Source organism: Cervus elaphus, chromosome 14, assembly GCF_910594005.1.
Source record: "Cervus elaphus chromosome 14, mCerEla1.1, whole genome shotgun sequence".
NCBI lineage: Eukaryota > Metazoa > Chordata > Mammalia > Artiodactyla > Cervidae > Cervus > Cervus elaphus.
This window is the reverse complement of record NC_057828.1, coordinates 55,801,367-55,873,455: the sequence shown is the minus strand read 5'-3', so window position 1 is coordinate 55,873,455 and position 72,089 is coordinate 55,801,367. Positions and strand designations below refer to the sequence as shown.

General features: G+C 43.0%; 1 protein-coding gene across 1 annotated transcript; it reads left to right on the top strand.

Annotated features, from left to right (window-relative positions):
* The first annotated feature begins 23,895 nt into the window (after positions 1-23,895).
* Positions 23,896-59,665, top strand: PDPN (podoplanin). Its single transcript, XM_043923898.1, has 6 exons — positions 23,896-24,246; positions 48,269-48,387; positions 50,011-50,158; positions 56,382-56,420; positions 56,972-57,083; positions 57,841-59,665. Exons 1-6 carry the CDS (start codon positions 24,180-24,182, stop codon positions 57,845-57,847), a joined length of 492 nt encoding a protein of 163 aa, XP_043779833.1. The 5' UTR covers positions 23,896-24,179; the 3' UTR covers positions 57,848-59,665.
* Positions 59,666-72,089: the final 12,424 nt, after the last annotated feature.

The following is a 72,089-nucleotide window of genomic DNA, read 5'->3' as shown; positions in this document are numbered from 1 at the left end:
CACCACATGAATTTTGCAGAGACCCAAACATTTAGTCCATGGCAGTTAAACATACATATTCCGTGACTTCCTTGCTGGTCCAGTTGTTAAGGATCCACACTCCCAATGCAGGGGACCTGGGTTCAATCCCTGGTCAGGGAACTAGATCCCACATGCTATAAATAAGAGTTCATCTTAAAAAAAAAAAAAGAGTTCATCTAACATGCCACACCAAAGATTCCACATGCAACAACTAAAATACCCAGGGTAGCCAAATAAATAAATAAATAAACATATGTTTTATAAAACCCTGCACATGAAAATGCACATTCCCTGTAATCTAGTAATTCCATTCTTAATTTACACCAGTGTTTTTCAGACTTCAGTGAGTATCAGATCTCCCTGGAGGACTTGTTAAATCCCAGTTTATCAGGTCCGCCTCTCAGAGTTTTCAATTCAACAGGTCTGGTTGGGGGCCCCAGAATTTGCATTTCTAGCAAGTTCCCAGGTGATGGTGCTGATGGTCCAGGGACCATACTCTGAGATGAATCAGTTTAGGGAAATTCTCAGTTGTGGGCACCAAAAGACATGTACACTAATGTTCATAGCAGCACTGTTCATAACTGCAAAAAACTAAAGATCCAACCCAAATGTCCATTAATAGGAGCTAAAAAATAAATTGACAGGTCCACAGAATGGAATATTACATAGCAGTGAAAATGTGTGAACAATGTTACATGCAACCACAGGGATGAATATGAATACTGTAATTTTGAATGAAAAAAAAAAAAAAAGAAGCAAGTTAAGCAAAAGGAGAAGAGGGCAGCAGAGGATGAGATGGTTAGAGAGCATCACTGACTCAATGGACATGAATTTGAGCAAACTCCAGGAGATGGTGAAGGACAGAGGAGACTGGTGGGCTAGATAGAGTCCATGGGGTCAGAAGAGTTGGACATGACTTAATGACAGAACCACAGAAGCCTCACTTTTATCTAGATTTTGGGATTGTGCTCGGTCACTAAGCTGTGTCCAACTCTGCAACCCGATGGACTATAACTCACCACACTCGTTCATCCATGGAATTATCCAGGTAAGAATACTGAAGTGGGTTACCTTTTCCTTCTCAAGATTTTCCCAACACAAGGATCAAACCCAATAGCAGGCAGGTTCTTTACTACAGAGTCACCAGGGAAGCACCAAATATTGGGATCAGAGGGACTGAAACACTCTAGTTATCACTAACTCAATCTCTTCTTGTTTGGAACAGGTTGCTAACATCTATCCATGCTCTTTTGGGGAAATGCTCTATTTCTCAAGATTTCTGTTGCTGAATGATATCCGGGTGCAGGGAAAGTTTTCACATCTCATGAGGACAATGTCTGTGGCTATGAAATACGATGTGAATGCTCTGGCTTTGTCCTTTGGGGCATCCTCCTTGCCTCTGGGCAGTAGCCTCAATCCTTGTTGCATAGACTGGTGATGTCATTGGTCCTTCTGCTGTTAAGCCACAAGCTGGCATCTGCTATTGCTTCTGATTCTCAGCTCTGCCATTTGCTCTGGTCAAAGGGTCACTGCTGTCTGAAGTCTTCAGAGCCTGACTCAGGCTTCCATCAAGACCACTGGTCCTCTCAGCATCTCTTTCCTTGGAGGGGACATGAGGGTCTTCCCTCTGTGAGGAGCCAGCTGTGCCATATCAGTACCACTTACCTAGAACTTCTCCAGACAGCTCCCTCCACCGTATTTCTTCTCGCCATGTTGGATGTTTCCGGTCAGCCCATGTATTCTCAGGATGTACCCTCAAACTGTCCGGAGTTTCTGTTTTCTTCCCATCACCCCCGACCTTGGGCAGAGCCACGAGGGACCCAGGTAGCATCAGCTCTCTCTCTCTCTCCTCCCTTTAGGGTGTAATCTTTACTCTTTTTCTCACTTCAGAAACGTTCATCACTTTCTAGTTGAGAGCAGTCCAACAGCAGCTGGGCACACGAGCCTGGAGCTCTAGTAAAGATCTGGCAGGAAACATGCATTTGAGAATGATCAGCACTGAAAAATCATAATAATTTTGATAAGAAGAGTTTGCAAAAATATATACCACTGGATCATTTGAGACATCTTTTAGTTTCTGGAAAGTACATCAAAAACATATTACCAGTGTTTATTGATGTTGTAGTTCAGTTGACAAGTTATGTCTGATTCTTTGCAATCCCATGGATGGACAGTAGTATGGCAGGCTCCTCTGTCCTCCACTGTCTCCCGGAGTTTGCTTAAATTCATGTCCATTGAGTAGGTGATGCTATCTAACCATCTCATCCTCTGTTGTCCCCTTCTCCTGCCTTCAATCTTTCCAAAGTATCAGGGTCTTTTCCAATGAGTCAGCTCTTCTCATCAGGTGGCCAAAGTATTGGAGTTTCAGCTTCAACATCAGTCCTTCCAATGAACACCCAGGACTGATCTCCATTAGGAGGGACTGGTTGGATCTTCTTGCAGTCCAAGGGACTCTCAAGAGTCTTCTCCAATATCACAGTTCAAAAGCATCAATTTTTCAGTGCTCAGCTTTCTTTATAGTCCAACTCTCACATCCATACATGACTACTGGAAAAACCATAGCCTTGACAAGACAGACCTTTGTTGGCAAAGTTATGTCTCTACTTTTTAATATGCTGTCTAGGTTGGTCATAACTTTCCTGCCAAGGAGTAAGCATCTTTTGATTTCATGGCTGTCCATCTGCAGTGATTTTGGAGCCCCCCAAAATAAAGTCTGACACTGTTTCCACTGTTTCCCCATCTATTTCTCATGAAGTGATGGGACCGGATGCCATGATCTTAGTTTTCTGAATGTTGAGCTTTAAGCCAACTTTTTCACTCTCCTCTTTCACTTTCATCAAGAGGCTCTTTAGTTCCTCTTCACTTTCTGCCATAAGGGTGGTGTCATCTGCATATCTGAGGTTATTGATATTTCTCCCGGCAATCTTGATTCCAGCTTGTGCTTCTTCCAGCCCAGCGTTTCTCATGATGTACTCTGCATATAAGTTAAATAAACAGGGTGACCATATACAGCCTTGACGTACTCCTTTTCCTATTTGGAACCAGTCTGTTGTTCCATGTCCAGTTCTAACTGTTGCTTCCTGACCTGCATACTGATTTCTCAAGAGGCAGGTCAGGTAGCCTAGTATTCCCATCTCTCAGAATTTTCCACAGTTTGTGGTGATCCACACAGTCAAAGGCTTTGGCATAGTCAATAAAGCAGAAGTAGATGTTTTTCTGGAACTCTCTTGCTTTTTCTATGATCCAGCAGATGTTGGCAATTTGATCTCTGGTTCCTCTGCCTTTTCTAAAACCAGCTTGAACATCTGGAAGTTCATGGTTCACGTATTGTTAAAGCCTGGATTGGAGAATTTTGAGCATTACTTTACTCACGTATGAGGTGAGTGCAATTGTGCGGTAGTTTGAGCATTCTTTCAGATTGCCTTTCTTTGGGATTGGAACGAGGTAGATGGCAAATGCCTTTGTTGTTCAGTCATTGGCAATGCTCTTGGTAGGTGCCAATTTGTAGTTGACATGGCCCCCTTGTGGTCATCAATCTGACCAACTTTAGGGCCATCTCATGACCATTTTGTCCCGTGTTGCTGAGAAGGCACGTTCCCAGTTCTGAAAAAGGTTTTTGTTGATAAGACACTCCATGTACTATTACTGGACTAGGTCTTAATAATCGAAGATCTCTGAACACCTGTCTTCTAGTTATGGTCCAGGAAAGTGTTTCCTCTCATTGCATCTTTTCATACCTAGTGTTACACTGTTACAATCATTGATCATATATAGAGCTATACCTTTGATCAACTGCTTCAAGTCTAGTCATCATTTCCATTGGAGGCTCAGTCATATACTTGTTAATACAAGAAATAATAATCTTATGAAACAAGCAAAATACAAATGGAATCATTAATAACATTAGTGGAATTAAAAGTAAATATTTTACCAGTGAGCCTCCCACACCAGTTTTTTGTGTTTTTTTTTTAAAGATCGTCAAGACTAGGAAATGGGTCACTTAAAGCAGAAATCTGATTTTTCATACGGTTCAAATGTATTACATTAAAGGATTTATCAGGTATGAAAACATAGCATTCAGTTTGAATTATAGCACAGATATCTCCCTGAGATGCTGTAAGGTGTCAAGGGCCTTGCAGTTGTATAGCACTGTCTTTCTCATCATAGAGATCTCGGAATTCAATAAGCTAACAACCCGGTTACTATCATTTAAAGTTTATGAAAGTTGTTAAGGCTTAGATATGGTCAGTTGCATCCTCCAACCCCATTGAGGCACACACACATACACACACACAAAAGCTGTTAAACGGTCATACCAGTAGAATATAGATCTTTGACCCACTAGGATCATACTAATGGTAGATTGGTTGGGGTTACCTCTAATTTGTTAACATGTATGACCTTAAATTCATGGGAATTCCAGGCTACACCTTCATATTCATCCCTGTAGATGTTAAGACCATAAATTAGTGTCACAAATCCACTGAGTTCCATACCAATCACTCTCTCTAAGGGTAATAATAGGCATAGTTCATAAAGCACCCAGTCTTGTCTCATAATTACCAGGTTGATCATTTTTAGTATGATTTAACTGTTCCCAACATAGAGGAGCCTTTAAACCTAAATGACCACAGCCTGCTGTTAACTATGTAGATCCTCCCCATAATTGTGGGAGTTTTCCTTTTAATAGATGAGAAGTTAATTTTTTAGAGACTTAGCTCATCACTCTGATTGAGTTTAAATGACTCTAAGAGAAAACTTAAATCTATGGCCAGCATCAGAGCAGGTATTATTAATTTGCCTGGTGCAAGGATCCCATTTAGTAATATCATGAATAGCTAGAACAGGACTGAACACTCATCTAAAATAAATTTCCTAGGGTGTATCCAATCAGAGCTCTAAAGAACAGAAATCCACCCAGAGAACAGGTAACTCAGAAGTACTAGGCACAGGTAATTGACCACAACCCAACAACTGGACTGAGTTTTAAACTAGCATAGAATCATGTCCATGATAGAAAACATGTGATTGATAGGCATAGGTCCAAGGAATATAGAAAACATTATAAATGATCATAAAAGTCAGATCGGCATCTTGGGCAAGCTGTCCTCTTCTGATGTCATCTTCTTCTCATCCTAGTGTAGTGTAGTTTCCTCTGTTTGAGCATTGTTTTAAGGTGAGTTTCAGGTCAGCAGGCCTCTCTATGGACCAGTCCAGCTTAGGGGCCTTTGGAAGTGGGAGTTAACCCAACAGTCAATTTCCCTTCAATTTAACTGGCTAGTTAAGAGTACCTGATAGAAAGGTCCTTCCATCCAGGTTGGAAACAGTTCCTTAACTGTCTTAAAGAAGACAGGTCATCTTTCAGTCTTGACTGAAGGTCATGTGTGAGGCATCTGATCTTCATCCAAGACATATTACTGAGATAAGCTTCAGAAACAACCCTAGAGTGTCCTTTAATAATCCAATTAAATTTTATATTAATATACCCTAACAGCAAAGAACTATCCAGGAAATGAGTCTTCATAGATATAAGAAACTGGAATTTAACATTCATTGAAACATCTCTTTCTCCCTAAAATCACCATCATTTTTACCAAATACAACCTAATTAAGACCTGTTCGTAATATAGGTCTGGTCTCAATAAACTTGGCCTGATGCTTTATATAACCATAATTGATCATAGACATTTTTGCTTTGCTGAGAATTTATAGTCTCAGACTGAACTTTTAAAATAAAACCTTTCAGGGCTAGGAAAGTCATGGCAAAGGCTTAGCACAGATTTTGCCTAACAGATGAAAGTAAATGCCTCCCTTCTCAAGGTGTCCAAAATTCCTTGAGACTTCTATACCTGTTATTGAGATAACCTTCCTAACTTATAAAGTTACTGGAAACTTCCAGTCTCTGGAGGGTTCAGAGAGAGAGAAAAGATAAAAGTTTCAATTTGTTTATAAAATACAATTTTACCAAATTACTGTCATAATTAGTTTGAGGGGAAGGTTTTTTTTTTTCCTTACATCTGGAAAACACAGATTCAAATCAGTAATTTTTCAGATAGAAACCATAAAAGTTAAGCATATTCACCAATTCATTCAGTCCTTTTGTTAACCTTTGTGAAGTCATCAGCTTTTCTATTAGAATCCTTACCCAGTTCAGAAACTGGTATCTATCCAAAAGTCCTTTCTATAAATCTTCTTGAAGAGATGAAACATGGTTAGTGCTATGACAATATTTTGAGACAGTAACTAGAATTATGCCTGACAACATTTTACCCAAATATATCAGAATTTTAGGAACTTCATACAGTTTCTAGGATATCTATTTTAGTAACATTTACCATACAATATAACCTGAGATTTATTACGCATTTGACAATATTTCCCATGTAATTCTTTATACAAAACGAACCTAATTAGTGTAATATCTCTCTTTAGGATGTTTCAGGGGCCCTCTGAAGCATCCCAAAGTTAGCTAGAAATCTTCATTAGAGTGATTTTGGAAGCTTTGTCAACAAATGTCAAAAAGGTTTAGAACACTCAGTCAGATAGGATTATAGGCCATTGTGAAACAATACTATTCACTTAGCCAAAGTAACAATAGGGATTTCAGAATAGATCATTTAAGAGATAAAGAAACTTAAATCTATCATCAAAGGCAGTTCAATATCTGAAGAAAAGGTGTCCTCTTAACAGAGAGAAAAGCTAAATTCAAGTTTTTGCACCAGCTTACTTTACTTAAAAGTTAAACTTAATTAGCTTTATTTTAAACTTAGTCCTAACCATATATAAAACTCTTTCCTCATGGTTCATCTTTCACAAACCTTATCACTTTCTGTACCCATTACTGTGTTCTTCCATTCTAAAAAGCCACCTGTAAGTCAGGCTTACTTTCTTTTCCCTTCACAAACTGCAATTCCATTCCTCATATACCTTCTTTACCAAAAACACACTTCCTACTTCCCTTAAGCAACAAAGAACTGACTTTTATATTAGCATTTTATAGATTGGTGAGCTTAAATACCAGTGATAATTTCTAAAACCTTTGTTTTCTTAGAAAGAACATTTTAGGATGGCACCAAACATCATTTATTTTTAATCCCGAATCTCTTTAGTTCTCTGTAAGAGGTAATTAGTGTTTACTAGTAAATGTTTCAAAATCTTATTTTATTTGGAAATGACTGAGCTATTCAATAGACTTCCAACACTTAGTTTAGCACAACCCTTAGAAGTTCAATTTACCCCAATCTGGAAAGACTATTTTAGAAAGACATTCCTAAAGCATAGTTATTCTTAATAGAGTTTATCTAAAGGCTCATATCTCATTTACATTTTTTCAGAAGTTTCTTCACTCGAGGTAATTTCCTTGCTGACAAACTTGTAACAGATATAATAATATTTAACTTATATTAAACCTAGATACAATGAAAATATTCTGCTTAATGTTAATTACTCTTAGACATGTCTACATTATTTAAATCAACAAATAAACATTAATATCAGGTATTTAACACTGAATATTTCCCAGTTCACATGAACCTGAAATTCATTTAGGTTAATTTCTCTTGTATTTATAATTATTTGATTTGTAAGTGCTTACTATTTTTTTAGATTAGATTAGATTAGGCCAATTAGATTAGAGCTCATTTACAAGCTGATCTCAGCAATCAGCAATATTATAAAGAAAAAAAAAAAAGGACACACACTGAGACATACATACATACAAATAGGCAGAAGAAACCCTATAGCTTCATTTTCCAAACTTAGTTATGAATAAAAATGGTCAGAATAAGATTTTAAAAGGCTTTGTCCGCACCCCCCCCCTTTTTTTTTTCCCGCTTTTGGTTTCAAGAATTAGATATGGTCTAGATAAGTGATCAAGAGAGCTCTGGGCTAAAGGTATCAGTTCAGTTCAGTCGCTCAGTCGTGTTCAACTATTTGTGACCCCACAGACGGCAGCACACCAGGCCTCCCTGTCCATCACCTATAGGAAGAGTTATTGCCTCAGGGCAAGAATTCTTAAAGAGATAACTTTTTCTTCAAGCTTCCTCTGGAGTCTAAAGAATATTGTGACCACATTGTCAAAAATTGTATTGTATTTTTTTTTTTTTTTTTGGTGACCACAGTTTTATAGCCAAAATTTAGACTAGATAGTGCTCCACTTGGCCCTGATAACAAGGGCAGATTGGTCCCAGCAGGGACTGTCCCTCTGGGGAAGTAGGGGTCTTAGTTTGATCAGCCCCAGGCTGTTGATTACAGGAGGAAGTCCTGGACATGAGGGAACGTCAGTTCATTTTCCTATCCTATGTCAATAAAGATCTAATATTTTTAGGCCATTTTTCTTGTCACTGGATCATAGCTATAGATTGACCAATCAGAAGAAAAAAAAAAAATTCCCAAGGGGTTCCCAGTGGAGTGTGGAACCTTACAGTGAGTAATTTCCACATTAGCTTGAACAGTTTGTACCAGATGTCTGTGCACTCAAACCAAACCAACAAACCAAACCGAACCAGAACTTCACCAGCCAGAAGTCACACTCCAAATGAAACAAAAGGCAAAGAGATGACCAGAAATCAAAAAACAGGTGGCAAGAGTGCCCCCAAAAATGGGAAAGTGATGCCTAGAAATCAAAAACCAAATGGCATAAAAGTCAAACGTGATTTCCCAGTTCAACTAGACCTGTGACCTGGCAAAATCAGTGCTAGCAGCCTTTTTAAAATTTTGATACAGTTTCAAGCAATTTCTTGTTGATTTTTTGTGAAGAAGTTACTTTATCATTTCCTGTTTTAGAAGCTTCTAGATACCAGTCAAAGTAAACATGGCCAGCCTTTTCTAATTGTGCGCACAAAAAAAATATCAAGTTTGGAATATCAAAAGAACCCCAATTTGGCCATTTTAGGTTGAGATCTCTTTTAGTATAATGCAAGTATGAGCTCCATGCGTATTGTATATGAATCTGGCTAGTGTTGGTCAGAGGCTGGCTTTCTGACACCCCTTTGTCTCTGTTTTTGAGATTCTGCTTCCCATTTTCAGCTGAATTTGTCAGGGATAAAAGTCACTAGTGAACTTGTGTAGTGGGCCCATGTGCTGCTTGTGAGCTTAACTCCTCCAGGAGTCACCCCAGAATCATTTCAGCTCGTCTTACGTGTCTCAGATTCTGCCTCTGGCAATGTAAGACTACCATGGCTGCTCAGGTCGCTAAATGGCCAGTTCTTATGTGCAACCCCCAGACGAGCAAGTATTTTAATTAATGAGTGGGTTTTCCTAAGAGACCACTGCATGGTATGAGGACTAGGCCTCCAACACTCCCGTAAATTTCTCAGTCACCTGAGAAAACCGAAACCGGCCGGGAGGAGTCTTGTCCCTTTTCTTCAGAGCAAAGCTCTCATTTATTTTCCTCACTTTTATCCTGACAAATTCTATAATGGCAGTCGAATTGAGCAAAAGTGTCAGATCAGCCTTTTACTTAACCACTCAGCCAAGACCATTCAGTCCCCCACAATGGAGCAACCTTTCAGCTGAGCCCTGGGTATTCCTTGATTTTTTTCCAATCAAGCCCCCCCCATCCAGTAACTTTCCACTGGGTGGGCAATTCTCCTGGCATCTTTCAGCCAGCTCCCCACCCAGTACCTTTTGACCAGGTGGGAATTTCTCAGTATCTGTCAACCAAGCCCCACTCAGTGTCTAGACCATAAGTGGGTATGCCCCAGATGTTTCACCTGCTCACCCCTCACCCCTACCCACCCCCGCCAGTATCTTTCCTACTAGGAGGAGGCACGTAACCTGCTCCACCACCAAATAAAACTCAGAATCTCAACCAATACAGGAGATTCAAGAACCAGGAGAGACTTACCCAAATTCGTCTGCACTCCCCGAGGAGGCTGATGGGTGCATGGGGCTGCTTCTGGTACCAAAGCTCCGGTTCCTCCTGGAGTCCAGTCGAAGGAAGGAAGTCCACTCTGGGTCACTTTGTCAGTTGATAGTTGTGAGTTAAGTTGTTTTGTTTTTTTTTTTTTTCTTTATTAGTTGGAGGCTAATTATTTCACAACATTTCAGTGGGTTTTGTCATACATTGATATGAATCAGCCATAGATTTACACGTATTCCCCATTCCGATCCCCCCTCCCACCTCCCTCTCCACCCGATTCTAAGTTTTATTTGGGGCAAAATTTTAACTTAACTCACAACTCTCAAGTTGTACATCTTTTTTTTTTAGTCAACACAGGTTTCTCAGGAGACAAGTAAGATGGTCTACTAGTCCCGTCTCTGAGAATTTTCCACAGTTTGTTGTGACCCACATAGTCAAAGTCTTTTGTGTAGTCAATGAAGCAGAAGTAGATGTTTTCTGGAATTCCCTGGCTTTCTCCATGATCCAACAAATGTTGGCAATTTGATCTCTGATTCCTCTGCCTCTTCAAAACCCAGCTTGTACATCTGAGAGCTCTCAGCTCACACACTGCTGAAGCCTAGCTTGAAGGATTTTGAGCCTAACCTTACTAGCATGTGAAATGAATGCAATTGTACTGTAGTTTGAACATTCTTATTAAAAAACATGTATTAAACAACTACTAATTTGCCCATTATTCTTTTACTTTGTTTAGTTGCAAATGAAAGTGTTAGTTGCTCAGTCATGTCCAACTCTTTGTGACCCATGGACTGTAACATGCCAGGCTCCTCTGTCCATGGAATTTTCATGGAACATACAAGAATACTGGAGTGGGTTGCCATTCTCTTCTCCAGGGGAATCTTCCCAACCTTGGGATCAGACCCAGGTCTCCTGCATTGCAGGCAGATTCTTTACCATCTGAGCCACCAGGTTGGATGTACTCAAAAAATAATTTGGAAAATAAAAATATTTCTTATTTCAAGACACCTTTGCCAATGTAGTTAAATAAATTGATTTTATCTGATCACACACTTTTCATATATTTTCACAAAAACCCCCAGTGCTGTGAATTATGTTCATTGAATTAATGGGAAATCTCTGCCAGGGAACTTAATTGTTAACACCAGCTCTTTACCAAACCAGACTTTCCTTCTCTCAGGAGTCTAACTCTATTTCAGTTCAAAATGATGAATTATTACACGTCTTCTTGAGAATTCTGATTCTTCTGAACTCTAATTCTGACATGGATTTATGGATCTGGCGGGAGTCTTGTCCATGAGTTTGGCTCCTGTTTGAAACAAGGAGTCCTTGTTTCTCTTCATCCTCCCTTCGTTTTTGTCTCTCAGGGCTCTCCTTCAGAGCCATGAATCTGGGTCAAGAGCTAGAGCATGGAAGAGGCCAGGTCATAAAATTGAATCAGTCATCACTCTGGCCAGGAGACCTGGGTTCAGTCCCTGGGCCGGGAAGATTCCCTGGAAAAGTATATGGCAACCCACTCTAGTATTTTTGCCTGGAGAATTCCATGGACAGAGGAGCTGGCAGGCTACAGTTCATGGGGTTGCAAAGAACCAGCTGTTGACTGAGTGACTAACACTAATGGTCCAGTTCAGTTCAGCTGAACAGTTGTGTCCAACTCTTTGCTTTCCCATGGACTGCAGCACGCCAGGCTTCCCTGTCCATCACCAATTCCCAGAGCTTGCTCAAACTCATGTCCATCAAGTTGGTGATGCCATCCAGCCATCCAACACTAACACTTAACATTGCTCAATACGAATTCAGAATAACCTATCTGGGGCCAAAATACCCCAATTCTAAAGCTGGATTTCACCCTTCATAGAAATATCTCTACAACAAGAAAAAACATAAACTCTTCAGTGGGTTTATTGTGTTTTAGTGTATGTGCTGCCAAAGCGAGCACTTGGGTTTATGGTGTTTTGCTCATAGGAGGTTATACAGACACCATCTCAGACTGTCTCTCACTTGTCCTTGTTTGTTGTTGTTTAGTCGCTCAGTCTGTTCGTGACCCCATGGACTGTAGTACCCCCACCCCCATCCCCGGTCTCCTCTGTCTGTGAAATTTCCCAGCATGAATACTGGAGTGGGTTGCCATTTCCTTCTCCAGGGGATCTTCCCAACTCAGGGATCTAATCCATGTCTCCTGTATTGGCAGGTGAATTCTTTACAGCTGAGCCACCTGGGAAGCCCTTAAGGGGTTTTATATCCTTTAGGCAATGCATCATTGAAGGATGAAGGAGGATTAAGAGGCTTGTCTTCCCACAGCAAAAGAGAAGAAAAACAGTTGTGGAAGAGGAGTATATACATGTTAGCAAAGAGAACACATGTTAACTGGGAAGCTGAAAACTGATACCCTTTAAACTTTCTTATCTGCCTGTGTCCCCTTGGTCACTGCTGCCCCCAGTGTTGTGCTTCCCCACTTGGAAGGCTGCTACTCTGCTCCATGGACTTTTTTTTTCTTTCATAACCCTCAGCACAACCTTTGCATAGCTTATTTATTTCCTTGTCTATTATCTGTTTCTCCTCAGAGTCTCCGGTGGCTCAGACCTTAAAGAATCCATCTACAGTATAGGAGACCCAGGTTCAGTCCCTGAATTGGGAAGATCCCCTGGAGAGGGGAATGGCAACTCACTGCAGAATTCTTGCCTGGGAAATTCCATGAAGAGAGGAGCCTGGTGGGCTACAGTCCATGGGGTGGCAAAGAGTCAGACATGAATGAGCGAATAACACTACCCCAATGGAAGAGGTTCAGAAATATCCATCTGGATGCCTTGCTCCCTGCCATGTCCCTGGAGCCTGGAACACTGCCTGGTAAACACTTGGATGTTCAACAGATCTTACTGAATGAAAGAATAAATCATGTGTCTTGTAGCTCCCTGCTGTCAGCACTAGTAATAAAAAGGTGACCAGACTCCCTAGCTCTTCCAAGAAAAACAGTTAAATCCCTCCATCTCCTAGAAACTTCCCTGTGCCACTTACCCGACTCCCAAACCCTGTGAACATGCTGCTCCAATGTAAGGATAGTCCTTTCCCTGTCTGAAGGCAGCTGGGTACACGATTAGGGGCTCAGAGGCTCTGACTATTGCACTGCTAACATAAAAGCTGTTTGCTTCCAGCTTTATTAACTTCTAAGCCTTTTCCTGTTTTCCCATTATGGCCAAACCCAACTCTTGGCAGATACTAAAATCCAAATTTTTGAATTAGATTCCCGAAGGTGATTAAAACAGATTTGGGACCTCAACAAAAGAGATTTCAAACTACCAACAGTATCTAGACGATTCCAAAGAAACTATGCCCCATGGAGGAGGTGGGCTGGGGTCTTGTCCTGTGCATCTCTTGGCCTCATCTCTGGCAACCGCACCGTCTCGCCTGGGCGGGGGATTCCAGGCTGGCATAACACGAGGTCTGCGGTGGGGCTGCTGTCATTGCCAGGCATATGTGCAGGAGCTGGCAGAAAAATGGGTGAAGTTGCTGGTTTTTTTCACTGACTCACAGCAGCCTTGCCCACCAGCATTTTCACATGTCCACTTTCCATTCAGGGAAACTGAGAGAGAGAAAGACCAGGATTGATGTCTTCAAGGCCACCACCCTTCAAGAGAGCAGTAAGATAAACACCAGCCTCCAGCCCTGCCCCAATTTGACTTCCCAGCCTCCCACACTGAGATGCATTCATTCAGACTGTTTGCCAAGCAGTGCTGAGTCTCCATAATGAAGAGCCCTCTGAACACACCAATGAAAGGAGCTTTCTGTGTATATCGGTCTGAATTGTAAAAACATCCTTCTGCCCCAATGCTTGTCTGTCCGTTAAAAACTCAGCATTGATCAGGAAAAAAAAAAAAAGAACAAGCCAACAAAACAAAACAAAAAACAAAACGAGCAAAAAAACGGACTCTCTGCTCTCAACACATTAAAGGAATCAGCAACCCTTGTCTCCCAACCATCCAACACACCTGAATTCAAACCCATTGGTGGAGTCAGTCAGCTTTTTCTTTTGGGTGGGGGACAGAGGAAGGGTTGTACATAAAAAATCAATTTGTTGTTGTGAAAAGAAAAAGTTTCCAGGGGCCTGTGTAAGTTGTTTTTGCATTTCTTTGGTGCGGTGTGGAGCCAATATCAGATTCTAAGTATGTCAAATGGGGCGTTTCATCTCCCGGGGGAAGAGGATGTTCACACCCAGGCCAAGCCAGTCCAGTTCAGAGCTCTCTGTTCTCCTGGAGTGTGTGGATCCCTCTCTGTGTCTAGCAGAGAGGCCCAAGGCTGCTCCCACACCACCTCCCCCATAGGATAACAAAATTCACAGGAGCCTGTTGATCCACAGAGCTGAATGTTTTCTTTATTGCTTCAAGCAAAAGCACCATGCTTTTAATTAACTAGGGGAAAACTGTAAAGTGAAGGAAAGTGAAGTCAAAGTTACTTAGTTGTGTCCAACTCATTGTGACCCCAGGACCTGTAGCTGTCTAGGCTCCTCTGTCCATGGGATTTTCCAGACAAGAAAAATGGAGTGGTTTTTTTCCCCATTTCCTCCTCCAGGAGATCTTCCCAACCCAAGGATCAAAGCCTGGTCTCCTACATTGCAGGCAGATTCTTTACCATCTGAGCCACTAAGGAAGCCTCAGATTAGGGAAAAACTGAACATCGTTCCTCAGCCCAAGACAGAGGCAGGGCCCTACATGAATGACAAAGACTCAACTTTTCTCTACCAAGATGAGGGATAAAAGTGGAGAGGCTGATGGTATGTGAGGTGAGATTGATGGTAAGGTCAGCTAGGGGACAGCCAGGTCCAGGCAAACCTCACATCTTTGCTGTTGGGCAAGCAGTATGTCCTCAATGAGCCAGTTAATGAGTTACAACAGTGAATGAATGACAGCATAAATCCTGAGCCACTGCGAGAACAAATGAAATTATGAAATGGCTATAACGTGTCTTTGGCATCCCAGAGCTTTTTATTTTTGTGCACCTTCTTCTTCTTGGCAATATCCAAGAAACTAGTCTTACTGTTAGTCGCTCAGTTGTATCTGACTCTTTTGCAACCCCATGGACTGTAGCCCACCAGGCTCCTCTGTCCATGGGATTTCCCAGGCAAGCATACTGGAGTGGATTGCCATTTCCTCCTTCAGGGGATCTTCCCAACCCAGGAATCGAACCTGTGTCTCCTGCACGGTCATGCAGGTTATTTACCACTGAGCCAACGCAAGAAGCCCTCTAGTCTCCTTGACATCTTATCAAAACCTGCTCTTGGGAAAAGAAGAGAAAGTCATTCACAGCTAACTCTGCCAAACTGATAGTGCTACATGCCATCTTCATATGTATACTTGCAGTCTCAAAGGAATCAGGTTTCTAAACGGAATGTAAGCTAAGAAGTTAATACTGTTTATGGAACTTTCAGCTCTTAGGCAGTTTGTAAGGAGACAGAGGTATGCACTGAGATTTGGAGAGGTACCCCCAGGGCTTTTCCAGCATCCCATCCCAGAAACCTTACAAATCACCTGATCATTTTGTCTTTGCATCATCAGGCTGACTGGAGGTTTATCACATGCTATTGACTCACCCTCCTGGCTGCGTTGGGCTGGGATTCCTCAGTGGTGAGGATCTTCTAGTAGGCCCAACAAAATCACAAGTCTCCTTTCACAAATACTGATGGAGAACATGCCAGAGGAAGATGAATGTATCAGCAAGCTCCTGACTGCAGGGAGCTCAGGATATCCCCCTGCTGCTGTTTAGTCATTAAGACATGCCCAACTCTTTGCAGTGACCCAATGGACCGTAGCCCGCCAGATTCCTCTGTCCATGGGATGTCCTAGGCAAGCATACTGGAGTGCATTGCCATTTCCTTCCCCAGGGTATCTTTCCAAGCCAGGGATGGAACCCACGTCTCCTGAATTGGCAGGTAGATTCTTTACTGCTGAGCCACAAGGGAAGCCCTGAGTGGGATGAGGTGTTGCTAACACTGGGAGGAGATCCAGCCAGGCAAGGGGACAGGGTAGGGTCTTCAAATTGTGGATGCACACAGCTTTCCTCAGGGGCATGCCATCAAGGGATGGAGTCCTCAAATTCTCAAGGTTCGTAAGTTTTCCTCTAAAACTCCTGGGGAAAGGGGATGCCATTGTGATAACCCTTTCGCCACTTGCAAAAGAAAGGCAGCTCCCTATCCATCCTGAATTTTATTTATGGAGCATTTTTCTGGGAGGAAAAAAATCTCTTTAGCCTCAGGGTACCAATGTGATAAACTGTCTTTTCTTGTTTTTGTACTTTCTCACTTAGAAGTGAATTCAACTGGTTCTACACTTAGTGAATCCTTGCCGGGCATTTTTCTTTCACTCTTCTATAATTTTAACTATAAACTATGAAGAAGATCAATTTTTATCGTGACCTGTTTTCTTTCTTTTAACTTACACCACAATGTTAATCACTAGTTTCTAGTCTGATAGATGCTATTTATAAAGGAATAAACCTAAATAATTCTTAAATAAAACATTAAAATTTAGCACATGTTTGAACATATTCTGACCCTATGCTTAGCAAAAGGAGGTTTTTGGTCATCATTATAATGCCCTTTGGGTGGGGTATTAATTGACTTTTAAAATTACAATGAAACTTAACTAGGCAGCTATTACTCTTACATTAGGGGCTTCCCAGGTGGTTCAGTGGTAAAGAATTCTGCCTACCATTGTAGGAGACACAGGAGACATGGGTTTGATATTTGGATCAGGAGGATCCCCTGGAGTAGGAAATGGCAACCCACTCCAGTCTTCTTGCCTGGAAAATTCCATGGACAGAGGACCCTGGTGGGCTACAGTCCATAGAATTGCAAAGAGTCAGACACAAATGAGCACACATGCACTCTTGCATTAATATTCTTTCTGCTCTGAATCCTTAGTGAAAACGTATGCTCTATTAAATATTCAAAAACTGTGTACTGGTTTTATTGTCAAAAATCTGTGGAGTATTTTAATGGCCAATAAACTTTCATGTTAAAGAAACATCTTTTATGAGGAATTTTTGAAAAGAAATTTGGACAAAGTAATGTAATAGTACTAATAATTGAGTGAACTGGACTTTCCAGGTGGCTCAGTGGTAAGGAATCTGCCTGCCAATGCAAGAGATGCAGGTTGGATCCCTGGGTCAGGAAGATCCCCTGGAGGAGGACATGGGAAATCCAGAGTCTCACCTTGCTTGTGCACCTGCTGGTGAGAGTGCGTTTGGCTCGGGTCGGGGTGTTCTGAATTTAGGATCGGGGTCCTCAACAAGGGAGGAGTTAACACTCACGTGTTGACATTGTGAGATGACATCAGGGGCTGTGTGAAAATGTAATGGTCTGTGTTCATCCAGCCAAAAATGCACACCTAAAGCTAAACATGAGGACGGATCAGACAAACCCAAACTGAAGGACCGTCTACAAGGCAAGTAGCCTGTCGTCTTCAAGAAGCATCAGGAAAGATAAAAAGAGGCTGAATCAGAGTTCTGAGACCTGAAGACGAGTGCAATATGAGGTCCTGTATCAGATCCTGAAAAAAAAAAAAAATCCATAAAGGACATTATTGGTACAATTGTCAGCATTTGAATATGGACTGTGGATTAGACCTTAGTGCTGTTTCAGTGTTAAATTTTATGATTTTGCTAACCCTGTGTTTACAAAAGAGAATGTCTTTGTCCTTAGGAAATTCACTTCCAAACATTTAGGGCTAGAGCACTTGATAATGAAGCCAATATGCAAGTATTTGTAAATACAGAGATAACTGATAGCGCAAATGGAGTAAAAGACAAATTCATGTATCTAGGTCAAGGGTATATGGGAGTTCCTGAACTGTTCCAGCTCTATTGTAAATTTGAAATTATGTCAAAAGAAAAAGTTGCAAACAAACATACAATGAAATCTTAGCATATGATAATTTTTCTATATTCCTGTTTTCCATATTTCTTTTATGAGTGTATATTTTCATAATAAAAATTAATACATGTACACCATTTAAAAAATTTGTGAGTGATGCTGACACTTTGAAGTGTAACTGGACAATTTTCCAGGTCTTGTATCAAAAAACATCAAGATGTATGGTTAAAAATTCATAGGTAAATTTTTTCATGATCAGTGCGCTTATTCATTATGTCATCAAATCGCAACATGATTTTTTTTCCAATTACAGTCAGACTTCATCTTATTTCTCTTTATGATGTGTTTGATATATTCTTCTGAAATAGCTTGGGTGTCATTAGGGGGGCTCCAAGGAGTTCTGATAAATAGTCCTTCATGGCTCAGTACAGAGCAGAACTCAGCGAGAGACAAAAGTGATAGATAAGAAGTGATTTGTTAGAATAGGACACGTGTTAGGTTTGCCTTTGGGTGGGTGAGGGGTTGCCACACCCCAAGAACTTATTGAACTACAGTTCTATAATCAATGGAAAAGTTGGGAGTGGGGGGAGAACTTTGTCTTCCTTGAGTAGATATCATGCTTCCATATTAGCTCCTCCTCCAGGTTGAGCAGGGGCATCTTCTTGTCACTACATGGTCAAGATAGGTCCACAAATTACTTTTTTTTATGTGTGCAGAAAGCATGTCCTGGGGATAATTAACTTGATGACACCAAGGGGCAGATTGTAAGGCTTATTCTCTACTATTGTTTTATTGTTTGGGGGGTGGGTATTGTGCAAAGAACATGTCTTATGAGTCAAACAGCATGCTTGGGGTTCACTAAGTCACTGAGCTCACTAGGCAGGATGTAGGTCTCATGCCACCATATTTTCATTGTTTGGGGGCATGTCTCCTGCTTCTGTTGTAATTTAGTTGCTAAGCAAGGTAGCTTGATTCTACTGTTAAGCAAACCAATCTGGCTTTGATGCAAGTGATTTGTTCTGCTTTATGAGTCAAGCAAGGGCTTCCCACATGAACTTGCTTGCCAGTGCAGGAGATGTAAGAGACATGGATTGGATCCCTGGGTCTGGAAGATTCCCTAGAGGAAGGCTTAGCAACCCACTTCCAGTATTCTTGACTGGAGAATCCCATGGAAGTGGAGCTTGGCGGGCTACAGTCCATGGGATCGCAAAGAGTTGGACTGAAGTGACTGAGCATGTACACATGCACAAGTGAAGCAAGCCCACATTGTTTCAGAATTTTCCCATTACTTTCTTCAGTGATCATTAATCTTATTGTAGTCTCCCAAAGCCCTCTAAAGTTCCATCTCTATCTACAATTCCCTCGTGGGGTTTCTAAGCTAACTATCTCAGTCATGTCCAACTCTTTGTGACCCCATGGACTGTAGCCTGCCTGGCTCCTCTGTCCATGGGATTTCCCAAGCAAGAATACTGGAGTGGTTGCCATTTCCTCCTCCAGGGCATCTTCCTGACTCAGGGATTGAACTTGTGTCTCCTGAATCTCCTGAACTGGCAGGAGGATTCTTTACCACTGAGCCACCTGGGTAGCCCTGCTACTGCTGCTAAGTCACTTCAGTCGTGTCCGACTCTGTGTGACTCCATAGATGGCAGCCCACCAGGCTCCCCCATTCCTGGAATTCTCCAGGCAAGAACACTGGAGTGAGTTGCCATTTCCTTCTCCAATGCATGAAAGTGAAAATTGAAAGCGAAGTCGCTCAGTCGTGTCCAACTCCTAGCGACCCCATGGACTGCAGCCCACCAGGCTCCTCTGTCCATGGGATTTTCCAGGCAAGAGTACTGGAGTGGGGTGCCATTGCCTTCTCCACTGGGTAGCCCTACTTCCCATTAAAAATATACCTATTTAACTCTATGATGAAAAAAGAGTTGGAATCTGCTTTTTCAAAAAAGTTCTAGGGAGTCAAGCAGAATTGTGTGCTGTCCATTGAAACAGGGCATGTGACAATTTGACTCTGACAGTAGGAGGGGTACTCAACATTGAGGCGACTCCTGGAGAGAAACGGGGTACTCTGGCAAACACAGGTAACCCCGTGGGTCAGAAAGCCAAGCCAGTTCCCCAGTAGTGGGATGGCAGGAACCAGCCACCTGGTGGGGTCTCGATGTGGAACACTGGTTCCTGAGTAGAACTGGGAGATAATCAGGTTTTCCAGAAGGGACCCTGGGCTCAGGGAGCCAGACAGGGGTCCAAGAGACTCAGGAAGCAGACTCAAAGTGAGGGCTGGACTAGCAGGGATGAGTTCATGCTGAGTCCCTGTTCAATGGCCTAAGGGATTCCTTAGGCCAAAAGGAAGCAATTCCATAGAGCCCATGTCAGTGGGCATCCCTGGGGACTTCCCCAGCAGTCCAGCGGTTGGAACTTCACCTTCCAATGCAAGGGGTACAAGGTCTACTCCTGGTTGGGGAGCTAGGGTCACACGTGCCTCACATCCAAAAAGCCAAAACATGGAACAGAAGCAAATGTTGTGCCACATTCAGTAAAGACTTTGAAAATGGTCCACATAAAAAAAGAACCTCTGCCCTGGAGGCTAGGCCTGGCTGACGGTTCAGGGGGCATAGATGGTCACTGGAAGACATGCGAGGTTGAGAATCAGGTCAGGTCTGGCAGAAAGACCATCACAGCAACCGACTGTAACCACAGCAATAAACTGCAGCCGTAGCAGTTCTACTCTGAACTGTGCATAGAACCCTCCAAAGTGGGACTAGCACACCATTTCAAAGAAGCAGAAACTGAGGCTCAGGTTGACTGAGGCCACCGTGGAGCTGAATTGTGATTCTTAAACACTGAGGCTCTTTCTAGCCAAGTGGGTTCCTTCAGTCCCAGCACAACTCCCCGCCCCCCACCCCACCCCCACCATCCCTACTCTCAGCTTCATCCCACACTCCTGCTAGATACATTTTGAGCCCAACTCACTCACCTAAGCCCAGCATTTATCCCTGAGTCACAGAGGTGCCTTTAATATCATTTATATCTCAGCTCTGGAGCCGTATGTGTTGAGAAGCAAGAGAAAATGCTGAGAAGTCTTCCCGGGGAAGCTCTGCCTGCTGCCATGAGACTGTGCAGAGGCCTCAGGGAACATAGGGCACAGCAGTGATCCTAACATTCATTCTCCAGCATCCCTCAGGGAGGAGGGTCCCAGGCTGAGGGCTCTGGCTCTGCTCCTTCTGCATCTCGGTCCCCCACCTGAGGGTGTGGGAGAGGCTCCCACTCCTTAGGAGTGACTTACAGACCTCTCTTTCCAGATCCTTAAGCAAGAGAGCACACTATCCAACAGGTTCAGGTCTTCCAACAGAGGGATGGTGGCTCCACCTGTCATTCCAGGAGACCCGGGACAACCTGTGTGGTCTCTAAATCAGTGGATCTCCAAGTGGGGCCTGAGAACTTGTTAGAAAGGCAAATTCTCAGGTACAACCCCAACCTGTGTGTCAGAAACTCTTAGGGTGGGGTCCGGCTCTAAGGGTCTTAAATTTTTTTTTCCCCCAGCATCTTAATCTTAACCAGGCAAATCTGATGCACACTGGCTTTGGAAGCCCCGTGGGAAACCATACTACTTTGAAAATCTGTTTCCTTGGATGCAAAATGGGTATTATCAGTGTTCTTAGTGCAAAGGGTATCTTGAGGTTAAAAGAGATAATTCCTAAGGTCCTAGAGTTCCTGGTTAAATGTTAGTGTTATCTCACCAATTACCATTCTAAGAGTTCAAGCTGTTTCACAAGAATGTAGGAATCTGGGGCTTTCCTGGTGGCTCAGTGGTAAAGAATCTGCCTGCCAATACAGAAGACATAGATTTGATCCCTGATCCAGGAAGATCCAGGCAGGCTGGTTCAAAATTGGCTCAAAAAGAATGTCAAGGCTGTATATTGTCACTCTGTTTATTTAGCTTCTATGCAGAGTACATCATGTGAAATGCCAGGCTGGATGAAGCACAAGCTGGAATCAAGATTGTCGGGAGAAATATTAAAAACCTCAGATATGCAGATGACACCACACTATGGCAGAAAGTGAAGAACTAAAGAGCTTCTTGATGAAAGTGAAAGAAGAGAGTGAAAAAGCTGGCTTAAAACTCAACATTCAGAAAACTAAGATCATGGCATACGGTCCCATCACTTCATGAGAAATAGATGGGGAAACAGTGGAAACAGTGGCAGACTTTATTTTGGGGGGCTCCAAAATCACTGCAGATGGACTGCAGCCATGAAATCAAAAGATGCTTACTCCTTGGCAGGAAAGTTATGACCAACCTAGACAGCATATTAAAAAGCAGAGATATTATTTTGCAAACAAAGGTCCATCCAGTCAAAGCTATCGTTTTTCCAGTAGTCAAGTTATGGATGTGAGAGTTGGACTATAAAGAAAGCTGAGCACTGAAGAATTGATGCTTTTGAACTGTGGTGTTGGAGAAGACTCTTGAGAGTCCCTCGGACTGTAAGGAGATCAAATCAGTCAATCCTAAAGGAAATCAGTCCTAAATATGAATATTCATTGGCAGGACTGATGCTGAAGCTGAAACTCCAATACTTTGGCCACCTGATGCAAAAAGCCAACTCATTGGAAAAAACCCTGATACTGGGAAAGAGTGGGGGCAGAAGGGGAGGACAGAGGATGAGACTGTTGGATGGCATCACTGACTCAATGGCCATAAGTTTGAGCAAACTCCGAGAAGTGGTGATGGACAGGAAGCCTGGAGTGCTGCAGGCCCTGGGGGTCAGAGTCGGACACGACTGAGTGACTGAACTGAAATGAATGCAATGACACCAATAACATGCATGAACATGATGGGGAAGTTAGTTCAGAAATTACCCTATCTACAGTTTTGTCTTTACGTTTCCAACCCCCGCGCTCTCCAGGGTCTCTTCCTCTCCTTATTTCAGGTGTCAGCACCTAACTGAGAGCCCCAGGACAAGAATTCACCTGGGAGATTGTTAGAAATTCAGAATTTCCCCAGGAAGCTTTACAACATTCTAACAGCGATTGACTGGGTCGAGGGTGTTTGAGAAGGGCTGCGGGGGGGGTCTCTGTTTACTAAACATCCTTGGGGTTTTTGCATAAGGAATTCCCTATGGGTCTGATTACAATCTCCCCGTAGGATTCTTATGACAAAGTAAATTTGCAATCTAGGGATTCGGCTTCTCCTAAGGATCCGGAAAAAAATTTTTCACCCCAGGATGGAGATTTGGGGCATTCATCTTCTGGCTCTTTTTGTTGAATGGAATTTATGGCATCTGGGAGTGGACCACCTTTCCAACGCCTCCACTTAAGAGAAAAATAAAGATTTAATTCCAAGAGTTCAAAAGGAAATAAAACAAATTCTCTTCTTGTTGCTAACACCCAGTGCCTGAGATCAGAACCAGTAAAATGGGGATTAGGGGGCCAAGGTCCGGGATTAGAAGGGACGAACCCCAGCTGGAAGTGCCCACAGGTTGGTGACCTGGTGGGTCCCTTTGACACCCTTGGGCTGTGGCGCCCCACCGACTTACTGCGCGGGTCTGCCCTGGGTCCCAGCCCCTCAGCGCTGTAACCAAAGTGGGGAGAGGCTGGATCGCGCGCTCAGCGTTTTCCCCACAACTGCCGAATCCCACGAGCCTGCCAAGCTCCCAGCCAGCTCTCTAGGGATGCACCCCCGGGTCCGTACGCCAGCCAGAGCCCGCCCGCTCCCAGCCCCCAGACACCGGCGCAATTTACCAGTGGGAACCGCCTCTGGCCCACCCACAGGAGGACGCCGCTTTTTTTTTTTTTTTTAATGCCATCAAATTCAATATTTACAAGAACAATCCCATGCTTGGTGCTAAAATGACTGGCCACACAAGAAACAGTTTACTTCTTATAAGAAGAAAAACCCACGCTTGTGCCTTACTCTTAAAAAGAGAGAGAATAATAAATACAGTTTAAAAATTACCCCCCAAAATCGCTTATTGCATACGCCCCCTTTCCCTCTAGTCGGGGAACAAATAGAAGCCAACTTTGCCAGGGACCCATCGGCGGGTCCTAGCAGCCCCCGCAGCTGTGGCCTTGTAACTTTAAACCTGGCCTGAGGTCATCGTTTTCGCGCTGGCCAAACACAGGCAGGGGGCGGTCCTAGCGAACCCGAGACTGGGACCACCTTAGCGCGCGGACTCTCCCCGCCCTCGCCCTCGTCGGGAGAGATAAATGCTGACTCCGATCCGAAAGTTCCCAACTGCAAAGTTTGCTCCGCCTGCTGCAATTGCGAGCGAAGGAACTTGGGGGCCCTCCCGCGCTGGGACTTTTGCTCCCCGTTTTCCAGGCCCCACTCTCGCGCTCCATCAAGGGAAGGCCCCTGGCTACGGAGCTTTTTCATCTTCCCCGCAGCCCAGAAACTAGCTGCTCGGCCCCGCACCCCAAAAAACAAGTCAGCTAAGAAAAATGTGGAAGGTGCCAGTTCTGTTCTTCATTTTGGGAAGCGCATCGTTCTGGGTCCTGGCAGAAGGAGGTAAGGCCAGCGGGCGGAGCTCCCCGAGCAGCTAGCTGGTGGGGACGAGCGAGCCGGGACTTGCGGGTTTCCGGGGCCTGGAATGTGAGGTTGCCTGGGGGAGCAGAGGGGAGCTGGCAATGTGTGCGCGCCGGAGTCTGGAGGGCCCGGGAGAAGGAGAGACGGCGGCTTAGCGGGTGCCAGGTCCCAGGCAAAGAGCTGAGTGGGGTGCCAGGGAAAGATCCCGAATCCACAGGTAGCAGGTGGGGAGCAGAGGGTCCCTCAGGGACGACCCACCTCCTGCCAACCCTTGCTGGCTCCCAAGAGACAGATAGAAGGCTAGCAGCCAGGCGCCTTCCACTGGCGGCGCTGGGATTTTCTCCAGGGCTCTGTATTGGAGGCGTGCTCTTGGCGTCAGAAGTACTGGCCCCGTGGAATTGTGTGGGTCGGGGATGAGGGTGGGATACCCCTGTGTAGCAACGGCCTCCCTCTGGGGGCTGCCAGTCTGTAAGACAGCACGTTGGATACACTCAGGACCCCATCAGTGGGGATTTGTTATTCTCTGTAGAGAGGATAGTGTGTGGGGATAAGGACCGAACTGGGGGGGTCCTGATTGCATGACGGAGTGGCCCATTATTAACACTGATGTTTAAGTTCCTTTGGGGCCATGTGTGGAACTTGGCCAACAGTGTTAATGACCGCGTGTTGGTGACTCCTTAGACCTTCACTTCTCTAGATCTGAGAATGGGGACGCTGCTTGCCCATCACTCGCATTATCTCCTCCTTCTTCCCTCTTCTTGCCTTCTTGTCTCCTCCTCTTGCCCCTTGCTGCTGTGTTGGTAGCCTCCAGTCACATTGGTCAGTGTTTTCTTTTTCTTGGGTCTTTATTTTGATCTGTTTCCACAGTAGAATATAAACTCCTGTGGACACAGCTGTGTCTTCACCTTGATCCCCAGGGCCAAACAATATCCGGCCCTTAGTAGTTGCTCACTGAATATTGGTTGAAGGCATTGTAAGCTAACTAGGGATCTTTGGAGCTGATGGTTGAGGAAATGAAACTCTTTTACATTTTCCAAATTGAGGATGGAGGTAGGCCTGGAGCCAGAGGAATCCTGCCTGAAGGGAGGGGCTTGAAGGAGGCCTCCGCACAAAGACAGTAATACCCAGCTCCAGGCCGGTGAGTGATTCAGAGTGTGTTTCCCTGTGCGGCGCTGCTTCGTGGAGACTGTGCTGTGCATGCGTGTGTGTTCAGTTGTGTCCCAACTGTTTTGTCAGCCCATGGACTGTAGCCCAGCAGGCTCCTCTGTCCGTAGGATTTCCCAGGCAAGAATACTGGAGCAGATTGCCATTTCCTCCTCAGGTGATCTTCCGGACTCAGGGATTGAACCAGGGGCGTCTCCTGTATCTCCTGCATTGGCAGGCGGATTCTTTACCCCTGTGCCATCTGGGTGGGAAGCCCTCTTTTTGCTGAGTGGTGAGCTATTCATGGTGGTCCTATCTTTGGAACTTCTGTCTCCAGAGAGACATACATGGCTCTGCATTTCAGTTACATTTCCTTTCTGGCCAGACTATGCAAATGACACCGTTTTGTGCTCAGCAGGGCAAGATGTGGGAGGCCCCCCAAACTGAGCCTTGTCCTAACTCTGCTCAGGAAAGAGGGCCACTGGGTGGCATCCTCTCCGCTCCCCTGCAACCCCCTTGCCCCGGGGAAGAGTTTAGCTGTAATTATCTTTAAGCCAATTCTGAATATCAAAGGTACTCCTAAAAAGAAGTAATAAAAAAAAATAGTCGTGGCTGAAAAACCAGCCACTTCTAGTAATAGCAACTCGATTGGGAAAGACTGAAGCACCCTGGCCCCCCTCCCCAGGGGCTGTGTGTCAATGCAGAGTTACTCGGCTGCTGGCGAAGAGTTGAGGCCCAGGAGGGGTTTTGTCTGAGGATAATGAGCGAGGCAACTTGAATATGGATGAATAACTTCTTTGAGCTGAGCCATTGTGGGCTCTGGTTGGGGAGCTGAGCTAGGGGTAATTATGGTGATGAATTTTATTATCCTTCTCTTAGGAGTCTACTCCCTACTGGGCTTCCCTCTTCTAAAGTTATCTGGTTCAGTTGTACAATCTGGTCCTCTGGCTTGAGATGTCCTCTGGGTCTCTTGAGATGTCAGTGGATTTAAAGGAGCTCGGTGGTCCACACATCTGGCATTTTCCTCCACCATCAGGCCCCACCCTCACTCTGAACTTTCATCCAAGACACGTACAGGGGCCGCTCCGTGAGATCATTTATTTCGTGAAATTCTGCAGGCCGCTGCTTGCTGAAAACCCACATGTGCTTTTTTCCCGGACCAGTCCACCCAGGATTAATCATGCGATGAACAAATTTCCCTGTGCTTTCCCCAGAACTCTTGCCAGTTTCGGAGGCTTGGAAATCTTCATGAGTTGCTTAGAGTTTTGTTGCTCTTAAGGTATCTCAGGTCTGTTAGAGCCTTCTCGAGGGAGGCTCTGATGACACTGGCATGTGAGATCCAAGATAGCATTTAATATAGAAAAGCACATTTCTAAAAAGTATCCTAGTGTGAGAAGGCTAAACTGGGACATGGCAAGAGGGAGGAACCCAGGCTGATCAGAGGTATGTGGCAGCCGCCGCCCCCCCGCCCCCTCACCCCCACCCCCAGGCCTCTGAAGTGAGTGACCAGTGAGTAAGTCTATACCGAGAATTACAAGGACCCCAAACCTTGGCATGAAGGTGGATGGTGTGACCGAGTGGGAGGGACACTACCTCTGTCCCATTCCCATCCCCCTCCACATGCCAGGAATGTCACGGTTCCCTCATTAAATCATCATGCATCCTTAAATTATACATTGTTATCTTCAGAATATGCCAGAAGTGAAATTCCTAAAACGGGCCTAACTCCAAACCTCAAAGCTTTTCTTTTATTTTTAACCTGCATTACACATTGGGGGAAAAAGAAAGGTTGAACTTGAAATTAAAGGTTAACCTTGCTTTAAACTCCTTAAACATGAAAACAAAAATTTTTCAAGGTATATAAAGTTCTTTACATTTAATACTTACCGTAATATTCCTTTTAGAATGAAGATGTCAGGTACATTAAAATAGGATTTGTTCATGCATTCCCCAAATAGAAACTCAGCATCTCCTGATATACTGGATACGAAATTCTAAGCACTTTTGAGGAAGGCACACCTAACATAAAGCATTGCACTTCAGTCCTTACCAGCAAAACGATGAACGTGTGCTTTAAATTCCACTGGCTTATCTGAATATTTGTCATATTTCTGGCTTCCAAGAACAGGCGTGCCAGGTTACAGCTTGTGGAAATATTACGGGGGAGGATGTTGAGAGAGGAGAGGCTCATATAACTGGCAGTACCCTTGTGAGACTTGAAGAAGTTAAATCAACTCCTGTAAGGCTCTCCAAGGACCCTCCCACTCCTTGGGTATTCCAAAGAAATACTCGGAGTGTTTTGTTGGAAGAGAATCAAATGAGTGGGGTCATCGGGTGGGCTACAGAGATAAATCTTGGGATTCCCACAGGGGTGAGCAAGAGAGATAAAAACACCTTTAAAAAATTAAATATTTATTTTCTGGCTGCGCTGGGTCCGTTTCTGGACCCTAATTGCTGGACTAGGCTTTTCTCTAGTTGAGGTGAGCCGAAGGGCTACTCTCTAGTTACGGCGCGCAGGCTCCTCATTGCAGTGGCTTCTCTTGTTGTGAGCATGGCTGTAAGGGGAGCAGGCTTCAGTAGTTGCAACACGTGGGCTCATTAGTTGCAGCCCCTGGGCTCAAAGGTTGTGGTGTATGGGCTTAGTTGCTCTGCTGCATGTGGGACCTTCCCAGATCAGGGATCGAACCCACGTCTCCTGCGTTAGCAAGCTGATTCATTACCACTGAGCCACCAGGAAAGCCCTAAAAGCACCTTTTGATTGGAGTTCTGAATACTTTCCCTACTGATTTCTTAAAACCGTGGGGGAAAGGGAAGTGATGGGGCATTGTATCTGAGGGTTATGAAATGGAGCCAGGTTAGGGAGCAACTGGAATTCTGCCACCTTCATCCAAGGCAGGAAACTGAGGTGACTGTTTTCCTTCCCTCGAGACTCACCCCAGCGCCCACCAGCCCGCCTGCTCCTGGCGGCTAGTCCAGGGCAAGCATTCCCTGGAGCTTCGACGGATGGGTTTTCCCGATTTTTCACCTGGCCAGTGCCTTTGCCTCAGGAACTGCTCGGAGGAGATGGCTTTAATCCTCTGAGGGAAATTTGTAGATCTGGCCACTTCATATGCCTACTTGTCTGAGGAGCTGCACACTGAGATTGTCAGGGCAACACTAATTTTATGTGGGGGCGGGGAACCCCACAAAACACAAAAACAACAAATTTAGCAATAGGATAATCACCTTTCCGGAAGGTGACCTCTGTCCAGGGTTCCAGACAGTAAAGAGAGAATGTCACTGAGGCCTGGGGGAATGGGAACAATTGTCACTGTTACATTTGTAGCAGATAGGGAAGGGACTCTAGAAGATGTGTCAACATTCCTGATGAGAGTATTTCCGTTAACTCATCACACTGTCTTCATCTGGGTGTTGAGACATGACTTACTTAAGCAAAATGGTGATCCAATGAATGGTATCCTGCCTGGAGGAGTTTGTCTGCCTAGAATCTAGACAGGGAGGGGAAAGGAGTAAGGACTAGATGATGTGAAACTTGTCCCGCCTGAGGAGTGCTTTAGTTACATATTTACTGAGTAACTTCTTTGTGAGTCAGGCAAGGTAAACGGTATCCTTGCTAATGGCTACTGTAAGGTGTCCTGTCTGTGGTTGAAGGGCTTCTGGTCTCAGTCCAAGTGCCCCTAGGACTGTTCTGTCACAGTCTGGAAATGTACTCTGCCCACGTGCCCCTAGTCTTTGTTCTGTGTGCACCAGACAGCATTTCAGGTATTTCACTCTTGAGATGGGCATGCCTGGGATAACAAATGTGGATAGAGACCATTGAAGAACTATTTCCCTTTCTAGATAAGCTATTTGAATTCCTGGCCTCTTAAGAGCGCGGCTAGGGTGAAAGGGTTTCATCTGATCTAGATCACCCTATAAGATTTTTTTTTTCATTAATTTTTATTAGTTGGAGGCTAATTACTTTACAATATTGTAGTGGTTTTTGTCATACATTGACATGAATCAGCCATGGATTTACATGTGTTCCCCATCCTGATCCCCCCTCCCTTTAAATATCTGAATCTGTATAACTAAAGGAACTAGATTCTGGATGTGTGGTGTTCACAGCAGTAACAATATGTTAGCTTGAAATGTGGAAGTGTTGCTCAGTCGTGTCTGGCTCTTTGTGACCCCATGGACTGGAGCCCACCAGACTCCTCTGTCCATGGGATTTCCCAGGCAAGAATACTGGAGTGGGTAGCCCTTCCCTTCTCCAGCGGAATCTTTCCAACCCAGAGATCAAACCCTGCGTTGCAGGCAGATTCTTTACCATCTGAGCCATCAGGAAAGCCCAGTAACCGGATGTCATTGTTGTTCAGTTGCCCAGGTGTGTCTAACTCTTTGAGACCCCATGGACTGCAGCACACCAGGCCTCCGTCTCTCAACACCTCGGGAGTTTGCCCAAGTCCATATTCATTGCATTGGTGATACTGTCCAGCCATCTCATCCTCTGATATCCTTTTCTCCTTCTGCCCTCGATCTTTCCCAGCATCAGGGATTTTTCCAATGAGTCATCTGTTCGCATCAGATGACCAAAATACTGGAACTTCAGCTTTAGCATCAGTCCTTCCAGTGAGTATTCAGGGTTGATCTCCCTCAAGATTGACTGGTTTGATGTCCTTGCTGTCCAAGGGACTATCAGGAGTCTTCTCCAGCACACAGTTTGAAGACATCAGTCCTTTGGTGTTCTGCCTGCTTTACCAACCAGCTTTCACAACCATATGTGACCAGTGGGAAGACTATAGCCTGACTATTCAGATCTTTGTTGGCAGAGTAACGTCTCTGCTTTTCAACACACCATCTAGGTTTGTCATCACTTTCTTGCCCAAAAGCACCCATCTTCCGATTTCATGGCTGCAGTCACCGTCTGCAGTGGTTTTGGACCCAAGAAGAGGAAATCCGTCACTACTTCCACCTTTTCCCCGCTTCTATTTGCTATGCAATAATGAGGCCGGATGCCGTATCTTAGGTGTTGTTTTTTTTTTTTTTTTAATATATTTAGTCTTAAGCCTGCTCTTTCATTCTCCTCCTTCACCCTCATCAAGAAGCTATTTCCTCTTCACTTTCTGCCATTAGAGTGATATTATCCACATATCTGAGGTTGTTGATGTTTCTCCCTCCTCTCTTAATTCATGAGGATGAGCTTGTAACTCATCCACCCCGGCATTTCTCATCGTGTGCTCAGCATATAGGTTAAACAAACCGGGTGACAGCAGACAGCCCTGTAGTACTCCTTTCTCCATCTTGAACCAATCAGTCGTTCCATACAGGGGTCTAACTATGAAACTATATGATAATCTATATAATAACACTGAAGAACTATTTCCCTTTCTAGATAAGCTATTTGAATTCCTGGCCTCTTAAGAGCATGGCTAGGGTGAAAGGGTTTCATCTGATCTAGATCACCCTATAAGATTTTTTTTTTCATCAATTTTTATTAGTTGGAGGCTAATTACTTTACAATATTGTAGTGTTTTTTGTCATACACACAGTGTGTATGTGTCCTGGGCTCAGTTGTGTCCTGCTCTTTGGGACTCCATGAACTATAGTCTGCCAGGCTCCTCTGTTCATGGAATTTTCCAGGCAAGAATACTGGAGTGGGTTGCCATTTCCTCCTCCAGGGGATCTTCCTGACTCAGGGATCAAACCCGCGTCTCTTGTGTCTCCTGCTTGGCAGGCAGATTCTTTATCACTGCCTCACCTAGGAAGTCAGTGCTTAGTGTCAAGCACTTTCCAAGCCCTATTTCATTTAATCCACCCAACATACCTTGAAGATAGGAACTGTTTGTATTTTATAGATGGGTAAAGAGGCTCCGAGAGGTTCAGTAACTTACACACAGACACAGAGCTAGTAAATGACAGTGGTGAGACTTGTCTCCAGGCAGCCCAACCCCAGAACCCACATCTCTAAACATGTACACAACAGCCAGCTCTTCTTAGATTGAGGCTGCCAAGGACTCTCAGAGATGTCAGCCGGTTGATTTCTTCAAGCAACTTTCACAGTTATTTGTTAGATATGTAATTCAGATTGAAGAACTAGACTGATATTGGGGTACCTAGTAAAAGGACATAATCCCTGTCCCCTCAAGCGTTTATAGAGCACATATGTTAATAAGAACTTAGAGTTAGAAAGGAGTCACACGTGGTATTGCGGTTCACACAGAGAGGCAAGGCAGATGTGTGTGGCGTATACAGATAAGAGCAGAAAAGGTGGTGTAAAACGGCATGTCCTGTGTGACGCACAGCATTACCAGATGCAGATTTGGAGATGAGATTCTTGTGGGCCTTGGAAACTGGAAAAACCCTTCGGGGGAGGATGGGACTTGATCTTGGCTGTGAAAAATGGTGGGGCTGGTTGGACAGGGTGGTAGGGAAGGGCATTCTAGGCAGGAAGGAGTGCTCAAGCAAATGCACAGAAATTAGAACAATCTGGAGTTTGTGTGAGAAAAGGTATGGGCATCCAGGGCTGGGAAAAGCCATGGAGGCTGGCTGGAGTCAAGGGTGTCAAGTTGGGGAGTTGCAGGAAATCTGTTTTTCTGTAGGTAATAGTCAAATGGGAGCAGAGTGGGCCATGAATAGTGGCTTTGGCGGGGGGGGGGGGGGGGGGGGGGGGGGAATGTAATGATAAGGGTACCACATGGGATTGAATCTAGTTTATGGGGGACTACCAGTGTTCTTGCCTGGAGAATCCCAGGGATGGGGTCGCACAGAGTCGGACACGACTGAAGTGACTTAGCAGTAGCAGTAGCAGTCTGGGGGGAAAGGGAGAATCAGGAGATAAAAAGACTGTGTAATGACAACACACGGGAGAATGAGATCAGATTTGGGGGAATGAGAGCCAGCAAGACTTACAACACAGTATTTCCAGGTTTCTTTTTTTTTGGCTGTACTGGGTCTCCCTTGCTGCACGCAGGCTTTCTCTAATTGTGTCGATCGGGAGTGACTCTTTGTTGTAATGCACGGGCTTCTCATTGTGGTGACTACTCTTGTTGCAGAGCATGGACTAAGCACAGGCTTAGTTGCTCCGCAACATGTGGGATCTTCCCGGACCAGGGATCAAACCCATGTCTCCCACACTGGTAGGCGGATTCTTACTCTCTGCCACCAAGGATCCTCCAGGTTTCTTATTATTCTCTCCTCATTTCCTGATTTCTTACTCACATCTTACAACATTCATCACTGTATTAAAATTTTTTATTGATATGTAATTCTCATGTTGTAAAATTAACCACTTTAGAGTAGACAGTCCAATGGGTTTTAGTATATTCAGAGTTATACAGCCATCACCACTGTCAGTTTCAGAATATTTTTATCACCCCTTCCTCCAAAACCCCAAAGCATTAGCAGATGTTCCCATGTCCCCCCATCTCCCACAGCAACCACTAATCTGCCTTCTATCTTTATGAGTTTGCTTATTTTAGATATTTCATATAAATGTCATCATATAGTATGTGGTACTTTGTGTCTGGTTTCTTTTACTTAGCATGGTGTTTTCAAGGTTCATGCATTTGTAACATGAGTCTGAATTTCATTCCTTTTTATAGCTGAATAATACTCCATGGTATGGCTAATACTGCATTTTGCTTATCCGTTCATCCATGGATGGACATTTGAGTTGTTTCCACTTTGGGGTTATTGTGAATAATGCTGCTATAAACATTCATGTACAAGTCCTTGAATGGGCATATGTTTTCATTTCTCTCAAGGATACACCTAGGAATAGAATTGCTGGGTCATATGGTAGCTCAGGGTCTTCCCTGGTAGTTCAGATGGCTGGTAGCTCAATTGGTAAAGAATCCACCTGCAATGCAGGAGACCCCGGTTTGATTCCTGAGTCAGAAAGATTCCCTGGAGAACAGATAGGCTACCCACTCCAGTATTCTTGGCTGGAGAATTACATGGACAGAGGAGCCTAACTGGCTACAGTCCTTGGGGACACAAAGAGTAGGACATGACTGAACAACTTTCACTTTTACATGGTAGCTCTGGGCTTTCCAGGTGGCTCAGTGGTAAAAGAATCCTGCAACTTGGGAAACATGGATTTGATCCCTGGATCTGGAAGATCCCCTGGAGGAGGAAATGGCAACTCACTACAGTATTCTTGCCTGGAAAATCCCATGGACAGAGGAGCCTGACAGGCTATAGTCCTAAAGGGTTGCAGAGTCCGACACGATTGAGTGTGTGTGTGTGTGCGCGCACACACACAACTCTCACACACGCTCTGTAGCTCTTTGTTTAACTTTTTGTTGTTGTTCAGTCACTCAGTCACGTCCAACTCTTTGCAACCCCATGGACTGCAGCACCCCAGGCTCCTCTGTCCTTCACCATCTCCTGGAGTTTGCTCAAACTCGTGTCCATTGGGTCAGTGATGCCATCCAACCATCTTATCCTCTGTCGTCCTCTTCTCCTGCCTTCAATCTTTCCTAGCATCAGGGTCTTTTCTAACAAGTTGGCTCTTTGCATCAGGTGGCCAAAATATTGGAGCTTCAGCTTCAGTTTCAGTCCTTCCAATGAATATTCAGGCCTGATTTCCTTTAGGATTGACTGGTTTGATCTCCTTGCTGTCCAAGGGACTCCCAAGAGTCTTCTTCAGCATCACAGTTCTAAGGCATCAATTCTTCAGTCATCAATTAACTTTTTGAGGAACTGCCAAACTGTTTTCCAAAGTGCTTCCATTTTACATTCCTACCAACAATGCAGAAAGTTCCAATTTCTCTACATCTTTGCCAAATCTTGTTATTTTCCATTTGGTTGAGTGGTTTGTTTGTTTTTTTAAAAATTGTAGATATCCTAATGGGTATGAAGTAGTATTTAATTATAATTTTGATTTGCATGGCCCTAATGTCCAGTGACATTGTACAGCTTTTCATGTGCTTAAAGACCATCTATATATCTTCTTTGAAGAAGTATCTAATCTTGTTTTCTCATTTTAAAATTGAATAGTCATTTTTTATTGTTTAATTCTCTATGTATTAATATTTTGGGTACTAGACCTTTATCAGGCATAAAAATTGTGAGCATCCCTCCCATTCTGTGAGTTGGCTTTTCAATCTCTTGATAGCATCCACTGAAGCACAAATTTTAAAAACCATTGAAGTCCAATTTATCTATTTTTTCTTTTGTTGCCTCTATTGTTGGTATTTTATCTAGGAAGCCATTGCGTAATCCAAAGTCACAAAGATTTACTTTTATATATTCTTCCAACAGTTGTATAGTTTTAGCTCTTACCTTGAGGTCTTTGATTCATTTGCAGTTAATTTTAATGAATTAATCGTGGTGTGAAATAGAGGTCCAACTCCATTCTTTTGCATGAAGAAGGCCAGTTGTCCCAATACCATTTGGTTGAAAAGATGATTCTTTCCACTGAATTATCTTGACACCTTTGTCAAAATTGATTGCCCATAACACATGTACCCCAGTGTTCATTGCAGAACTATTTACAATAGCCAGGATGTGGAAGCAACCTAGATGTCCATCGACAGATGAATGGATAAAGTTGTAGTATATATATATATGATGGAATATTACTCAGCCAAAAAATGAATGAATTTGAGTCAGTTCTAGTGAGGTGGATGAACCTAGGTCATATTATTCAGAGCGAAATAAGTCAGAGAAAAACAAATATCATGTATTAATGCCTATGTAGGAAATCTAGAAAAATGGTACTGATGAACCTATTTGCAGGGCAGGAATGGAGACGCAGACATAGAGAATAGACTTGTAGACACAATGGGAGAAAGAGAGGATGGGACAAATTGAGAGAGTAGCAGTGAAACATGTAATCACCGTATGTGGAATAGATAGCTAGTTAGAAGTAGCTGTATAACATGGGGGGCTTAACCCAGTGCTCTTTGACAATCCAGAGGGTTGGGATGGGGGGTTGGTGGGAGGGAGGATCAAGAAGGTCGGGACATATCTATACTTAGGACTGATTCACATTGTCCTATGGCAGAAGCCAACACAACATTGTAAAGCAATTATCCTCCAATTAAAAATAAATTTAAAAAATCACTTTCCCAGAAATGTGTGGGTTTATTTCTGGACTGTCATTTCTATTCTATTGGCTTATACATCTATCTTTATGCCATACTTACTACAGTAGTAGTACTTACTCTTTGTAGTAAGTTTTGAAATTGAGAAGTGTTAGTCCTCCTCTTTTTTCTTTTTCAAATTGCTCTGGCTCTTCTTATCACTGTACTTTAATTGTCTGATGTGTATCTCTCACTCCTTAGGGAAGAGAGGAGGACCCATCTTATTCAACACTTAAAAGAACATGTGGTTGGTAAAAACATTTGTCAGGAGGAAGAGGGAAGAAACCCAGCCTTTTGGCAGGAATGACAAGAAGGCAGGTGATAGAAATCAGATTGGAGGGATGAGAGATAAGGAACAAATTTGATGAGAAAGAATAGTAAGTTATGCACTCTCTTACAGACACAGTGAGTTGGAGGTAATATTAAGACATCTAGTCTGATGTAACTGATGGGTTCCTGGGGAGAAACTCAGCTAAAACGGCACAGAAATAATAAACCCCACTTTGCTGCCTGAATTCCCTATTCATCAGAACAAGGGGAGAAAGATGGCAAAAAGGGTCAGAAGAGATCCCCTCTAACTAAGAATATTATTTTTAAAAAATTTTACCGAAGCACACTTCAAACTCTCAAACCAGGCTTCGGACCAAGGCCAAGGGCAGTCGGTGGAAACACAGCTACATCCTGTACGTTCCTGGAGGGCCTCATCCTCCTGGGCTCACAGCTGAGCTGTCTGCAAGCTGTATGGGTGGTTGGTGAGGTCAGAGCCAAAGGGGCTTCTCTTTTCACTCTTGCGAAATCAGGGCCCGCTCAGCTGACGGCCCTGCATGAATCAGAAGCTCAGTTTCCGAGCAGATGGTGAGGGTTTCCCAACACAGTTGAGATGCAGTGTTCCAGGCCAGCACTTCTAAAGCCGGCCTTAGTCATTTGATTATTCAAGTATTAATAACTAAGCGGTTCTCTCTAAGAGAGGTGGCCTCCTGGCCAGGTTCCAGAAAAGTTATACAAGAGTGTTGATTCCAGTCTACAGCACTATGGACTCATTTCCTCTTTTACTGAGAACATTCTGCTTTTGGTCAAGAGAGAGACCTCCCCTCAGGTTGAGTAATCTTGATTGAGGTTGTAACCAACAACCTCGAGTTTTAACATTTGAAGAGACGTCCTGAGCCCTGTTTGCAGTTGGAGGGAGTGGGTAAGTTGATTCATTCTCCTCGGTCCTAAAAAGTGTAAATACTCATTCATTCATTCAGCTATCAGGGGCTGCTAGCAGGGAGAAAGTCTTGAATGCAGAGTTATCAAGAGCCTGGTGCTAAGAAAGACTGAAGGCAAACGGAGAAGAGGGCAGCAGAGGATGAGATGGTTGGATAGCATCACCAACTCAACGGACGTGTTTGAGCAAACTCTGGGAGATGGTGAAGGACAAAGGAGCCTGGCATGCTGCAGTCTGGATAAAATAAAAATAGCTAGTGGGAAGTTGTTGTATAACACAGGGAGCTCATGAGTTGAGTTTACATGAATTAAGCTTGCAAGGAGTTAGACATGACTTAGCGACTGAACAACAGCAACAGCAGTTTAGAGGAGGGTACTTCCTCCTGAAACCTTGGCAGGGCGGGGGGGTAGTGGTCTCTGAGGAAAGAGATGTTTCTTTCACTTCTTTCACCTGGGCCATGAAGAGTACGTAGGGTCTGGATGGGCAGTGATGGAGTTGAGTGGGGGAGGAAAATGAGTGGAGCTGGGGAAAAGTGACCAACACACATGAGCGCTGTGTTACACAGTGGTTAGAGCCTGGGATTTCTCTGGAGTCTGACAGATCCTGCTGTGTAACCCCTGCATCACCCCTTGCTGACTGCATGGGTGACTTACTGTCAGCCCCACCATCCTCATTTACAAAATAAGGATGATGTTAGTTTTCAAGGCTTTTGTGAAGATCAGGAGAGAGTGCTTGGCACAAATGTTCGCTCGCCATTATTAAAGTATCTGGGGCTTCCCTGGTGGTTCAGTGGTAAAGGGTCCACCTGCCAAGGCGGGAGACAGAGTTCAATCCTTAGATCGGAAAGATCCCCCAGTGAATGGAATGGCAACTCACTCCAGTATTCTTGCCTGGAAAACCCCATGGACAGAGGATCCTGGTGGTCTACAAAGAGTTGGACACAACTGAGCGACTAAACAACAAAAATTAAACTAATTTTCATGTGGATAGCCATGTGATTGACTGGGAACAGTGGTAAAGTTTATGTAGTAGGTCTCAATTCCTTTCCCTCCATCGAAGGGGAAAGAATGGATGTGGTTGGAGACCTATCCTACAGGCTGTGAGTCCTGCACCTTCTGCCTGCCAGTGACTTGGCATGAGTCCTTCCTTCTGAAGTGAAACAGGAGTCCCCAGCCATCACCAGCGCCTCCCCCCTCTTGATTCCTGTGCTCAGCTGCAGAAACTTCCAGAACACTGCCTTCAACTTTGGGAGGTGACCAAGAGGGGCCACCCCACCCAGAGCCCAAAGAAAACTGCTCCCCGCTGAACGGCATCCTTGGGGCATTGAGCATAACAGCCCCTTCTCTGTAGTCAGGGGATGGTCACCGCTCCAAATCTTAATGTGTAGCATTTCTTCTGATTTCTCTAGAGGAACTAGTGACACTTGTCTGGTCTCTGCAGCCTTGACATGTTTCTCTTGATTTTTATGGGAGAGGCACACGTCGCTGATGCCAACAGTGAGCAGTCTCAGCCCTGTGTTGGAGGGACTGACAGGACCGGACAGAGTTAGCAGGCAGGCTGCTGCTCGTTAAAAGTCAAACTGCAGAGCAGCAGAGTTCATCTTTATAGGAGAAGTGTCCTATTTTCAGCCCTGCTGTCTCTTTCATCAGGAGAAGGTGTTTGACAATTTGTGGGTGAAGCACAGTGGACAGTGGCAGGAATGTTATAAGGGATAACTCAAAGGAAATCTCCTGTTTGGTTAGAAGTGTACTCGTTTGGTCAGTCACTCAACAAACGTCTACTAAATACTTATTTATGGTGCCAGACATGGGGAATATGGGATGGTATGCGCTGTGAATAGTACTGTACTGCCTGGAGACAAAAATTAGCAGTGCGTTCATCCCTGTGGGATGCTGAGTGGTGGGGCCAAGCCTTCTCGGAGTTGCCTAGATTTTCCGTGGCCAAACTTTGATCTGCTAAGCAATTTACCAGGATCCTTGGAAGGGGTGGAGGTGGGTGGGAAACCCATTGACCACATCAGTGATTGTACTGATCACAACCCTGGGTCTGCCAGGAGTTGACGGTCAGATGCAGGGCTCTGGATTAGCAAATGACTTTCAACATTCCCAAGAAAGGCCGTACAAGGTCTGGATGTGGGTCAGCCTGTGAGACTAGAGGGGTCACTCAAAAGATGTGGTAAATAAAAGCGAAGTCCAAACACCTTTTTTTCTTGTTGCAGAAACCTACTTCATGGTAACTTAAGGGAGTGCTATCAAACAGCTCAATCTGGGGCATTTTGAATGAAGATGAAAGATAGCATAAAGATCTGAGTTATCTTGGAGATCACGGTGGGTGGTCTGCAGATTGTTGAAAAACATTGGAGATTGGCACCTCCCTGCAGTTTGGAGTGTGTTTATTTTCAGGCTTCTGAGCACAGTTTTGAAACATGATAGAAAAATAATATGTAAAAGCCTGTGCCTGGGCAAAGGATCAGAAGCAGACCTTTTTGGTTTTGTTTTCTACATAGATGTTTGGACCTCCCTCTAAAAACATTACATTCTCCCAAATTTCATTGGAATTATTTGTTTGTAAGTTATCTTACAGTTTTTCCTACAGGGAAAATCCAGAACTTCCTAGGATGTTGCAAGAAAAGAAAAAGAGCATTCTACTTCTCGATGGCCACAAAAGTCATTCCAAGGGCATGCAGTCATCCATCTCCAAAGGGTTGTTTGTGCATTTAGATGCTGGAGCAATTCAAGATGCTAGAAAATCCAGACAGCATGAAAGATGTCTTAATCTATCAGTTTGTTTGAAAGCCTGAGGGTAACTCAGCTTGACTTCTTTTAAAATCAACTTTCCCACTTTAATCTCCAGCCACTCAATTCTGAAGCTTCAGGTCAACAGAAAGAGGACCACAGGGAACTTCTCCCTCACGTGGAGATGGAAAGCGGGCAGAGGCTCTTTGCCAAAACTTACGAAGGAGACTTCGGAAGCTGTCCTCATAAGACACAGTAAAATCCCAGACTTAGAGAATGAACTTCTCTAAGTTCATTCTTTTCAGAGGGAAAGATGGCAGGAAGGGATAGTTAGGGAATTTGGGATGGACAGGTACACACTGCTCTATTTAAAATGTATAATCAACAAGGACCTACTGTGTAGCACAGGGAAATTTGTTCAAAGTTATGTGGGAGCCTGGATAGGAGGGAAGTTTGGAGGAGAGTGAAGACATGTTTATGTATAGCTGAATTGCTTTGGTGTTCACCCAAAACTATCACAACATTGTTAATTGGTTATTGTTGTTCAGTTGCTAAGTCATGTCTGACTCTCTGTGACCCCATGGACTGCAGCATGCTAGGCTTCCTGGTCCTTCGCCATCTCTCAGAGTTTGCTCAAATTCACATCCATTGAGCCGGTGATACTATCCAACCATCTTATCCTCTGTTGTCCCCTTCTCCTCCTGCCTTCAATCTTTCCCAACATCAGGGTCTTTTTCAAGTCAGCTCCTTGCATCATGGCCAAAGTATTGGAGTTTCAACTTCAGCATTAGTCCCTCTGATGAATACTTAGGGTTGATTTAATTTAGAATTGAGTGCTTACCACCCCTCCAAAAAAGCACGCGGTAAAATCTAGTAAAGGACTCAGCACCATATGGAAACATCCTGCTTTACTCGAGGTAAAATCTAGTAAAGGACTCAGCACCATATGGGAACATCTTGCTTACTCAGTTCATCCATTCATACTCTAAATGTTGTTATCCACAGAATGGCAACAGACAGTAAAAGTCTTGCCTCTGAGGTTTCATGTTTAATTCCGATTGTTGGGGTAGTGACTTTAGATGCTTTCCAGTTATTACCTGTCCAGTTCTTTCCCTTTCTGCTGCTCTGCCCTGGTATAAGCACTGCCCACTTCTGCCTGGACAACAGTCTAAGTGATGCTCAGCTTCAGTCTGACCCTGGTACCTTCCCCAACACCTACATCTATTCTGTGGCTCCTGGGGCTGGAGTTATGTCCCTCCCACACTCAGAGCATCTTCTGGCTATAAAGTTAATCTCAAATCAAAACCCCTTCGTACAGAATTCCACCAGTCTGACCCTCTACCCCTCCCCGGTCTTGTTTCTCACTGTCTAGACACACTGATCAGCCTGTTTCTCAAGTGTGTGGTGCTGCATTCTGGGCTTCAGGGTTAGTGAGACCAGCTTTTCACTTACCTGGCGATCACTCAGTCATTCGACAAATACTCACTGAATGCCTACTCTGTGCCAGTATCGTAGACAATGGGGACATCAGGATGAAGCAGCCTTTACTGAGCTTATGTTCTAGTGGGACAGTCAGTTAGTGAATATACTAATTCACTAATTAGTATGTTATGATTTCAGTGGGTGGTCAAGAAGCTTCCTGAGAAAATGCCCTTTAAGCAGAGATCTGAAGTGAGTGCAGGAGCACCACCAGCTTGAGATTTTCCTTGTCTGCCTGTTGAGAGTCCCTCCTCCTATCCCACCCCAACAGTACCCAAATCCATGAGAATGGAGACCTCACCTGGCTCACTTTTCTGTTTCCAGTGCCAAGAATGGGGCCCAACATGCAGGTATCATTGCTTAGTCACTCAGTCAAGTCCAACTCTTTTTGCAATGCTGTGGACTGTAGCCCACCAGGCTCCTCCATCCCATGGGATTTCCCAGAAAAGAATACTGGAGTGGGTTGTCATTTCCTTCTCCAGATTCCAGGGGATCTTTCTGACCCAGTGATTGAACTCGCCTCTCCTACACTGGCAGGCAGATTCTTTACCACTGAGCTATCAGGGAAGCCCCGAGCATGTAGTAGGTATGCAATAAATATTCTGGGAAATAGAGGTGAACTCAGAAAGGCTCCAATCTCCATCCCATCATTGCTGCTGCCTTTTTTTGTAGAGCCAAGAGTACCTCTGCTCTGGGAAGTACAGCCTTTGTAAGGCAGACCACACCTGTCATCTAACCTGCCACTTCTGGAACCTCAGTCCTAGAAAGGGAACTCATTTGAGGAAATAGAGATTGTGGTCACTACATAATTAGACTGAGGGATTCTAACAGATGGTGTCTCATAAGAGGAGGTGAGATGCTCAAGGAAGCAACTGCTTTCTATAACCAGGATTATAATTTAAGAGAGAGTCAGGTTGGGGGTGAAAAGGAAGGATGTCAAACCCAGGGAAGGGCATTTTCCAGGCAATAGCTACCCCGGAGTCACAAAAACAGGCTTGAGGGGCCAACGAGCACTCCAAAACACTTGGCTTTGCATCTGCTCACTGACCAGGCCAACTCAGAAAATTGTTAAACTTCTGACCTTGTTAAAGAAAGTTATTCTGGCACTTGTTCAAACAGTTGGAAGATTTTATTCAAGACTATTGCCTCAGGAAAGAGAGATGGGGTTCAACTCTGAGTACAATGGGGACAGCTGAGGATTCATAGCCAAGAAGCAGAGAGAGGGGCAGTGGGTGGAAAACTGTGAAGAAGAGACCTCAGAGGTAGGGGAAAGAAAGAAAGTGAAGTCGTTCAGTTGTGTCCAACTCTTTGTGACCCCATGGACTGTAGCCTGCCAGGCTCCTCTGTCCATGGGATTCTCCAGGCAAGAATACTGGAGTGGGTTGACATTTCCTTCTCCAGGGGATCTTCCCAACCCAGGGAACGAACCCAGGTCTCCCGCATTGCAGGCAGACGCTTTATCCTCTGAGCCACCAGGGAAGCCCCCAGAGGTAAGGGATTCTTGCTAAACTAGCCTAACAGGATTCATGCTAAAGGCAGGCCAGGGATTTAGAAATCAAAGGTAGGAGACTGAGAACTTGATTAAAGAGAATCAAGTGGTTCTCTATAAACTGACTTAGCAGGGCTCTTGCTGAAACTAGACTCTAATGATGAACATCGAAGCCTGAGGACATGGCCTTACTGAGAAGAGGGTTCAGAGGAGTTTCCACAAAGGTTGGTCAAGGAAGGTCTTTGTCAGCCTCACTTTGCTCATCTGGTAAGTGGGGACAAACACACCAGCTTAATTTTTGGATGAAAATCAAATTTATATTCCCATTTTACATCATGCTTCAAGATAAACACAGGGCAAATAGAAAGATTCAGTGTAAAGACAAAAACTTACAGAAAATATAGATGAATATGTACATAATCTTGAGCAAGAGTTTGTAAGTATGATATTCAGAGAGATAAAACAAGCTTAATAAGTTTGACTAATGGCAGATCTTGCCATTTATATATGCAAGTGCAAATTAATTTAAAAAATTATTGCAGCATCTATTCCAAAGAATATATTTTTTTTTCAGTTTTATCACTTTATTCTATCCCAGAAAACTTAAAGAAATATGCTTTATTTCCTGATTTTGTTAAATAAAATGCTTCCTGAGCTTATGTTGCATTTGCTTCATTTCCTTTTTCCCTATTTCAGTTCTCTGGATTAATTAATTTATTTTTATTTATTTTGGACTGCACTGAGTCTTCATGGTGTGTGGAGGCTTTCTCTAGTTGTGACAGGTAGGGGCTACTCTATTCTTACCTTGCAGTGTGTGTGCTTCTTATTGCGGTGGCTTCTCTTGTTTTGGAGCACAGGCTCAGTAGTTGTGGCACACAGGCTTAGTTGCTCTGTGGCATGTGGAATCTTCCCAGATCAGCGATCAAAAGTCCTCTGCGTTGGCATGTAGATTCTTAACCACTAGACCACCAGGAAAGTCCCCTCTGGATTAATTTAATGGTGCCACACCAGTGCTATGAACCAAATAGCCATGTAATGTATTGACTGGATGCCAGAAAAGGTTATATATTAGTTCCCTATCATACAGAGTGAAGTAAGTCAGAAAGAGAAAACAATTATGTATTAACATGTATATGTGAAATCTAGAAAATGGTACAGATGAACCTATTTGCAAAGCAGAAATAGAGACACAGATGTACAGAACAAATGTATGGACACCAGGTAGAAAGGGGAATGAATTGGAAGATTGGAATTGACATATATACACTACTATGTATAAAATAGATAACTAATGAGAACCTAAAGTATACCACAGTCAATGCTCTGTGGTGACCTAAATGGAAAGGAAATCCAAGAATATATTCTTAAGGCATAAAGAACACTTAAAAATTATTTAAAGATGAATACCACAAAAGAAAAATAGTCACAAGAGAAGACACTCCTATCAACCAGCAAACTTAAGGAACAACTCATCACCACAAATCAGAGAAATGTAAATAAAATCAAAAGATTGAAAACACTTACTCAAAGGCTTAATCAAGAATTTGGGACTGTTGTAAGACAATCACAGTGACAGTGTAATTAATGTTCCATAAATTCTAAAATATTGTAAATGAAATGCCATCCCATAAATATATGGAAACTAGAATGATTTCTTTGGGCTATTAGATTTTGATGCAAAGGTAAAAATGATTCACTTGTGTTAATATTTAGTTATATCGAGCAGCTTCAGTTGCATGCAGCAAATTCTGATAAATTCTCATTTCATTTTTATTCTGTTACAAATATTCTCTAATTTTTCTTGTTATGACTTCTTAGGTATACCCATCATTTAAAAGTGGACATTTTGTTTCCAAATACATGAAGTTTTTAAAGTATCTTTGATATTAATTTCTCAGTTTGATAGTTATCATTTAATGGTTCCTTCTCTGTAATCACCCTGTGTGTTTTCAGTGTTTGAACTTTATTGAGGCTTTCAATGGCTAAATCAAAGATCTCTCTTGGTAAATGACACATTGCATTTGAAAATATCTGGGCTATTTTCAAATATCTTTTGATACTGATTTCTAACATAATTCCACAGTGATAAGAGAACAGACTCTGTATGATTCCAATACCTTTAGGCCATGAAATTTTTGCATCTTGTTTTATGCAACTGGATATGTTCCAGTGTCTCCTGCTTTATAGTCTATGGGAACTTGAATTTGTATCCTGCTGTTATGTGAAAATTGTATAAATCTTAATTATGTTGAATTGATTCATAGTGGTTTTCAGGTCTACTATTTCATTCTATTAAGTTTTGAGAGTTTTATGTTGAAGCTTCAACTAAATCTTAATTTATCTACTTAAAAAATAATTGTAATATGTAATTTTAATAGGTATGAAAATGCAGAACAATATAACTTTGTTCTGCATTGGAAATGCAGAACAAATGGAAAATATAACATTTTCCATTTCCAAGAGATATTTTCCATATCTCTTGTAAATGTGTTGTCGTATTTTCATAATTTAAAAAAAAAACAAAAAATGATTCGTAACTAGCACTTTCATCCTGATAAACATCTCTTCAGTGCTTATTGGTTCTCAAACTTAAACACCTTAGGATCAAGTCAACTTATCACATCATCTTCTTAGAAGTAGTAGTTTTTAAAAGAATAACACATACACACCAATTCCAAAGCAAGTGGATGGCTTACAGACAGTTGAAAATGGCCGTTGGTTCTGCCCCACAGGCTGGGGGAGGCTGGGAGTGGCAGGAAGGTGTTCATGTGAGCATAAGGGGACATCGCTCCAGAACACTCTCTTATTGCAGGTTTGTCACTGCATTTACGTAAACAGTTGTGTGTGTTGACTGTGCGCACACGTGTCTTAGGAAGAAGAAAATGATTGGAGAGCAAAGACAGCAACACATAATTTGAATTTCACCATTCAAGAGAAAAGGATGTCAAATGCTGGCTGGACACTCAGCAATTCATCCGCAAAGCCTTCAGATGAAATAATGAGAGGGACAAGTGAACATCTCTTGTTAAAGATCAACTTTCCCAGGGAGCAAAAAGAATGCCAGGGCAGTGAGACAAAAGGCATGCCTCTTCATCATGAGTGTCATTCATAAAATGCCCTTTTGTCTATTCAGAGCGATTTTAGTCCTTGGCTCTGTGGGCCAAGGGTAGAAAAGAGCAAGAAGGAATTTTTTTTTTTTTTTTTTTTAAGAAGGAATTTTTATCATTAGGCTTTCAATGAACTGAACTTTCTACGAAAGAATTCAACTTATTTATTTTCTTTTTAAGCAAGGGTGGTTTTGTTTTGCTTTTTAAAGCTGGAGGATACCATATGGTAAGTGATTTTGCTGAACACACCAGAAAATGTTTTTAAATGGATAGTTTGTTAAGTGTATTTGAACCTGGAGTGGAAGAAAAGAAAATAGGATGCTAAGTTTTTTAATAAAGACTGCTTGCCTGGCAAAAGGATAGTTCCCCTTGAAGTTGATAAATACATTCAACATTTGCTGAGATCATAATCTTAAATCCTTAATGAGAGCTGATCAAAACCCCTACTCCCACCCCAGCAACCAGCCAGAAAGGGAGCAATCTGTTTGCTGGCAGTGAGGTATCAGTTAGTTGCTAACTGATGAAAGCCTTCCCCCACCCCAGATGAGAAAATAATGCATATGCTTGGGAAGCGCTGATTGGCAGCACCAGCTCAGTAGTACTCAGAGCAAAGAGAAGGCTCGTGGAACAAGAGAATTTACTCTAGAGGCTTCCTTCCTCTGTGCATCAGCAAACAAGCTGTGATCAAATATTTATTAGCTGTGCCTTTGGCTGAGCTATCTAAGCACAAGAGAAAGAAGGAATTTTAAGGCAAGGGCCGGATATCTCACGTATGTGCTGCCTAGATACGAACATCTGCTCTTTAATTAAGCACATAAGTCTCCAACCACCCCCTCCCTCTTGCTCCTGAGCTGTGTGTGCTTGCTTATTTTGCAACTGTATTTAGTCACGAAATTTCTTCCAGAGCCACTCTGAGTCTGGGGAGGGAACCCATGACCAATGAGTCAGATTTGTTTTAACTTGTGAAAAGGGTTATTGATGAATTGAGACGGCATTCCTGCTCGGTCAGGATAAACTCCAATCATTGCGGTAGAGAGTGAAGAAAAGGCCACTTGTCCTCCCTGCGTCCTTGTCCTCCCTGCGTCCTAGAATTCAACTTGCGGTCCCACCCCACCTATTCCCTGCTCCTCTGGAAACTTTCTCATTGGCACAACAGGGTCATTCGTCCAGTGGTAATGCAGAGAAGCCAGGGCCAGGGGCTGTGAGGTCTCTCTTTAGTTTAGCTCTGGGTACACTAAAAGGTCTGTTAGTTATCTCAGCACCCTTATAAGTATATTACTGATTCTCCCTTGTAGATGATGATCCCAACTGTAAAAGAAGAGGTTGAACTCTATGTCAACCTCTATGTCTATGTGTATGAGGTCTGTAGTTAGAGCCAGTGGGTCTAATCATTCAAGCAGACAGCAGTCTCAAAATTAAATGGAGCACAAGCTCGATTTTAACAAGAAGGAACCCCTGCCTTTGGACATTCTGATTTAGTAGGTTTGGGATAGAGCCTGCTAATCTTTTCTTAAGTTTACTATCTAGCTTTATTTTACTTCATTTAAGTTTTTTTTAATGTATTTATTTTTAATTGGAGGATAATTGCTTTACAATGTTGTGTTGGTTTCTGCCATGCATCAAAATCAATCAGCCATAAGTGTACATATGTCCCATTGCTCTTGAAACTTCCTTTCAACTCCCACCCCATTCTACCCCTCTGGGTTGTCACAGAGTACTGGGTTGAGCTCCCTGAGGCATACAACAAATTTCCACTGGCTATCTATTTTTTTATTAATACATATGGTAATGGATGGGGCTTCCTGGGTGATTCAGACGGTAAAGAATATGCCTGCAATGCAGGAGACCTGGGTTTGATCCCTGGGTCGGGAAGATCCCCTGGAGAAGGGAATGGCAACCCACTCCAGTATTGCTTGAAGAATTCCATGGACAGAGTAGCCTGACAGTCTAGTCGATGGCGTGTCAAAGAGTTGGATACCGAGCGACTAACACTTTGACACTTTCATGGTAATGTATATGTGTTAATGCTACTCTCTCAATTCGCCGCATCCTCTCCTTCCCTCAAAGAGTTGGGTACCGAGCGACTAACACTTTGACACTTTCATGGTAATGTATATGTGTTAATGCTACTCTCTCAATTCGCCGCATCCTCTCCTTCCCTCACCACATCCACAAGTTTGTTCTCTATGTCTGTGTCTTCTACTGTTGCCCTACAGATAGGTTCATTAGTACCGTTTTTCTGGATTCCATATATATGCGTTAATATTAATATATGATATTTATTTTCCTCTTTCCAACTTAACTTCACTCTTTATAACAGAGAGCCTGCTAATCAACATGTTCAGAAATCTTTCCAGACTCTAATTGAGAATTTTTCTGGGTCTATATGAAATTCTATTAACCTAAATGCATTAATTCTTTACATGAAATGGCACCAGAAAGAATCAGGTTCATTATTGAAAGAAAAGTCAAGGTGTAAACACACACACACACGTACACACCCACACCCATCCCACTGTCCAGCACGCCTCAGTGGGAACCAGGGACGGTCTGGCTGCTTCACCTTTTTGGAGTCCCATCTTCCTTTCTTTTACAATGGAGATGACCAGGCTGTTCTGTATATGTAGAATGGTTTGTGTTAAGCCAGAATGAAAACTCCCTAAAAAGGAAAAAATACCCAAAAGAAATGGAAAAAAAAAAATCTGATTGTAGCTGACCAGTCAGGTCTGCCCATGATTTCACCTTGAGGTCTGACTCGATCTCCCCTTTTTCAGCCAGCACGGTCCGGCCAGAAGATGATGTGACTACAGGTGTGAAAAATGAGAAGACGACCCTGGGTGTGGAAGATTACTTATCAACCCCAGCTGCCAGTAAAGAACCCTTGGCAACTCCGGTGAGTGTCCTAAGAAGAGAGGAAGTTGCTTCATAGGCATGTGATCACATGCAAGGATATTTTGAGACTGGCTTATTTCAGTATGCCTGAGCATAATTGCCCCCAGTGTTCATCCATGTTGTAGCATGTGTAAGAATGTTTTCTCTTTGGAGGTTGAATAATATTCCATTGTATGTAAGTATATACTACATTTTCTTCATGCATTTGGATTGCTTTCAATTCTTGGTTTTTGTGAATAGTGCTATGAACATGGACGTGCAAATATCTCTTCCAAACCCTGCTTTTAATTCTTTTGGGTTTATGCTTAGAAGTATCATTGCTGGATCATATGCTAATTCTATTTTCAATTTTTCTGAGGACCTCCATTCTGTTTTCCCTAGTGTTACATCCATTCTACGACCCCATCAACAATGCACAATGGTTCCAATTTATTTTCTGTTCTTTTGATAGTAGCCCTCCTAACCGGTGTGAGGTGATAATCTCATTGTGCTTTTGATTTGTTTTTCTCTGATAATTAGTACGATTGAGTATCTTTTGTATGTTTGCTGGCCGTTGTATACCATATTTGGAGATTGATTTACTCAAGTCCTTTTTCCCATTTTTAAAATCAGGTTATTAGAATTTTTTTGTTATTCATTTATAGGAGTTCTATATACTTTTATCAGATAATATGATTTGTGAGTATTTTCTCCCATTTCATAGGTCGCCTTTTCATTCTGTTGATTGTGTCCTTTGATGCACAAAGTTTTTGAGTTTTATATAATTCCACTGATCTATGTTTGTTTTTTTGCCTGTACTCATTAGCTTGTTAAATGCTATATTGACATGAACTTTGGAGTCAACAGAACCATTTCCAAGTCTTGTTCTGTTGCTTGTTGGCTATGTGAGCTTGGGCATATTATCTGATCTCTCTAAACCTTGTTCATATTATAGGGCTAATAATAGAATTTACTTCTTGAAACTTCCCTGGTGGTCCAATGGTTAAGAATCCGCTTTCCAATGCAGGGGATGTGGGTTCAACCCCTGCTTGGGGAACTAAGATCCCACATGCTGTGGGGCAACTAAGCCTGTGTGCTGTAACTACTGAGCCTGCACACTCTGGAGTCCTCGAGTCACAACCAGAGAAGCCCGCACCCTAGCAAGGAAGGCCCAAAGCAGCCAAAAATAACTTAAAAAAAAAAATAGGACTTACTTCTTAGGGGTTTTTTGTGGTGTTAATGAGAAGGTATTTAGAGGGCCTGGCAAATGGTAAGCTCTGGGGGAGGAAGGGCATTAAAAATAATATAACATAATATGTGCTGAATAAACATTACAGGAAAAAATGTACCATTCAAGTTCAAGGGAAGGAAAGAATTAATGCCTAGTGAACCCAGTATTTTCTAAAAAGTTATACCTCAGGTAGTCAGCATGCTCAACATTTGGGATTTATTTCTAGAGTAGACATGATTTTATTCCTGTCTCCATTCTTGTTTCTTATGTGTGTTATCTTGTTTCCACTTTAAATTTATGCCATCATATAGCTTATATATTTATACTACTTTAAGTCAATTTCTGACAAAAGATAGAGTGTATATTTTACAGTATTAAGTTTTATTTCTGTTTTGCCTTTTACATCTCCAATAGAGGCCGACAGGAACAGAGAATGTAACACAAAGTCACAGAGAAGATCTGCCAACAGGCGAAAGCACAACGGCCAAAAGCACACCTGCCCAGAGCACAACTGCCAAGACCACAGTCCATACCCACGTACCAGCGACTAGTCACTCCCAGGGTGAGAAAAACAGCCACCCCAGTAGGGGGTTGATCTTCTTTTGCACCATCAGTGCATTCCCAAAAATCCAGGGACAAATAAAATCATCAGTGTGGCACTTGTTGGAATGTAAGCAGTAATTTTGAACCAAGCTTTGTGTGGTAGGATCAGAGTTTATATTTATTGGGTTGTTGAACTCTGCTCTCTACTTCGAGTGACAGCTAGTGATAATGCCCCCACAAAAGTAAGTGAGATAGCTACTAGTGTCATATTGCTGACAGTAAGCTGATATAATGCTACACAAAAAACTTTGTGTTGATACCCAAGAGGGTAAAAGTTAGCCAACCTATCTATATCTTAGTAGATTCTGTCCTACCATTGAAACTCAACATTCAAAAAACTACGATCATGATATCCAGTCCCCTCAGTTCCTGGCAAATAGAAGGGGAAAAAGTGGAAGCAATAACGGATTTTATTTTCTTAGGCTCCAAAATCAGTATGGATGGTGACTGCAGTGAAATTAAAAGACACTTGCTCCTTGGAAAGAAAGTTATGCCAAACCTAGATAGCATATTGAACAAAAATCTGTATAGTCAAAACTATGGTTTTTCCAGTAGTCATGTACGGATATGAGAGTTAGACCATAAAGAAGGCTGAATGCTAAAGAATGGCTGCTTTTGAATTGTGGTCCTGGAGAAGACTCTTGAGAGTCCCTTGGACTGCAAGGAGATCATACTAGTCAACACTAAATAAATCCTGAGTATTCATTGGAAAGATTGATGCTGAAGCTGAAGCTCCCAATACTTGATGCAGGGAGCTAACTCATTGGAAGAGACCCTGATGCTGGGAAAGATTGAAGGCAAAAGGAGAAGGGAGCAGGAGAGGATAGTATGGTTCAATAGGATCACCAAGTCAACGGACATGAATTTGAGCAAACTCTGGGAGAGAGTGGAGGACCAAGGAGCCTGGTGTGCCGGAGTCCCTGGGGTCACAAAGAGCTGGACACAACTTAGCGACTGAACAGCAATAACATTGCTAACATTTCCCATCTTACTGTACATTGAGTTCCTATCTGCAAGAATGATGCAAGAATCTATTCTAAGCCTGTCTTAGCAGGGTTTGGGGTTATACTTTACAGCTGGTATATGCGGCAATGTGGATGGAGGCTCACCTTGGGGATAAATTCTGAAGGACAACTTTGAGTCTGCATCACTATTATGAGGTTTAGACCATCACTAATGATTGTGAGGAAAGATGATTGCCATTACAACTTAGTAAGAGAAAGAGCTTCCTATTTCCAGAGCTTTCTTGAAAGAAATTCAGTTGTTTGGGATATTTTTTAAATATGCCTTATTTTGTAGTAGATAGGGGTGGAAGAGAAAAGAAACTAATCTTCTAGTAACTGCAATGAATGCTTGCTAACTTGAGCAATTCCCTATCATCATTGTACCTTGTTAGGTGTTTTCATCTTTAAATGAAAGTAAACATAAGGACCTCCCCTGAACCTATGGTTCCTAAAACCAGTTGCACAGCTGAACACCTAGAAAGTTAGTCCTTATTGTTTGATATACAATTCCCAATCACCAATCTGGTTTTTAAAACTCTAAAGTACTTCTGCAGATTTTTTAAATGCTTTGTATTTGTACACTTATGGTTACAGCAGCATTATACACCATAGCTGAAACACAGAAGCAACCCAACTGTCCCTGAATAGATAATTGGGTCATATAGAAAATATACACATGACACATATACAAAATGTGTCATATACATGCAATGGAATATTATTCAGCCTTTATTTTATTTTATTTTTTTTTTATTCTTTGAATCAGCCATGGATTTACATGTATTCCCAATCCCGATCCCCCCTCCCACCTCCCTCTCCACCCGATTCCTCTGGGTCTTCCCAGTGCACCAGGCCAGAGCACTTGTCTCATGCATCCCACCTGGGCTGGTGATCTGTTTCACCATAGATAGTATACATGCTGTTCTTTTGAAATATCCCACCCTCACCTTCTCCCACAGAGTTCAAAAGTCTGTTCTGTATTTCTGTGTCTCTTTTTCTGTTTTGCATATAGGGTTATCGTTATCACCTTTCTAAATTCCATATATATGTGTTAGTATGCTGTAATGTTCTTTATCTTTCTGGCTTACTTCACTCTGTATAATGGGCTCCAGCTTCAGCCTTTAATAGGAAGAAAATTCTCTCACATGCTATAACATGGATGAACCTTGAGGAATAAATGGAATAAACCAGTCACCAAAAGACAAATGCTCTGTGATTCCGCTTAGGTGAGGTACATAGAGTAGTCAAAATCATAGGCAGAAAGCAGAATGGTGGTTGCCAGGGGTTTGGGGGGGTGGTGCGGGTAGTGGAGATGGGTAGAGAGTGTCAGTTTTGCAAGATGAAAAAGAGTTGTGGAGATGCATGGGGCTGATGGTTGCATACCAGGTGAATGTACATAATACCATCAAATAGTACACTTAAAAACGGTGAAGATAGTAATGTTCATATTATGTGTATTTTACTACAAAGATAGAAAAGTTTCATAATATGCTTAGAAAATAATGCCTAAGGGTTACTCTAAGATGCTAAAGAAATGGTTGACATTAAATACCAGAGTGAACTAAATAGGGTTAATCAAGGAAAGAATCAATATAATTACTCATTGGAAACATTTCAAAATTTTGGAGAAGCATTGATCATTTGTAACAAGAGTTGATAGCTTATTCATGGCAAGCCGAAAATGGAACATTCCAAGTTGAGTGGTTTTTTTTTTTTTTATATTGTACCAGAATATTTCTCCTATTCCTTGAAAATGTCTCAATTTCCTGGAAAATACTCATGATTACTTTCTTGTCTGTCCTCTTCCCCACCCTTTCACAAAAACTGTGACTTATGACACATTTCCTACTTCATGCATCAGTGTTCCAAGAAATTTTCACATGTGAGTTAAAATGTAATCGTAAACACTTGGCTTTTTAAGAGGTAACTTTATTAGGGCTGCAAATGCCTTTACCATCAAATGCCCAAGTTTGATGATGTTCATGTGCATGATACATTTGAATGATCACAGTCAGTGTAATTGGGAAGAGGCTTAGGGAGTATAAGGCTAGTAAACTCTAATTTAGTGATGAATCATCCACAAACTTTATTTTGGTAATATATTTTCTGGAAAATGGTGTCATTGATGGTGATAATGTTGTGTTATGAGCCCAGTATGTTGTGTCATGAGCCACCATGTTAAGACATGAAAAGCAAATGTTTGACCTGTCTCTACTGGTAGTTGTCAGCCAGGTATAGCATTCAGGGAGTTGATAGGATGACACCTTTGTTCTGGACAGGCCACAAACCCAGAAGTCTCCCAATTGCTTTTTTTATGTGAATTGGCCTGATCAGTTTGAGTTCCATGTAAATGTTCTAGAGCCATGGGTTCAGCTCATGCAGGAAGAGATGGGTTCAAGGACCTGTACTCTGGGGCCATGAAGTTAAAAGACACTTGCTACTTGGAAGGAAAACTATAACAAACCTAGACAGTACATTAAAAAGCAGAGACATCACTTTGCCAAAAAAACGTCCATGTAGTCAAAGTTATGGTCTTTCTGAAAAGTAGTCATGTACAGATATGAGAGCTGGACCACAAAGAGGGCTGAGAACTGAAGAGTTGATGCTTTCAAACTGTGGTGTTGGAGAAGACTTTGAGAGTCCCTTGGACTGCACAGAGATCAAACTAGTCAATCCTAAAGGATATCAACCCTGAATATTCATTGCAAGGACTATTGCTAAAGCGCCAATATTTTGACCACCTGATGCAAACAGCTGACTCTTTGGTAAAGACCCTGATGCTAAGAAAGATTGAGGGCAGGAGGAGAAGGGGACAACAGAGGATGAGATGGTTGGATGGCATCACTTGATTCAATGGACATTAGTTTGAGCAAATTCCTGGAGATAGTGGAGGACAGAGGAGACTGGCATGCTGCAGTCCATGGGGTCTTAAAGAATCAGACACAACTTAGCTATTGAACAATGACAACTCTAGGGCCATCTTGAAAGGATGTCTTTTTTTTTTTTTTTTTTTTTTGGAAGATGGACCTGATGGACTTCTTTTCTTTCCAAATGAACCATTAGAAAAAGTAAACATCTTATAGTTGATGGTTCGCTGGTTTCACTTTTGATTAGGAGAGTATTAGATATCTGATATTTTGTAAATTGTGAGCTAAGATTCTAGGGCCGAGCCTGATTAAATCACATATCTCTGTTGTCTAATTAAATTAAGGCCTCTCGACTTTTTCTTCATAAACAACTACACCCAGAGGAATGAAGGGCTCAGTATACCACGAAGTTGATGGGAGAAACAAAAGGCCTTTATTTTTTAATAGAATTGTGTAAAAATTATCTGAAGAAAACAATGTTATTTCCTACTTCCAGAAAGGTATTCATAGTTAAGCAACTTATATCCAAATGCTAGGTAAATAAGAATATTCACATTTGAACCACTAGATTAGAGTTAGCTGCAGATAGAAATCCTACAATAATAGTGCCATAAATACAAAGGGAATTCCAGAAAAACATCTACTTCTGCTTTATTGACTACGCCAAAGCCTTTGACTGTGAATTACAACAAACTGGAAAACTTTTAAAGAGATGGGAATACCAGACCACCTTACCTACCTCCTGAGAAATCTGTATGCAGGTCAAGAAGCAACAGTTAGAACCGGGCATGAAACAGCAGAGTGGTTCCAAATAGGGAAAGGAGTACGTCAAGGCTGTATATTGTCACCCTGCTTATTAAACTTATATGCAAAGTATATCATGAGAAATGCCAGGCTGGATGAAGCACAAGCTGGAATCAAGATTGCTGGAAGAAATATCAATAACCTCAGATATGCAGATGACACCACCCTTATGGCAGAAAGCAAAAAAGAACTAAAGAGCCTCTTGATGAAAGTGAAAGAAGCAGGTGAAAAAGCTGGCTTAAGACTCAACATTCAGAATACTAAGATCATGGCATCTGATCCCATCATTTCATGGCAAATAGATGGGGAAACAAATAGAAATAGTGAGAGACTCTATTTTGGGGGGGCTCCAAAATCACTGCAAATGGTGACTGCAGCCATGAAATTAAAAGGCACTTGCTCCTTGGAAGAAAAGCTATGACCAACCTAGATAGCATACTAAAAAGCAGAGATATTACTTTGCCAATAAAAGTCTGTCTAGTCGTAGCTATGGTTTTTCCAGTAGTCGTGTATGGATGTGAGAGTTGGAGTATAAAGAAAGCTGAGCACCGAAGAACTGATGCTTTTGAATTGTGGTGTCAGAGAAGACTCTTGAGAGTCCCTTGGACTGAAAGGAGATCAAACCTGTCAATCCTAAAGGAAATCAGTCCTGAATATTCATCAGAAGGACTGATGCTGAAGCTGAAACTCCAATACTTTGACCACCTGATGTGAAGAACTGACTCATTGGAAAAGACCCTGATGCTGGGAAAGATTGAAGGCAGGAGGAGAAGGGGACAACAGAGAATGAGATGGTTGGATGGCATCACCGACTCAATGGACATGAGTCTGCGCAAGCCCCAGGAGTTGGTGATGGAGGAGGGAGGCCTGGCGTGCTGCAGTCCATGGGGTCACAAAGAGTCAGGCATGACTGAGCAACTGAACTGAATGAACTGAAAATACAAAGGATGTAGTCTCATTAAGCTTAAGTGCCCTGTAAGATCTGGATTTTCTATGAAAGCAAAGGAAATTGATATCACAAGATGGGCGGTATCACAGTCTTGACCACAACTTCCAAAACATTTTGCTCTCAAAATCACGTTTCTTCAAAATAAACCTCCTCCCAATGGGTGAGTTTTTCATGATCTTGACTTTGGACCAAAAATCAACAGCCTTGGATTCTTTTGTTACCCTAACTAATGAAATCTTTGACCATTTATTTAAGATCTCTCTGGGTGAGTTACCTTGACTCTGCTCTCCACAGTGGGTGGGGAAAAAAGTAACATTTACCAAAGAACTATGGACTCATAGTTATGAAGAAGCATTCATAAATTCAATAAATAATAGTTTTAAAGACAGGATCATGTCAGAGCCTGCTTAAAAGTCCCCTGATCCAATTTACTTAAGAAATTATCCTCTTTGCTTGTGTTTTGCTACCTTCCACTTAGAGTAAGTCCATCTTCTGCCAATTGTTAAATTATAGTTATTAACTCCTAATAATTCTATATCATTGCAACTCTCTTTATAGGGAAAACAGATGGAGAAAAACCAGAAGTCGCTCAGAAAGGTGGGTTAGATTTTGTTATCAAAACATTCTTATGGGAGTTTTTAAAAAGGTTTCTTTGAACTTTAATCTTTGTGATGAATTAACATTCTTTCCTGGATTGTAATCAACGGGAGCAGAAAACCTTTTGAAAATGTTTCAAATCTCTTAAGAGAGAAAAGGGAATTGCCTGTATTTGAAAATAAGCAAACCACAAGTGAGTCTTCACAACAGCTGTGGAGAATGGTGTCATATCACAATTTATGGTTCCTAAGGATGAAAATTGGGGCTAATTCAATAGCTATGTGTACACAAAAGCTACTCAGTAGTTAACAGTGAAGCCATCTAGTCAGAATGGTATGCTTCTTGATATATCTTGAGATCCAGAAATCTTTCTGTGATTAGAATAACCCCAGCTCTTTTCCCCTTCTAAGTCACCTCCTACTAGATAGAAGACAAACAACATAGAGCATCATTTGTTATCTACAGTGGGCCTGTGACATTGCTTATTGCTGCTGTATTGTTCATCTGGGGACTCTGCTTTTTTTTTTTTTTTTTTTTCCTGTTTCATTCAGGTGGCTTGTCAGTGGGGACCGTGGTTGCAATCATTGTTGGCGTCTTACTAGGCATCACAGTCATTGGCATAATCATCCGTGTGATTTATCGGAAAATGTCGGGAAGATACTCGTAAGTATAAACCTTAGGCTCTTGTGATACGTAAATGAAGGGGGTGGTTTCCAACCTTTGAGCTAATAGACACTCTAAATAAAGATCATGTGCAGAAGCCACCAACCTCCCTAAGCACTGCATCTGAAGTGTCCCCTTGTAAGTTTCCAAGAGAGCACCCCAGATGGTTCTTCAGTTGATTTCCATTGCAATCTGACCCAATTTGACCTCTTAATTTTCCGACTCAGTGAACTTGAAGGAAAACCCAAACCAAGTTTTCATGATACCCAGTCACCCTACTACCAGTCATCAGAGGTAGGTGGTTCTCAAAAGAACATTAGCGGCAGAGTGAGGACCCTATTCCGATAAGGAATTCCACTGGTGCTGGGGCCCCTCCCTCCACGCCTGTCCTGCATGCACCCACACACCCAGGAAAAGGAATTATTTCTCCGTTAAAATTTCCTAGGAATTCAGAACGTTTCAAGTTCATAGCCAGAGGAAAACATTTTCTTATTTCTGTTGGGGAGATAATATATGATTGAATGGGGAGAGGATAAATGTTGTTATATGACTGGGGGCATCAAGGGACACAAGCAGCAATACAATTGCAGATTTATGTATCTGGAAATGCCCGGGAGCCTGACCCTAAGTCAGGCCTGAATGTGATCCTGAGAATCAGGCCTAGAGGAGGGATGAGTAGGGAGATAAGAGCCCCAGGACCTAGTAGTCACAATGACAGTAAAAGAAGTGACAGTCACCTTTCTCCTTGTCTTCACAGGCCCTAAAGTGCTAAAGAATTGTGCTGTCAATACATTTTAAAAAAGAGAGCTTCCAACATCCCCCCCTGCCCCGTCCCTGAGCACATGGAGAAGATGACCCGTGGAATTGCTTCACCACCACACTCAAAATCCACGGTGATCCCGCCACTCACTAAAACTAACTGAAGGAAAGAGTATTCATAAGACGTGCTCCTCTAAGCCTTTGTCTTTTGAAAAAAAATATTGTTTTAATATAAATTTTGTGTGTGATTTAAAAGGCAAAATGCATAGAAAATGGAGCAAAGCTGTGTTAAACCTGATTTGTAACTAAATAGACAATAGATTGGGTTGGCCAAAAAATTTGTTAAGGTTTTTACCGTAAGATCTTACAGAAAAATCTGAACAAACTTTATGACCAACACAATCATTCAGCGGATGTCAGAAGCTGTAATTGTCTTGGTTTTTGTCTTTGTAATTAGTCTTTGTTTGGACTCTCCTCTGTTGTTGTTAAAATGCAAAGGAATCTGAAAATATACCAATGGCGTCCTTGGGTATAGAGCTATGTCAGTCAGTGGCATAAGTGCTCTGCAGTTTCTGATCTGTTAAAGCATACACATTCCAGTCCAGTGGGGTCCATTTTTAGAGCCTGATTTGGTATGGATAATGAAGTAGAAAATTTATACTTGTGTAATATGTAATTAGCAACTAGCTTTCACTGGTCCAGGTAAAGCATTTCAAAGACATCTATTTTAGATCATAAATATAAGTCTTACTTTGGGGAAGGCATTTTGTTTCTCACACCAAGGGTCTTGGTGTACTCTGCTGTCTTCTCCATCGATGACTTGATGAATCAAAGTTTTGTTTGTACACAAGTATAAATTTTTTACTTCCATTTTCCTCAGATGATAGAGATCCAGACCCTGACGGGGTGGCCTTCTCGCTTCCCCATCATCCTCCATATTGGCTTCTTTGTTCTGGAATATGAGGACCTCAGCCCTGGATGCCAAAAAAGGCTGTGGAGGCCCAGTGATGCCAGAGGCTCAGGTGTTCCAGGAACTGAGAGCCGCAGTGGTCCCCAAACCCTGTGTGTGCTTGTGACAGACAAAACCTGTCAGCTTCCTAGCATTTACTTTCTGCTTCAGAGGAAAGAAATGGGAATACTAATTTTTAAAAAGCAACTGGATTTAAAGACTTTATCTTAAAATGGAAGCTGTTTCTGGTTTTCACAAGATCCCCCATATTTCAGTGGGGTCATGATTGACAATTCTGTATTGGCACCATCCAGCTCAGGACATTTCTCCCCGTAGGCCAACTGAATTCTTTCCCCTACACAAAAAGGTTTTACGCTGAGCAGATGCTGTGTCACAGTTGTGGTTATACATTTCTGATAGCCTCTGAATTCATCAGGTTCATAAAACAGGAAAAAGTAGACTATCAGTCAGAAAGCCTGGCCTGTTCCCCTACCGTTTTGCAGTAATGGATGGATGTAATTTTAAACAGTATGCCCTTGTGTCACTCAAGTCCAGCTAGTTCAAAATCCCAGGTTCAATATTTGAACATCGACTGATGGAGAAAACGGGCTTTGGAAATGCTTTATGAATCTCTTAACTACCCTTCCATTTCATCACTCAGATTCCTGAACAGGAGTTGGGAATAATGTTAATTTCCTCTTTCTTGTTCTCTCTCTCTTTTTTTTTTCTTACTGTGAAAAATAATAGTCAAGCCCAAGTCATACACTGGACCCATCACCTGCTGGGACAGGGCTGTGGGTTTCCTGGTCACATCTGTGTTGTGCTCAATGCAGTGTAGACATGTTTTAAAATAAAACAGATGATTTGAGTATAACAGTGAGTCAGATCTGTGATTGGGAATCTCCATCAAGGTTGGATCACCCCTGAGTACATCTCCAGATAAGATTACACATTATATAAACATCTGCCTCTTGACTTGATTGGGAGTGAATTATAAATGGTCATAGGAGTTACATCCATGGGGAAGAAATGTAACTGGACCTTTCACCCAGGACTCTGCCAAAGTAGGGAAGTTAAGGTCAAGTGGAGGAATGGGAGGAAAAGTGGCACTTTGGGATTAGTTTTGTTCACTCTGGTCACAAAAGGTTAACAAGGTTTTGCCTGGCTCCTGATTTCTCTACCCTGGAGACTGGAGCCAGGAAAGGGGAGCAGTTATACCTTGCTCCTGCCAGCCTACCTGGGAACCTGACCTCAGGTGGGTAGGGCTTGACCACATAAGAAAAGGTGGTAATAACCCTTGTGAAGGTTTTCTAACTGCCTATGGCCTGGGATGCACATCGCTGCAGAATTCCTGTTCCTGGGACATCTCACTGCTCCTTGACCCTCAGCGCAAGCACTCTGCAGAGTCTAGAGACTGGAGTGGCCAGGCCCTCTGTCCCTCTGTCAGTCTACTACTCCGCACCCCCACGCACACCGCCCCATATGGGACTCCAATGCCACACCCTGTGTCTCTCCGCTCCAGCCCTATCTCTATTTGTAAAGGTTGGATTTAGCATCATACCTTCCTCATAATACTCAGTTTTTGTTAAGGCAGGGTTGTTGAATTTGCCAGATGTCTGGAATCCTGAGTTCATGTTTCTAAGTGGTAAAACTAACAGGAGAGGACTTGAAACTATTCATTTTCTAGCAGAAAATGAACCACATCCACCTAGTCCCACAGACTCCCAGGCCATCCGCTATGTCAAGTGTCAATTTATACACGCCACCCACGGGAGACTATTGGGACCAAACAGACTGCCAAGAGCACTGGAACTTTAAGGAAGCAACTCCATTGTCTCGTCTCTTAGAGATGCCTGGGGACCAGGCAGTGCTGAAGTTAACTGTGAGATAGCAAAGCATCGTTTGGGCTTCCCTGGTGGCTCAGATGGTAAAGAATCTGCCTGCAATGCAGGATACCTGGGTTCGATCCCTGGGTCAGGAAGATCCCCTGGATCTTCTCCCCTGGAGAAGGGAATGGCTACCCACTCCAGTATTCTTGCCTGGAGAATTCCACAGACAGAAGAACCTGGCAGGCTATAGTCTATGGGGTTGTAAGAGTCGGACACAACTTAGCAACTAACACACACACAAAGCATCATCTTAACCCTTTTTTTTCTTTCAACCTGGGAGAACCAGGTTGAAACCAAAAAACAAGACTTAGTTCTGCTTTAATGAACAAAGAATGAGTAACTTAACCTCTTACTCTTTCCATCTTTATTTTAATTCATATTGATTTAGTATCCAGGGTTGCTCCTGACAAATGCTTTGGTGGGGCATAATGCATATTCTGACATAAAAACTTTGCTGATCTGAAGTCCAGTGGAAGTAGAATTTCTCTGACATAGAGCTGGATCTTAGCACATACAGTTGGAGCACACAGTTATCTACCTGTGAGCATCAGAGAACTTGGTGTTCCCTGAAAGCAAACATTTCTCTTTGCTCTTCCCCAAAGCTTGAAGCTAGGTTAGATATAAATATATCTTGTGATGTGATTACCACAATCGAGCTAATTAACATGTCTATCACCTCACATGTTACTTTTTTGTGCACATGGCAAGAACACTCACTGTCTTAGTAAACTCAAATATACAATGCAGTATTATTAACTATGGGCTTCCCAGGTGGCACAGTGGTAAAGAATCCACCTGCTGATGCAGGAGACCCAAGAGACATGGATTCCATCCCTGGGCTAGGAAGATCCTCGGAAGTAGGAAATGGCAACCCACTCCAGTATTGCCTGGAGAATTTTATAGACAGGAGCCTGGCAAGCTACAGTCCATGACATTAACTATAGTCACCACAGTGCACATTTGATCTTAAGAATTTATTCATCTTGCATAACTGAAACTTTGTACCCTTTGACCAGCATCTTATATCAAAACATGTTGTACACCTTGAATTTATACAATTTTTACTTCTCAATTATGCTTCGATAACGTTGAGGGGAAAAGCCAGGTTAGGATGTATAGTAGATCCATGGGCTTTTAACTTAATAAATGCACAGGCTGTAACCACAGTTCATGAGCAATATGCAGGATAAATGTAAAATCTCTTGGAGGAGAAGAATAAGGCCGGTGTAAGGAATGTGAGATTTTGGCCCATTGGCCCAGCACATGTGATTCAGGCAAAATGCCAGTCTGGCTTCACCAACCATTCATCCTCAGCACTTTTCACCCTGGGGATCATATTATCAGACACAGGCGCAAAGCACCCAATGTTTTTTCTGCACCCAGGTGCTGTAGGCCACCGCACAGAGTCCCATGCATCTTCCGGAAACCTTGTTCCTCCCATGTTCTTTCCTACTCCTTTCCCTATTACTTCCTTTAATTTTCCACAGATGGCAGGGGATTGAGAAAACAATCCCTGCCAGTCACAAGGGGAATGTTCCTGAAGGGATGGTGGCCCTCCGGATGCTACCTGAGAGGCTGTCTCAAATAAGTGCTTGAATACAACCTAAACCACAACAACGCCCTGTGGGTAAACTCAGGAAGGCAAAAGATGTTCCGAGTGAAGGGAAAGCTTGAGCCTTCCTTTTCCTTCCCTTCCCAGCCTTCCACAGAGCATCTGGGCATGAGACTGAGGCTGTGGATGGTACAGGGCTGGTTGGGTAGGGATTGTGGGGTGTGGATGTTTGCCCAGCAAGACCCAGGGACAAAGGACACTGACGGGCTAACGGGGTGTTTGGGGCTGCTGGAGAGGTACACCCTCTTGGGACAGAAATAATCTGCTCATTCCTTCATTCAATGAACATATACTGTCAGACCCTGCTCTGGGTCCTGGGGATACATAGCGAGTAAAATCAACAAAAATCCCAACCTGCTGGAACTTTCACTCTAGCATGGGAGACAGTGCCCAAAATAAACAGATAAATCATAGTGTGTGTAGGAAATTAGGGGGTGGAAGAGGCAATGGAGAAAAGCAGCAGGGGAAGGGAAGAGGAAGAGCAGGGCAGAGGGACCACAGCGTTGCTTTGGTTAGGCAAGGAAGACCTCACTGGGGTTTGAGCAAAGCCCTAGAAGAGGCAAGAGAGGGATGCCAAGTGGGCATCTGAAGGAAAACATTCTAGGTAAAAAGGAAACATCAAAGGCCCAAGGTAGGAGCATGTTTGGGGTGTGGTGGGGAAGCAGAGTAGCTCAGAATGATGGAGCAGAGTGAGCAGGGAGGAGAATGGTAGGAAATGAGGCTGCAGAGGTGGTGGGGCCCATCTAAACAGAAGCCATTGGAAGGTCCCGAGCAGAGGAGTGGCATAATCTGACACACATAATCAAGACACTCACTCTTATTTCTGGTTGGGAACTGGCCAGATAAAAAGCCAGTGTGATCATCCAAGCAAGAGCTGATACTGTCTTACCAGCTTCCCTGGTGGTCCACCGGTTAAGAATCTGACTTGCAGTTTGGGGGACGTGGGTTCAATCCTTGGTCAGGGAACTAAGATACTACATGCTGCAAAGAAACTAAGCCAGCATGCCTTAACTAGAGAGCCCCTGCACCACAATGAAAGATCCCGCTTGACCCAATGCAGTTCCCGCGTGTCACAACTAAAACTCAATGCAACCAAATAAATTTTTTTTTTTAAATGATGGTGGCTCAGACCCGGATGATGGCAGTGGAGGTGTCTTGAGATTGTCTGGTCTGGTTATATTTTGAAGAAAGTCTGCAGGGTTATCTGATGCACCAGACATGGGATATGAGAAAAACAGAGAACTCAAGACAACTCCAGTGATTTTGACCTGAGCCATTGGAAAATGGGACTGCCATCACTCACCAGGGAAGGCTGTGGATGCAGAAGGTTTGGGAGAGACAAGCAGTTCTGTGTTGAACATGCAGAATTTGAGATGTCTGTTAGAGATCCAAGTGAGGGTATCTCAAGCAGGCACTTGGCTGTATGAGTCTGGAGCTTAAGCTAGAGATCTGGCTGGAGACATAATTTGGGAGTCGTTAATACGTGATGTCAGTGATACTGATGAGATCACCAAGAGCATCAATGGAAAAAGACAAGTCCACAATCAGAGCATTAGTGGACTCCAAGATTTAGAGGTCAGGCAGACAGGTTACCAGAGGAGTCTTCCATCATTGCCTGGATGACATAACACCTCATGCATGCCTATGTGTGTGCTAAGTCACTTCAGTTGTGTCTGACTCTTTATGACCCTATGGACTGTAGCCCACCAGGCTGCTCTGTCCATGGGATTCTCTAGGCAAGAATACTGGAGTGGGTTGTCATGCCCTCCTCCAGGGGGATCTTCCCAACCGAGGGATCGAACCCGTATCTCATTATGTCTCCTTGCATTGGCAAGCTGGTTCTTTACCACTAGTGCCACCTGGGAAGCCCTGACATACACCTCAGGATTAGCTATTTTCCTTTGTTCTCATTTATACCATTGAACAACCTCTGATGAGTAATTCAGTTTTCCAAGCAGCTTAATGCTGGGATGGGGTGCCCTCGATAATGGACACAAATACACCCAACACTGAAAAAGAATCTCAATCATTGAAAATTACCAACCTGGCATGTGGGGTTATAAATCAGTTCTTATGAATCTGATTGGCATGACTTAAGCCTTAAGATCATCTCCATTCTTATGCAATTAAGATGTCAGGATCATAAATCTGAGGACCAGATCCTTTGAGAATGATATTCACATCAAGTTACCAGTGCTATGAAGGCATCTAATTCTCTTTTTTTAATTAATTTTTATTGACATAGAGTTGCTTTACACTGCTGTGACAGTGTCAGCTATACAGAGAAGTGAATCAGCTATACCTATACATCTATCTTCTCTATTTTGGATTTTCTTCCCATTTAGGTCACACAGGGCATTGAATAGAGTTCCCTGAGCTAATACAGTAAGTTCTCATTGTTATCTGTTTTAAATATGCGTGTGTGCTCAATCGTGTCGGACTCTTTGCAACTCCATGGACTGTAGCCCACCAGGCTCCTCTGTCCATGAGATTTCCCAGGAAAGAATCCTGGAGTGGGTTGCCATTTCCTACTCCAGGGGATATTCCCAACCCAGGGATCAAACTCGTGTCTCCTGCATTGGCAGGCAGATTCTTGTATACATCCCAATCCCAATCTCCCAATTCATTCCACTCAGGCATCCAATTCTCCTCCTTACACAGCACTTCTGTTGTAAGTCTTAACTGTAGTGGTGCCTCCATGACCTCCCACAATCTAGTTTCCACCCACCCCATTGACTTGCTCTGACCCAGCTTCCAGCATTTGTCAATGCCGGCAGCCTCTGCTTGGTCTTGTCCTAAGCAACAAGCCCCAGCAGTCAGCCCTGTGGACCTCCTTCTTGCCCTTGGTTTGCCACCATGTTACCAAACCAGTTGCCCCTCTGCTTACTGCTCCACTGGTTCTTTTCTTGTCTTTGTTTCACCCTCTTCCTCACAGGCATATCTAAGCCTCACTATTTGCTTCTCCCTTGGAAAGATTATCTACTCTCATAGCTTCAATGACCAGAAACTCCAGGAGGGCAGGAGTCTGTTAGGTTCTCTGCTACATCTTTGGACCCTGGAGCAGTGCCTCGCACATAGCAAGTGAACAATTCTGTCACCCTGTATGTACACACCGCCACCCTTGAGTGTACACACTCAAGAACCTTATCATTATCGCAAAGTTAAACATCTGCTTTCCATCTCTCCCTGCTCTTACCTGATCTGTATTCCATGAGTGGGACCTTCCCAAGGCATCTTTTTACACATTTAACCACCACATTCTAAGATCTGTCCCAGCGGCTTCCCACAAAATAACTTGACATTCAGAGCTTCTACACGTTTTCAGGGGGCCGCTATCACACTTGTACAGCCACTTTTGTGGAGCGGAAAGAGCTTGAATTTAGACCCAGATTCTGGTGGCTTTGGTTCCAGGCTCTCCCATTTCCACCATGGAGGAAATGCATTAACACTTTTATGTTTCTAGGCTCTTTTGATTGCAAGAGACTCACCCAGGTGTCTTCATGCATTGCTTCATATTCCATGGCTTCTTGTGAAAACAAGGGTGAAAAACCCTATGGGAACCCCCAAGCAGTAGCAAAGCACAATCACAAGGAAGTGAGAGTGTTCTCAACAGTGCTGGGTTCTGAATTATCTTGACACTTCCATCACTGCACTGGACAGTTTTCATTTGCTCCGAGTCTATTCTCCTTCTTTCCTCACCTGGCTCTGTGACCAGGCAGGCCGACCTGAATGGACCAATTTTGCTTTCCAGGTTCTGGTTGGGTTTGGCTAGTGGGAGGCACTGAGAGGTGGTTTGGGAAGCAAATAACCAAAAAAAAAGACACAGGTTGGGGTATTTATTCCTCCAGCTCCTTCCTTGTCAACATGTCACTGGTAGTTGTGTTTCTTTACCAAAAGTCACAGCTCCTGGAACTTGCCTGGTGGTCCACTGGTTAAGACTCCATGTTCTCCAATGCAGGGGACACAGGTTCAATCCCTGGTTGGAGAACCAAGATCCCATATACTACATGGCACGGCCAAAAATTAAATAAATAAATAAATTTTCAAGTCACAGCTCCTATTGAATAAAGCTATAAGTCTGGCCAGGTTCCAGTAACAAATCCCTCCTCTTGCCTAATTAGGACTGTGGGACTCCCATGGTTGTTAATCCCAGGAGCCTCATTGTTCCTTGTCGGTTTCCTCAACTCTGTGTCACCATTGGTAAATTGTCCCTTTATCCAACTCTTCTTCATCCTTCTTTTGAGGGCACCATATATTTCCAGCTGGGACCTTGACTGGTACAACCACTTGAGTGTTTGTCAATGTACAAATATGAGGATGATTTAACCCCTCATTTTCCCTGTCACTACCAACCAGCAAACCAATTCTGTCTTCTGGGCATCTATTCTATGCTTCCTGGCTTCTGCTAATTTACAACTTGCACTGACTCACAGCTCACGTGACACATGGTCCAGTGGTGTCCCCTTAAACACACCTGCCTCCCCCCACTTTGGCATCCTGTCTCTGTGTGTTCTCTCAGCTTTGATTCCTGCCACTAATGGTTTGATTCACTCTCTATTCCCAAGACCTATAATGTCCAAAGAAATCTGCAGAACCTGGTTATTCACCATTATCTTGGTTGGTCAGAACTTCCTGTGCCAGGTCACAGGTGGGTCACAGACCACTGTAGGTCCTCCATCTCCTAGTCATTGCCTCTGCCTTGTTGGCAGAAGTTGGTTCTGGAAGAAAGAGCCTGGGAAAACCGTATGTTTCAGAGCTTGACTGTTCTTTATGTAAAAAATAATACTCATATCCTAGAGTTGTTATCATCCTTAAAGGAAATAATAAATGTTTAGGGCCTGTCTGAAAACACAGCTACTGCTCAATCATGAGCAGCAATTATTCCAAAGATCACTTCTTACTTCTATTACTATAGCCTCATTTACTCTCACAACATCCCTGTGAAGTAGGCAAGACAGAGGTTATCCCCATTTTACAGATGACAAAACTGAGGCACAAACAGTTGCCTAAAATTATAGAGTTACAAAATGCCTGAAGCATCAGCAGTGAGCAGGTGTCTCTGGCCCTCCATTGTTTAAAGTAAAAGTGAAAGTCGCTCCATCATGTCTAACTCTTTGCAACCCCATGGACTATACAGTCCATGGAATTCTCCAGGCCAAAATATTGGAGTGGGTAGTCTTTCTCTTCTCCAGGGGATCTTCCCAATCCAGGAATCGAACCAGGGTCTCCTGCATTGCAGGCAGATTCTTTACCAACTGAGCTATCAGGGACCACATTTTAAAATCAATGCCTCTCTATCGGCTCAACAGTAGTATATTTTGAAAACACAGTTTCTTCAGCCAGTGGAAAATACAGAACTTATTTCTTTTTAATTTGGAACTATTTTAAACATACAGAAAAATACAGAGATATACACATTTCCCATTGAAATACACCCAGTTCAGGAGAATGGTCCCTCTGGGAAGAGAAGAAGAAACTGATGTCAGGAGGGTACTTGACAGATTTTTATTTCTCAAAAAAAATTATATAATAAATATGAGAAAATGCTAGGGTTTGCTGAAGCTGAGTGTTAGGTATATGGGACTTTGTTATTACTCTCTGTATTTTTAGCAAACCTAGCATTTTCTCAATGAATTAATTTGGGGGATATTTAAATATGCAGACTTGACTAAGAATTACTTGGCATCTTTCTTATAAATGTGATACTCATAGAAAGAAGGTCTAAATTAATTGGATTTAGTGGCCAATAACTTTACAATAATTCTTTGTCTCTACTCATCCATTTTCCTTCAAATGACCATTTGATTTTTTTCCTATATGAAAATATTGGGAGGAAATACTTTTATTATTTTCAAAATGATAGAAATATTTCACCTACATTTCATGAAACATTTTTTGGAGCTAGTTAATTACTTCTAATAAAAATACAACAGTGAGATTCAGAGTCAGCATTTTTTCTAAGTACAAAGTGATATATCAGATGTTGGAAGAGCTTTTTTAACTTGCAGAAGAAAAAGAATTTAAAAATATGAAGTTGGCTCCTGAGAAAAATCCATCTGGTGATCCACAGTCCAAAATATTTATGAGGCAAATGTCAAAAATGAAAAGATTCCATAATAGATATTTTCTCTGAAATGAAAAAGAACTGCTATGCACACAAAAATTAAATTCAACTTCTCCCTCTTTTAAACAAAAAGTAAGGAGTTCTTGGTGTTGATTGAGAATTTCTCCACATATCATTTTATCAGGACCATTTTCAGAAAGTTGAGGCTTTCTTGGCTGTCCAATGGTTAAGACTTTGCCTTCCAGTGCAGGGGATGCAGGTTTAGTCACTGGTTGGGAACATAACGTCCCACATGCCTCAGGGCTAGAAAATCAAAACAAGAGCAGAAGCAATATTATAACAAATTCAATAAAAACTTTAAAAATGGTCCACATTTAAAAAAAAAAATCTTAAAAAAAGACGTAATGCTCCAACCTCACCTGTAGTGGGTTCAACTGTGGCCCCCGAATGATATGCCCAAGCCCTGGACCTCAGTCCCTGTGCGGGTGACCTTACTCGGAAAAAGGGTCTTTGCAGACATAATTAAGTTAAAGCTCTATCTCAAGATGAGATCTTCCTGATTAACTGGATGGGCCTTAAATCCAGTAACAAGCGTTCTTAGAAGAAGAGGAAAACACAGACAGAAGGGGTGAAGCATAAGGGGGGCCATAGGAAGATGGAGGCGGAGGTCAGAGTGATGCAGCCACCAGCCTAGCAACACCAGGGACCCGTAGAAGCAGGAGGAGGCTGGAAATCTCCCCTTGAGCCTCCAGAGTGAGATTCACCTGCAGACTCCTTCATTTGAGACTTGTGGCCTCCGAAATTGTGAGAAAAAAATTTCTGTTGTTTTAAGCCACCCAGTCTGTGGTCATTTGTTACAGCTGCCCTAGGAAATATAATACATCCCCCCACCATCCCTGCCAAGTAACCCATCTGCAAGGGCAGCTCCCCTCTGCCCATCCAGCCCATCCCAGATGGAAAGTGACACACACCTCTTCCACTCTGACCTTGAGCCATTCCCTTGATTCTTCCAAACAATGGTTTGGCAGCCACCTCGCTTCCTCTGGGACAGACAGATGTTACTAAGCCTCCCCATACTGTCATTCCAACTTTGCACTCACATTGGAAGAATCCATGGTGAAAGAAATGTGACCTAAAACAATAGGCAAAGTCAACCCTTGCAGGATGAGTGGAACACAAAGGCAAGTCCAGCTGTAATCACCTCACCACCCTTTGTGGTGACTAACCCAGAAAGGCTTCAGTGAAAATAGAACCCCAAAGTCTATCGAGTGAGCATTCAACAAATATTCACCCAGTACCTCTTATGAGTCAGGCACTATCATCGATGCTAACAAGGAGATGGAATTATTCTAATAACTCATCAAATGTGCCAATAGTAATAATCCTTTGGGTCTGGTGGCTAAAGGAGAAACTGTTTGGGGTCTGAGAGGCTCTCTTCAGTCACAGACCTCCAACTTACAATAGCAATGGTTTTCGCAGGTTGTTGTCAGACAGTGGACACATGGCTACACAATACCAGAGATGGTTGTGACAAAATTAAAAACTTCTCTGCGCCGCTTACCTCCTTCCTCTTCATCTACTCCTCCCCCCACCACAGGCTCCTAGTCTTGCTTCCATTTCCATAGGCCTGTCCTCAGTAGACTACTAACAGGTCCACCTAAAAGGAAAGAAATAGATTAGAAAGAACCATCTTCAAGGTCAAGGATGGGAAAATCTGGGACTTCCCCGGCTGTCCAATGGTTAAGACTTGACCTTCCAATGCATGGGATTCGGGTTTGATCCCTGGTCAGGGAGGCTGAGATCCCACATCCCTAGTGGCCAAAAAACATAAAACAGAAACAATATTGTAACAAATTCATAAAGACTTTAAAAGTGGTTCACATTAAAAAAAAAACTTAAAAAAAAGAAAAGATGGAAAAACCAGACTTGCAGTTTACTCTGTAAAAATTAAAATAACACAGTTCACCCCAGCTCATAACACTGCATCTGAGGAAAATAGATAGTATGTGTGGAAGTGTTTTATAAATTATAAAGCAATATAAAACAGTCAAAGGTGTTGTTATTTATTAGGCAACCGTCACATCCAAGCACATGCTAGATTCTCTTACATGAATGCATCTAGTCCTTCCAAAAACTATGAAATGTATCACTGTTGCCCTTTCTTAGGGCTTCTCTGGTGGCTCAGACAGTAAAGAATCGGCCTGCAATGTGGAAGACCTGACTTTGATCCCTAGGTCAGGAAGATCCCCTGGAGAAGGGAATGGCTACCTACTCCAGTATTCTTTGGAGAATTCCATAGACAGAGGAACCTCAGGGCTGCAGTCCATGATATCGCAGAGTTGGACACTATTGAGCAACTAACACTTTTTTAGGTGGGGAAGCGAAAAGTTGGAATGATTGAAATTACCCAAGGCCACACCACAGCAGGTGAAGGGGCTGCAGCCCCACATCCATGGCTGTTTCACTACAGGGCTCCAGTATAAGGTATTACATCTATAGAAGCTCACTCAGATGAATTTTTATGTCTCATCTAGAGAAATAAACTGTTTTCAAAATCTAGGAATATCAAAGGAGTAACACTGATGGTGGAAATTCAGGCACTGGGACAGAGAGTGAGATGTGGAGCCCTATACCAAGGTCATAGGTGTGGAGCCTTGAACCAAGATCACAGGACAAAAATTTCTGAAATTAACACAGCCTCATAGCACCTGTTGCCATGAGCTTCCTGATCTAAACTGGCCAGTTCCCTGACCCCATGTTACGTAAAATACCCACCCTATTCACTACCCTATAGCATCCTAACCAATCACCTAATGCCACTCTTCCGGTAGGAATTTTCTCTCTCATGAGGCTATAAATTGGCTACTAGCCTGTAAAACGGGTCTACTCTCCCTTGAGCCAGCCTACTCTTCTAACAGAGTCTTACACGCTAATAAACTCTATTCTCTACTCATTCCACTTCATGTCTGGAAATTTTTTTCTAACCCACGCAGGGATCATGACATGAGAGATCTTTTGAATGGAGACCCTGCGAGGGTGCCTGAAATCATGCCATGGAAACCACCACCTGCTGCCTGCACACACCTCCATGTTTATGTCACAGACCTGGGATCTGGCTTCCTAAAATCTTACTCTTTGGTGTAACCCAACTCATGGGGCACCCCTCCTGCTGAGGAAGGTCAAATCATTGCTACTGTGAGGTCTGCAGCCATGAAGCCATGGCAGGAGCACACAGACTGATGGCCTTGCTCTCCACTCACACCCCACCCGGAGGGCCACCCAGAACTCAGGTGTGAGGCAACTGGAGCTCTGGATGCCTTTGACATGACCCCATCCTCCAGGTAGTTCAGGTGGTGAAGAATCCACCTGCAATGCCGGAGACCTGGGCTCGATCCCTGTGTCAGGAAGACCCCCAGCAGAAGGGAATGCCAACCCACTCCAGTATTCTTACCCGAAGAATTCCATAGACAGAGGAGCCTGGCTGGCTATAATCCATGGGGTCGCAGAGAGTCAGACACGACTGAGAAACTAACAACATCCTCCAAGGAAGGACCTGACAGAGGAGTTGGGGGATAGGAGTGGGAGAGGGGAAAGGCAGAGAAGAAGGTTCTGGAAAGGAAATCTCACTTTCCTAGGTTTGGGCTCAAATTCCACACTTCAAAACCCCATGTCCCAAATTACAATTCTCATACTTCCCACTCCAAGAGGCATGCCTGGAGCAAAATGCAAACTA

What these genes read in the sequence shown, in the direction of transcription:
- PDPN (XM_043923898.1), top strand. Translation starts at nt 24,180, where the DNA reads ATGTGGAAGGTGCCAGTTCTGTTCTTCATTTTGGGAAGCGCATCGTTC. An exon ending in CTGGGTCCTGGCAGAAGGAG is followed by an intron (nt 24,247 to 48,268) that starts GTAAGGCCAGCG and finishes CCCCTTTTTCAG; the next exon opens with CCAGCACGGTCCGGCCAGAA. An exon ending in AGCGACTAGTCACTCCCAGG is followed by an intron (nt 50,159 to 56,381) that starts GTGAGAAAAACA and finishes CTCTCTTTATAG; the next exon opens with GGAAAACAGATGGAGAAAAA.